This window comes from Bufo gargarizans, chromosome 2 (assembly GCF_014858855.1).
Source record: "Bufo gargarizans isolate SCDJY-AF-19 chromosome 2, ASM1485885v1, whole genome shotgun sequence".
NCBI lineage: Eukaryota > Metazoa > Chordata > Amphibia > Anura > Bufonidae > Bufo > Bufo gargarizans.
Window position 1 is genome coordinate 74518663 of NC_058081.1, and position 72089 is coordinate 74590751.

General features: G+C 46.7%; 2 protein-coding genes across 4 annotated transcripts; both read right to left on the reverse strand.

The window, feature by feature from the left end:
- Positions 1-795: 795 nt before the first annotated feature.
- ELMOD3 (ELMO domain containing 3) lies at positions 796-21514 on the reverse strand. Of its 2 annotated transcripts, none has more exons than XM_044283064.1 (13): positions 21376-21514; positions 20047-20193; positions 19431-19508; positions 17721-17793; positions 17013-17072; positions 13805-13825; positions 12642-12733; positions 10945-11068; positions 8742-8864; positions 8111-8241; positions 7950-8026; positions 4890-5017; positions 796-2065 (listed from the first exon to the last, which is right to left on the reverse strand). In XM_044283064.1, exons 2-13 carry the CDS (start codon positions 20056-20058, stop codon positions 1845-1847), a joined length of 1140 nt encoding a protein of 379 aa, XP_044138999.1. In that variant the 5' UTR covers positions 20059-20193; positions 21376-21514; the 3' UTR covers positions 796-1844. The 2 variants fall into 2 exon arrangements, with proteins under 2 accessions (XP_044138999.1, XP_044139000.1); XM_044283065.1 differs by having other exon boundaries at positions 1995-2119.
- Positions 21515-28025: 6511 nt separating this feature from the next.
- DBNL (drebrin like) lies at positions 28026-59891 on the reverse strand. Of its 2 annotated transcripts, none has more exons than XM_044279190.1 (13): positions 59670-59887; positions 56295-56350; positions 55494-55606; positions 55337-55411; positions 51666-51809; positions 51172-51249; positions 50943-51094; positions 50417-50450; positions 47033-47126; positions 46732-46920; positions 46533-46621; positions 46376-46460; positions 28026-29502 (listed from the first exon to the last, which is right to left on the reverse strand). In XM_044279190.1, the coding sequence occupies exons 1-13, from the start codon at positions 59750-59752 to the stop codon at positions 29363-29365; spliced, it is 1332 nt and encodes a 443-aa protein (XP_044135125.1). In that variant the 5' UTR covers positions 59753-59887; the 3' UTR covers positions 28026-29362. The 2 variants fall into 2 exon arrangements, with proteins under 2 accessions (XP_044135125.1, XP_044135126.1); XM_044279191.1 differs by lacking the exon at positions 28026-29502 and adding an exon at positions 30308-30473 and having other exon boundaries at positions 59670-59891.
- Between the last annotated feature and the right edge of the window lie 12198 nt (positions 59892-72089).

Below are 72089 nucleotides of genomic sequence, written 5' to 3' on the forward strand. Positions count from 1 at the left end.
CAATACCAAGTACAGCCACTATACAATGTACGGCGCTGTGCATGGTTAGCTGTGGGGAGGCAGCAGCGATCACTGGGTGGCGTGGCCTCTTCAAAGCTGATCGCGGGGAGGGGGTCGGGAGTTGGACTCCCACCAATCAGAAATTGATGTCGTATCCTCAGGAGCCGGGAAACCCTACTTCTCAGAGTATGCCATCAATTTCTGATTGGTGGGGACTCCCCGTCACCCTCTCCCCGCGCCCCTCACCTGGCGATCAAATGTGCAACCTCCCCGCAGCTTACCAAGCACAGCGCAATCCATTGTATAGTGGCTGTGCTTGGTTCTGCAGCTGAAGCCCATTCACTTGAATGAGACTGAGATGCACCCTAGGCCTTGTGACCGATGAACAGGACATCTCCGGCCTACGAAAAAGTAACAGCACTCAATTAGCGCTGTGGTCTCAATTATCGTTGTGGGACCCCCCCGTCAATCTGACATTAATGAAAGGCAATCAATATCAACAACTCGGACAACCCCTTTAAATCTATGTCTAAGCAGGAGATTGGGATCTCTTTATCAGTAAGGCTACATGCACACGACCGTATGTATTTTGCGGTCCGCAAAAATAATAAAAACGGATGACGTTCCGTATGGCATCTGTTTTTTAGCGGATCCATTGTAATAATGCCTATCCTTGTCCGCAAACTAGAAAAAAAAAAAAAATAGGACAGGCACTATTTTTTTTTTTGCAGGGCAACGGAACGGACATACTGATGCGGACAGCACACGGCGTGCTGTCTGCGTTTTTTGCGGACCCATTGAAATGAATGGGTCCGCATCCTATCCACAAAAAACAAAAACAGAACGGACACGGAAACAATGTTCGTGTGCATGTAGCCTAAATCTAATAAGATATATTAAGAAATTAACCAGCTCAGTTCTGGACCCATTTTACATTCACAATAAGCTTTAGATGTGCAGATTTGCCTGAACTGGTCACAAAATATTCACATGAGGCCTTGTTCACATTTCCGTTTTTCACAGAAAATGCGGACAGCACACGTACCCATTGATTTAAATTGGTCTGTTCGGAGACATGCACTACTTTGATCCATGATGCAGACCAAGCAGCATTGAAATCTATGGGTCTGTGAAAATCACGGATGCTGTCCGTGTCGCGTCTGTTTTTCACTGAAGACTAATAGGAGACTCTTTGGAAATAAATTTTTTGGCTGAAAAACTTCAGTGAATTACGGATGACACGATGACGGCAAAAACGGACCAACCACGGATCATTCACGAATGAAACATGTACGCATTTTTTTTTTCACAGACTTGACACGGACACAGAAATGTGAAGAGGCCTTACAGAAAAAGGAAGCATCTCAGAGACTGGTCCTTTGGGAGAATTCATCTGTTGGGGATTGATCTACTTGCTGCAGGTGGCCAGCGAGATGCATATGGAAGTTCCCTGGAATATTCCCGGACATCAGGTCATCACGAAGATAGCGGTGGAAAATTCTAGAACTGGTCCTAGAACTACAACTATAGAAAGATCAGAGCTGATCTACATTACAGAAATAGAACTTTATTCTGTCCTTCTGCCCATCGCCCTGACTGATGTGTATGTGCCACATAGGAATTCTGCATTCTGACCAGCCTGGCGGAATAGCCCCTGAGCGTTTTACATTCCTAGGACCACACGGGTGTGCCCCTGATCTATACACGACGCCCTAGAGAAGCGGTAACCAAACGTCGTTCATTCCAGCACTCCACATTCCTCAATGCAGACATGGAGAATGAGAAAATTGCTGGTTATCGATGGCATCAAGTATTACCACTGTGCCCACAGCATGCCCCCGGTCTCAGATAAGCCTATCCTCTTGCACTTGCTGCTCACACACCCCTGTGAAACAGATCGCACCCGCCTGTGCATGGCTCCCCTCGTGATTTTCAATCCGTTGCTCTGCAGGGTGGTGCATCCAGATCTCAAGGGGCAGATCCTTGGGTAGAGGCCGTTCTCTCAGATGGGCATCTAACTGGCGGAAAAGGTCTTTGGGCTTTTTCTTGGCAAGAGCTTCGACCTCTACATTAGGAAAGAAGAATCAGCAACAGTCAACTGCAGGCTTCCCATCCACTGCTGTAACAGAACATGGTGTTAGGCTCTGGATGTCCGGGCATGTCAACTAGACATCACGATACTGTTCACCCGAAAAAATATGGGGGAACGGCGCGGAGAAGTGTTTACAATTGCGAGTTTTATTATAATGCTGTTATAATAAGCTCTTCATGGAAAATTCGGAGCTGAAAGGGGTTGTCTCACTTTGGTAAATAGCATTTATCACGTACCGAAAGTTAATACCAGGCACTTACTAATGTATTGTGATTGTCCATATTGCCTCCTTTGCTGGCCGGGTTCATTTTTCCATCACATTATACACTGCTCGTTTCCAAGGTTACGACCACCCTGCAATCGATCAGTGGTGGTCGTGCTAGCATACTATAGGAAAAAGTACTAGCTTATGTGCAGTGCCATGGTCCCAGATACCAGAGAGGCCAATGCTTTTCCCTATAGCGTGCAAGAATGACCACCACTGATGGATTGCTGGGTGGTTATAGCGTGCAAGAATGACCACCACTGATGGATTGCTGGGTGGTTATAGCGTGCAAGAATGACCACCACTGATGGATTGCGGGGTGGTCATAACCATGGAGACAAGTAGTGTATAATGTGATGGAAAAATGAATCCAGACACCAAAGGAGACAATATGGAGAATCACAATACATTAGTAAGTGCCTTGTATTAACTTTCTCTACATAATAAATGCCATTTGCTGGAGTGAGACAACCCCTTTAAAGGGGTTTTCCAGGCTACAGATATTGATGACCGCACCTCTGAATTGGTCATTAATATCAGATCGGTGGGGTCCGACGCCAGCCACCCCCATCGATCAATCGTTTTGGGCTGCTGCAGCACTAGGTACTAGCAGCGTACAGAGGGGAAGCAGAAGGCTCCATCCACTGTGTAATTTCCAAAGCTCTGCTCCAGTTCACTTGAATAAGAGGAGAGCTGCAGTACCCTGGTGCAGCCACTAGACGGTGTACGGAGCTCTCTGCCACCAGCTTTGTACACCGTATAGCACAAAACAGCAGATCGATGGGGGCGTCACATTCCCCACAATCTTAAATGAATGACCTAGTCATCAATACCTGTAGCCCAGACAAACCCTTTAAATTTAACTTACTATATATACAATTTACTGAGTTAAATCATTAACAGTAGTCTCTAGAAAAAGTTATCAGGCACCCAGGACCTTTTTGAGTGGCAACAGAGGTAGCCAGGAGCCACGCACTATTGTGTCACTATAGGGGTTTCATGTGACAACTGTTTTCTAAAGGAAGATTACGTGCAGGCACAGTGAGGATGCATGCACTCTGCGGATCCTGGCCAGGTATATGTGCTGGGAAACGTCAAACATATGCTCCTTCCCATTGAAATCATTTTTTTAATGGAGTCTGTCAACACCTTTATGCTGCCCTCTCTGAGGGGAGCTTGGGGTCCTGACTGGCCGTTTCATTCCATCGCTTCCTCTTATATCTACCTACATCAGGTTTTAAGAAATGCCCCTTTTAAGAGCGACAGCGCCGGAATCTCCCCATGAGGGAGTAGCCCTGATAATCATGAGCTGTGTCCATAGCTCCGGACACCTGAAAATGACCGACATTGCTCTCCCTATTAGGGCCTGACTACACAACAACGTTTGTTGCGCAACATTTTTTTGTAATGACCGTCAATGGTGTTACGCTGTGACATGCTGCGACAGTTGGAATTTTGTGCGATTATCGCGTCCCTGTATGTCAAAGTGCGACACCATTGACTATTATTACAAAACGATGTTGCATAACATCGTCGCGGTGCAGTTGCATCCTTCTTGTTGTGGGACATTGTCGTTGTGTCAATTATCAGCAGGCAAGTGGAGCTATTGACGCGGCTCAGGAATGTTTCCCCATGGCGAGATTCCAGCCCTTTTAAAAAGGTACAAAAAAAAAAAAAAAAAAAAAAAAAAAACTACTTTATGCAGACATAAAGCAGCATAAAGGTGGTGACAGGTTCCCTTCAAAGGTCTCCGACTGTTCTCGGCATTATAATTAAAGCAGCATGGCGGCGGAGGGAACGTGTAGTGCATCAAGGACAATCGGGGCTGTTCATTATTATAAATCTGCAACTGGAAGCAATTATAGCATCTGCCCTCTAAGGCTGAGTTCACACGAGCGTGACAGATTTGGTCCGGATGCGTTCAGGTGCGTTCAGTTAAACTCGCACCATTTTGCAAGCAAGTTCAGTCAGTTTTGGCTGCAATTGCGTTTAGTTGTTCAGTTTTTTCCGCGCGGGTGCAATGCGTTTTGATGCGTTTTTCACGCGCGTGATAAAAAACTGAATGTTTACAAACAACATCTCCTAGCAACCATCAGTGAAAAACGCATTGCATCCGCACTTGCTTGCAGATGCAATGCGTTATTAACGCAGCCCCATTCACTTCTATGGAGCCAGGGCTGCGTTAAAAACGCAGAATATAGAACATGCTGCGATTTTAAAGCATTGCAGAAGTGATGCATGAAAAAAAATGCTCATGTGCACAGCCCCATTGAAATGAATGGGTCAGGATTCAGTGCAGGTGCAATGCGTTCACCTACTGCATTGCACCCGCGCGGAAATCTCGCTCGTGTGAACTCAGCCTAAGACTTCTACATTTACAATGAGAAAGATGGATTTGTGTGGCTGGAGATGCACCTGAACCTCATGTGTCAAGTCTACAGAAAACATATGACAAGAAATGCCAAGATAATCAGAAAGACATGAATATACAGAGGGCGATACATAAATGAAGCGGGTGACGTCCAGACCCACCTTTCAGGATGAAGCCAGAATCGCTGATGGTTTTGTTCTGTGTCTTCCACACGTGGTAGAGGTGGTAGTAAATGGCCACGTAGAGGTCGTTGAGCACAGCAAACACCTGCCGTCTGCGGTTACATTCCCTATAGAATGTAAAAGGCTAATAACTACGTGGATACCGTCAGCAAGGCCCTTCCAATGTACGTCATGGACGGGTGTCAGTTGTCACACCATAAGGCCTCATGCACACGACAGTTTTTTTTCACGGTCCACAAAAACGGGGTCCGTGATCCGTGACCGTTTTTTCGTCCGTGGGTCTTCCTTGATTTTTGGAGGATCCATGGACATGAAAAAAAAGTCGTTTTGGTGTCCGCCTGGCCGTGCGGAGCCAAACGGATCCGTCCTGAATTACAATGCAAGTCAATGGGGACGGATCCGTTTGATGTTGACACAATATGGTGCCATTTCAAACTGATCCGTCCTCATTGACTTTCAATGTAAAGTCTGGAGTTCTTTTATACCATCGGATTGGAGTTTTCTCCAATCCGATGGTATATTTTAACTTGAAGCGTCCCCATCACCATGGGAACGCCTCCATGTTAGAATATACTGTCGGATATGAGCTACTTCGTGAACCTCAGATCCGACAGTATATTCTAACACAGAGGCGTTCCCATGGTGATGGGGACGCTTCAGGTTAGAATACACTACAAACTTTGTACAAGACTGCCCCCTGCTGCCTGGCAGCACCCGATCTCTTACAGGGGGATATGATAGCACAATTAACCCATTCAGGTGCGGCACCTAAAGGGGTTAATTGTACTATCATATTCCCCTGTAAGCGATCAGGGCTGCCAGGCAGCAGGGGGCAGCCCCCCCCCCCAGTTTGAATATCGTTGGTGGCACAGTGTGCACCCACCATCGCCCCCCCCCCCCTCCCTCCCTCTATTGTAATAAATCGTTGGTGGCACAGTGTGCGCCCACCATCGCCCCCCCTCCCTCCCTCTATTGTAATAAATCGTTGGTGGCACAGTGTGCGCCCACCATCGCCCCCCCCTCCCTCCCTCTATTGTATTAAATCGTTGGTGGCACAGTGTGCCAACCACTATCGCCCCCCCCCCCTCCCTCTATAGCAGTAACATTGGTGGCAGTGTGCGGTCTCCCATTCCCCCCCCCCCATCATTGGTGGCAGCGGAGTTCCGATCGGAGTCCCAGTTTAATCGCTGGGGCTCCGATCGGTAACCATGGCAACCAGGAAGCTACTGCATCCCTGGTTGCCATGGTTACTTAGCAATAGTACAACAGTAGAAGATTCATACTTACCTGCTTGCTGCTGCGATGTCTGTGTCCAGCCGGGAGCTCCTCCTACTGGTAAGTAAAAGGTCTGTGCGGCGCATTGCTAAAGAACTGTCACTTACCAGTAGGAGGAGCTCCCGGCCGGTCACAGACATCGCAGCAGCAAGCAGGTAAGTATGAATCTTCTACTGTTGTACTATTGCTAAGTAACCATGGCAACCAGGGCTGCAGTAGCTTCCTGGTTGCCATGGTTACCGATCGGAGCCCCAGCGATTAAACTGGGACTCCGATCGGAACTCCGCTGCCACCAATGATTGGGGGGGGGGGGGGGAGAGAATGGGAGACCGCACACTGCCACCAATGTTACTGCTATAGAGGGAGGGGGGGGGCGATGGTGGGCGCACACGGTGCCACCAACGATATTCAAACTGGGGAGGGGGGGGTCTGCCCCCTGCTGCCTGGCAGCCCTGATCTCTTACAGGGGAATATGATAGTACAATTAACCCCTTTAGGTGCCGCACCTGAAGGGGTTAATTGTGCTATCATATCCCCCTGTAAGAGATCGGGTGCTGCCAGGCAGCAGGGGGCAGTCTTGTACAAAGTTTGCAGTGTATTCTAACTAGAAGCGTCCCCATCACCATGGGAACGCTTCTGTGTTAGAATATACTGTCGGAAATGAGTTTTCACGAAGTGAAAACTTAGATCAGAAAAAGCTTTTATGCAGACGGATCTTCGGATCCGTCTGTATGAAAGCAACCTACGGCCACGGATCACGGACACGGATGCCAATCTTGTGTGCATCCGTGTTCTTTCACGGACCCATTGACTTGAATGGGTCCGTGAACCGTTGTCCGTCAAAAAAATAGGACAGGTCATATTTTTTTGACGGACAGGATACACGGATCACGGCCTCGGCTGCAAAACGGTGCATTTTCCGATTTTTCCACGGACCCATTGAAAGTCAATGGGTCCGCGAAAAAAAACGGAAAACGGCACAACGGCCACGGATGCACACAACGGTCGTGTGCATGAGGCCTAACACACATTTTCGCCACAATGATCCTGTGGATGTTGGTAGTGCACCCATGAGATCAGAAGCAGGTGAAGGTCTGTGGTACCATCACTTAATATGGCAGATGAACTCGGGTTGAGTCTGTTCCTGAGAAGGGGGTCTACTGCATTCTTAGAGGTCTACTCATTCTCAGAGTGACTGTCAAGACATCACCATTCAATAACCACCACCGACAGTTTATGAACATCTTACCCCCGAGAAAATGATCAAAGTATAGCAAGCCATAAAAAAAAAAAAAAAAAAAAAAAAAAAGTAGCAGAGCTGAAATTCAATCAAACTCCTTTGTGTTAGGCCTCTTGCACACAAACAATTCAAACCCCCCTCCCCCGTTTATGTTCCGTTTTTTGCGTTCCGTATACGGAACCATTTATTTCAATGGATCCGCAAAAAAACGGAAGGTACTCCGTATGCCTTCCGTTTAAAGATGGAACATGTCCTATTATTGTCCGCATAACGGACAAGGATAGTACTGTTCTATCAGGGGCCAGCTGTTCCGTTCCGCAAAAAAACAGAATGCACACGGATGTCATCTGTGTTTTTTGCGGACCGCAAAATACTGAAAAAGCCATACAGTCGTGTGCAAGAGGCCTTAAGTTAATACAATGTGGATACATGCAACCACAGATAACACAGCGATCCCCATGAGCAACAGCAAAAAAAAAAAAAACCTCAGCTCTGCTATGTACAATATACACGGTGTCACTCACCTGCTCACTCTCTCCTCTCTCAGCACCTGGATACAGATTCTTGTGACATTTAGGGACATAAGACAGAATGGGAAATTCTGGAAGAGAACATACAGCATTAGATTCACAAATGAGGGTTATAGTCCAACTGATGCTACACATACACTGTAAGTACTAGAGACCTGTCTGTGGTGCTGCGACAGGCGGAAAATGCCATGAGCCAAAGGCAGTATTTTGGGATCCATCACCATGTGCAACAGGTGCATGAGACCAAGAACGCCGGCAGCTCTCAGGTCGGTGCCAGGATCCAGACCTGCAGGGCAAGAGAATGGGCATGTCATAAATAGACTGGCATAGTAGATGAAATCGGTCTAATGATGTGGATGGAGGGAGATATGAGACTCGGAGGTCTCCACCGCCTTTCTATTCAGCTGGTAGTTTGTTTCCTGAACCATCACTACTCAGCCATGCTCACTATTTTCCTGGTGCTATTTTTTAATAATACAGCCAATTAATTCAGCCATGGCATCATCAAGCCTTCCTCTATGACAGGGATAGGCAACCTGAAGCTCTCCAGCTGTTGCAAAACTACAATTCCCAGCATGCCTAGACTGACAACAACCATTAGTCTACAGCAGGGCATGGTGAGAGTTGTAGTTTTACAACAGCTGGAGAGCCTGAGGTTGGCCATCCCTGCTCTATGATGTTCATTTGCCAAAAAATGGCAGCTTCCCCTCTTGGGGGTCACCGAAACATTATCACCAGAGGCTCCCTTAGCATTTATCCCAGGAACCAGTCAAACCATCAACTCACCTTGGAATCCCAGTTGCTCCCAGTGTGATCCATACAGTGGGCAGTCGAACCTGGCACCAGTCAGCTTTTTGTATATGGTCTGTAGCACTCGAACATGAACTTGCTGACTATTATCGAGAGGACCTATGTACATAAACAGGATACTGTATATAGCACCACAGCGCAAGCGATAGTCTGCCATTCAATAGATCTTCCACGGAGAGAGAATTTCTGTTCACTGAGCAAACCAATTACTCATGTAATGTGTTTTCGGACAGTAATATTTAGGAATTCTTCTATACTGTACACTTGTTACTCCGATCACTATGTGTCTGACATTTGAAAGGCTTGATGATCAGCTGTAAACAGGGGGAGTGGGAGCCAGCCATACATTTTCCTTGAGGCATAAACTAGTTATACGTGGGGGCAATTCCAGAGCCGATTGGCAAGGCTGAGTTCACATCAGCGTTCAGCCTTTCCGTTCAGGAGAACGGAATGGACGGATTCGGCACATAACTGAGCAGAACGGAACCCAAGGACCCAATAAACTATAATGGGGTCCGTTAGGTTTCCGCTCAGAGGGAGATTTTTGAAGCAGAGACAAAAGTCCTGCGCGCACAACTTTTGTCTCCGCTTCAAAGCGGAAACCTAACGGACCCTGAAGGCTCCGTTATGTTCCGCACCCGTCCTTTCTGTTCTTCTGCGCCTATAACGGAACCTGATGTGAGCTCAGCCTAAGGTGTGTATAGGGGGACTGGGAGGGAGAGCTGCGAGTCAAACAAGCAGTAAAGCCAAGTATTGGCCCATGTAAAGGTGCTGCCGAAGAACGAGCAAAGTTCGGTCTTCTGGTGAAGGCGCTGTTGACGTGCTGATTTGGTATATTGGATTGTGCTGTGTATGGGGTTATATGCACACAACGCTTATTATGCGTGGATATTCATCTGGAAAATCTGCTTCGTAACACAGTACCAGCTAGGGAGATTTATAAAATCTCATGCACAATTACGCTCAGAAATTGATCTGCTCAGTGGATTTTGAAACCCACATCATGTCAGTTGCTGGTGCGGATTTTCAGAGCAGATTTCAAGTTACACATGCAGATTTTGAATGAGGCAGTGAAATCAGAATGCAAATTTGTGCGAAAAATTTGACATAAATGACACTGCGGTGTATATGTACCCTAAACAAGTATGTTCTGTCTGGTATCAATGAATGCATGGAGAAAAGTGACTGCACGATAATGGCCTGCCGAATCAGCCAGTGTAAATGGGCCTTTGGGCCGACGACCATCTAGTGTATGGCCACCTTTAGCAGTTCTAAGTCCGCAGTATTTAATGAGCCTAGTGGTGCCCCCACCTTGATGACGGCAGCCGCTGTACTAGAGTAGAGAGTAGGGCGGCAATCACTCTGGGGTTGGCGGGGAGGTCATCAGTAGAGTTGAGCGAAGCTCACTTCGGATACTTATTTCAAAGTAGCTTCGTTCAAAACTTTGGAAAAACACAGTCCGGAGATCTGTATTAGAATGTATGGGCTCCGATGAGCCGAAGTAAGTTACTCGTGTGACTTCGTTGAATAACTTCGGTAGTGGAAAACCACTTTAAAACTTGAAACCGAACTCTGCTTTGGTTCTGAGGTACTAGTCGGAACTGAAGCAGAGTTCGGTTTTTAAGTTTTAAAGTGGTTTTCCACTTTAAAAATCAACTACCAAAGTTATTCAACGAAGTCTCACGCGACTTCGTAAATAACTTACTTTGGCTCATCAGAGCCCGTACATTTTAATACTGTACGGAGATGGATCTCCGTACCGTACAGTATTATTCCGAAGTTTTGAACTTTGCATTAAGTATCCGAATATAGTGCACCTGTACTTATATGTGTCCTAATATTAGGCGACACTTTAAATTGACACCAGTTCATAGATAACCGACTGCCAAAAATAGAAAGACATTACTTTACCTGGGAGATACCTCTTTACATATTATTTTTCCATGGAGCAATTTCAATAAGTCTCCATCCCTTTAAGGAGATTCGGCACCCTGCCTAAGCGGACTCCAATAATCCCACCCAACTCCTGCTGCTTTGACCACTGTCAGAATCAGATGCCCCATACTAACAGGAGAGAATTACTAATAATTTCCACATTGTCATTCATCCCCAGACAAGCACCAGGGAACCCCGTCTATAATGTGCTGCCATAAACCGCCATTAAATACTATATACTTACACTGAGCTATGGTCAGCACCAAGTCCCTCTCTGCATGCAGATCTCTAAGGAGCCGAGGGGGTCCAAACAACAGATGACCGACTGCCGACAGCCCCGAGCGCCGTACAGTGGGCTGGATCTTCTTCTACAAATAGAAAGCATGACTTGGGGTCCATTCACATGTCCGTAGTGTATTGCGGATCCGCACCCCCATAGAACTGCCTATTCTTGTACACAATTGCGGACAAGAATAGGACATGTTCTATTTTTTTCCGGAGCCGCGGACCGGAAGTTCGGGGCCGCGCTCTGGAAATGCGGACAGCACACTGTGTGCTGTCCACATCCATTCCTGCCCCATAGAGAATGAATGTTTCAGCACCCGTTCCGGATAATTGCGGAACGGGTGCGGACACATTCTACGGATGTGTGAATGGACCCTTACGCCAAGGGGAAGGAAGAATCAGGTTCAGAGGATAAATGGAGGCGGATTTCCCCTTTAAAGGGAATCTGTCACCTGCTTTTACCATTTTAAGCTGGCACCATCGCTATGTTGACTAAAGTACCTTATTTCCAGGAGTCTTCTTTTTACTTTATTTCATTTTGTAGTTTTAATATAAAAGCAATTTTTATGTTATGCTAATTAGGGTCCAAGGTGCCCAGATAGGCGTTTTTTTCACTCTCCGGTGCCCAGTGACGCCCCCCTGCAGTGCCCAAGAACGCCTCCTGATCATCAAATAACCTCCCACAGCCTGGCAAACGGTTCCGCCCCCTCCCCACGTCATAGTCTACCTTATAGAAATGCCCCGTCCTCCTTCCTGTCTGCGGCCAGAAAACTTGCGCAGGCGCAGTACCGCCTGCGCGATCATCAACCTCCTGAGGGCAACAGACTCAAAAGTCTCACTGGGCATGCGCCGAGCCCAGTGATGTGACATAAGCGCTGTTGCCCTCAGGACGTTGATGATCGCGCAGGCCGAAGGCGGTACTGCGCCTGCGCAAGTTTTCTGGCCGCAGACAGGAAGGACGGGGCATTTCTAGAAGGTAGACTATGACGTGCGGAGGGGGCGGGACCGTTTGCCGGGCTGTGGGAGGTTATTTGATGATCAGGAGGCGTTCTTGGGCACTGCAGGGGGGCGTCACTGGGCACCGGAGAGTGAAAAAAAACGCCCCCCTCTGGGCACCTTGGACCTTAATTAGCATAACAAAAATCGCTTTTAGATTAAAACTACAAAACGAAATAAAGTAAAAAGAAGAGCCCTGGAAATAAGGTACTTTAGTCAACATAGCGATGGTGCCAGCTTAAAATGGTAAAAGCAGGTGACAGATTCCCTTTAAAGGGGTTGTCCCATTGCCTATCCACATGATAAAGGATAAGTGTCTGACTGGCGGGGGTCCAGCAGCTGGGCCCCCACCAATTCCGATAACGGAGGCCCTGTGTTGCCCTGTTTGAATGGAGCGGTGTTCATGCATGTCACCTCTAAGGGACTGCCGAAGACAGCAGAGTCCAAGCGCTTTGCTATCTCCAGCAGTCCCACAGAGTTGAATGAAACGGCAGTGCAGATGCGTGACTGCAACCCCATTCAAATGGAGGAACATGGGCTCCCGATCCTGCGATAGGTGGGGGGGCCCAGCACCCACCGATCAGACACTTACCCCCTGTGATGGGACAACCTCTAACATTTCTATGTTGTGTGATCTGCACGCCTTAGCCAGCTCCATACCATGTATTCTGACAGGTCGGCTGTCTGGAAGTATTGCAGTGCTTCATTGACGGATATCAAAGGCGTCTGTCCAGGAAGGACCCCCAGAAGCCCTGTATACAGACACAGGAAGAAGTTAATGTCTCAAGGACCACCAATAGAGCAGAAAATAAGGAGACTCATAAAAATCTGCAAGGAAGAATGGGGAGTGTCGAGTAAGTGCAGCGCTACTCCCAGTAATGCTGGCGGGAATACAATATTTCTCAGCTACACATACAGCGCCTGTCACACCAACCACAGCATAGCTGCATACAACACCCTCACGTCAATGGAGCTCAGCTGCATTACCACAAGCAACCTATGGACAGCAGTGGCGCTCTTTTAGTAAGAAACCAGCCATACTTTTCTTACCCTGAACTATCCCTTTAATACATTTGGTGCATTTTTGTCTCTCTTAGAGAATGACATCTACTCTTGCTATGAACGGTGGATTTGCATCTCTATTTGCGCCATTTTCAGGCTAATAGAAAGACGGAGACCACGAACACTTACTAAATCTGGACCACTTTTCAAAATTGCAAGTGTCGAGAAAAGTTGCACATTTCAGCATAGACATGGTGTGCGCAATAGGGAAAAAAACAGCCGCAAATCAATTTTGTTTTCAATCTTTAACAATTTTCAAGATCTCTGTTTGCTCTCAGTGAATAAAAACACTTTTGTTGTACATTGTGACTGGAACAGGAAGCTGATCACATCACCATGACACAGATGCATGGAGTCTTAGTTGTATTGGAGCTCTCCCTTGTCAGGTTTTAATATACTGCGATAAATCGTCATGGTGATAAATCCAGGAGACCCCTTTAATGTCTCCTATACAAACACATTTAACTCATACCTGCAGCCCCAAGTCTCAGCTAAATCTGTACTGACATTCACAATTCAGTTCCACATATACCATCTGTCTCGCCCACACAGAACCCTGTTCAGTTCAGTGGAATTGTCTATATTTTGCTTCATACATATCTGGACACCAGCTATCCCCTCAGACTCCCCCCTTAACATGCATATTTGGGTACTGGTTTCCCCAACTCAACAGACATTACATGGTCGGTGTGTAACAATGAAATGAGGTGGACCCCACCCTCCAACCCAGTAACACATGTCTACGGCCAGGTCATACATACCAGATTTTTTGCAGTACAACTCTAAGAGAGAAACCAGAGATACAATTAGACTTTACAAAAAAAAAAGGGTAGGAAATATGACATATGCCAAAATGCAAGTGAATAGTGCACTTGAAGGGGTTTTCCCACGAAAAAATATTGTACAGTTTTGAAACCAGCACCTGGATCTGAATACTTTTGTAATTGCATGTAATAAAAATTTTTGCTTAGCCAATGAGTTGTTCAATAAAATCTATCTGTATAGCGCCACCTGCTGTTTGTTTGTTTCTCTCATTTCTTTGACCTGCTGACTGAGATGGCCGCACATGCTCAGTTTCATCCTTCAACTACTTCTTGAATTGTGATAGGGAGAGCATGGACACGCCCCTTGAGCTGTCAGCTTGATATAAATCTAGCAGAGCAATGTAGGAGATCTCTGGATCCATGTGAGGTACAAGGCTGGTTCTAGCTGTGTTAGAAAGAGCTTGTCATGGACTATATGATGTCTGATTTTCATTCTTTACATTAGTCATGGGATAGCCCCTTTAAAGGGGTTGTCCAGGATTTTATTATTGATGGCGTATCCTAAAGATAGACCAACAACATTTGACCTGCGGAGGTGCGACAACCTGCATCCTCACCAATCAGCTGTCCCGCAGTTGCACGCCACCAGAACTACAAGGCTCCAGGAGCAACTGCAGCCCAGAGGGTGTCGGACTTCTGCCGATCAGATATTGATGGCCTATCCTGAAGATAAGCCATCAATAGTAAAATAAAATCCTGGCCACTAGTCTAAATACTGCTGTCCATTTTGAAAACAGGGGTGTAAGCTTCAGGTGGCTAAGCCGCCAAGGCCACCGGGTCCCGCTGCAGCAGTGAAATGCTTTGTGCACGGTGACAGATTTTGCGGCGATTTTTAAGTAAATCCAAACACAGCAAAAAAGATGAAACGGCTCTCACCTGCTCTGCATCTGCTATGAGCACGGAACAACCGCACTTGGATGCGGGTAAGTGGAAATCCAGCTCAATACGCAGACTGTGCAATGGTACTTTATTTCAGCGGTTAAAAATCAAACATCCAGTTAAACAAAATCCTCGTCTACCGGTTTTGGGCTGTTGTGATGTCTGCCCTTACTCATGACATGGATGTTTGATTTTAACCGCTGAAATAAAGTACCGTTGCACCGTCTGCGTATTGAGCTGGATTACCTTTTTTTCTACTGGATTTTTAAGTAATACACATCTGCATCCACACACAAATATGAGTTAGCTGTGGATTTATACTGCAAATTAGGGCTCATTCAGACGGCCGTACACTGTCTGCAAAAATGCGGATCCGTTTTTTTGCTGATCCATGGACTTCAATAGGGCCATGTCGTGATTTTCAAGTATAGGACAGGTTTTTTTTTTGCCGAGCCGTGCAATGGAAGAAAAGGGCCACATAGAAGTGAATGGGACAGCATCTAAATCAGCAAAAAAACACATCCGCATTTTTGCGGAGAGCATTCGGCCGTCTAAATTAGCCCTTATCCTGAAAATCCACAGCAAGCTTGCCTGGTTCAGATCCTGACTGTCTGAACATAGTTCTGTCCCTTCACGGTTTGCTCAAGGTGAACAATACACTTCATGTCCACAACATCACAGGGAATAACAAAATGCTTGCATGCCCCCCATGCAGTAGAGCAATCGGCTAAAATGAAGCAGAGCGCCCTCTGTATTACCAGCATTATACGCAGAGTGCCTGCAGGGGGCGGGCTGAGCAGGAAGTCTGTGAGGTGCAACTTCAGCCAATAGCTGAAGAGCAGGAAGTGATGTCACAGAAGGGGGGGGGGCAATCTGGCAAATTCTCCTGTATAGTCCAGTAGCATGCGGGCATTTTGGAGTTTCCTATGCTGTTAAAGAGGACCTTTCACTAGTATACAAACTAAAAACTAACTATACCTGTGGGCAGAGCGGCGCCCAGGGGTCCCCCTGCACTTACTAGTATGCCTGGGCGCCGCTCCGTTGTCTCAGCTCCACCTGTTGTACTGGACTGATTTTTTGTAGGAGGCGTGTCCCTTGCTGCAGCAATGGCCAATCGCAGCGCACAACTCATAGCCTGGCTATGAGCTGTGCGCTGCGATTGGCCAGCAATGCAGCAAGGGACACGCCTCCTACAAAACAAAATCAGTCCAGTACAACAGACGGAGCTGAGACACCGGAGCGGCGCCCAGGCATACTAGTAAGTGTAGGGGGACCCCTGGGCACCGCTCTGCCCACAGATAGAGTTAGTTTTTAGTTTGTATACTAGTGAAAGGTCCTCTTTAAGGACCTATAGTTATAGGGCTAATTTGCATGTGGGACCAGAATGAATTAACCCCTTAGTGACCACTAATACGCCTTTTTACATAGGGGGTTTTAGCCAAACAGCTGGCTTTAATCAATCATTACATGTACCCAAAATGGTGCATTAAAAACTAGAACTTCTCCTGCAAAAAATAAGACCTCATACAAGTACATTGATGAAAAAACAAAAAAAGTTATAGCTCTTGGAATACGATTTGAAAAAAAATGTGCGTGGTCACTAAGGGGTTATAGGCCCTGGTACATTACATGATCATTTATAAATTGTAAAAACATTATCCCAGAATTTCCCTTCAAGCCAGGTGACAGCAGGCTTCCTTTCAGCTTTTGTGTGTGCACAGTATTTAGCACCATACTGTCTGGTTTTCAGAGGTTCATTATTGGGCTACACCAGTGGTGGCGAACCTATGGCACTCAGATCCCTCTCTGTGGGCACCCGCACCCTGGAAAAGTCTATAGTGTACCAATATGCCTTAGACTGTTCCTGCCATTCATCAGCGCAGGGCGCACTATGAACAGCACAGGCAGCGCAGTAAATGATGAAGTACATGGAAGATATGCTATACAAGACTGTAGTGTTCAGGTCACATTGCCGTGTTGGCACTTTGTGATAAATAAGTGGGTTTTGGGATGCAGTTTGGGCACTTGGCCTCTAAACGGTTCACCATCACTGGGCTATAGGGTCATTTTTAGTAACACACAAACCACTTCCATCCTACCCAGTCCCAGGCCTTTACATGTACTGAGAATTGGTATCTGGCACATTATGGCCAGTACAGGTCTACTACTGCAGAAGACACAGTCCTTCATTAGCAGATCTCTGTAGCTCTCCCTCACATTCGGTAACAAATGCACTCCCTGGCCAACCCCATGATGGCACACTGACCTGTCTGTATATTTTCCAAGGCGTCCCATTCCTGCTCTGCTCTGAGCAAGTCTTCACTTTCTGCAAACAGAATAAATGCATTAAAAGTGATAGTGTGAGACTGTAATGGAGGAGGATCTAGGAGTACGTGTAGGATCACAGATCAACAGCAAAAATGCCGGTTAGCTGCTTCTAAAGCCAGGAAAATAAGTTAAAGGGAACCTGTCATCGGGATTCTGCGTATAGAGCTGAGGACATGGGTTGCTAGATGGCCACTAGCACATCCGCAATACCCAGTCCCCATAGCTCTGTGTGCTTTTATTGTGTAAAAAAAACTGATTTGATACATATGCAAATTAACCTGAGATGAGTCAGAGCTTGAAAATATGACTTCTCTGGTCACACAAGTAAGATGTGACTCTTATGTTAATTTGCATATGTATCAAATCGTTTTTTTACACAATAAAAGCACACAGAGCTATGGGGACTGGGTATTGCGGATGTGCTAGCGGCCATCTAGCAACCCATATCCTCAGCTCTATACCCAAAAGCCCGGTGACAGGTTCCCTTTAATGTAGAGTGAAGGAAGATTCAACCTTGCTGCTTTATAAAGGAAATTAGTGAGAAGCTTGGTGTATTGTCACAGCAGCGTATGGGATTATACTTCCAGCCCATTAAGAAAAAAAACAACACTGGAATGATGGGAGGACAGGAAGGGCGGCAACGTACCAGGTTCCTTCTCAGGTTCCTCACTCTTGCTCACCAGACTTTGTAAAACACTGTTCTGTTTCACAGCAGAAATCTAAAAGATGGAAACTGTGAATTAGAGTTCAGATATTGATAGATAACCATATTTATTATAAAGAGCAGAGACATGGTTTAGGGGTCCAGGGCCTCCATGCAATGTAATGTCTTTTACATGGTTCAAATCCTGACCTTGAGACCTCTATCCAGATTAGCAAAACCCTAATGGGAACTGTTCTGGACATGGACAGTACATATGCAGACTAGAAGCCCTAATGGGACCTGTCCTGGACATGGACAGTACATATCTAGACTAGAAGCCCTAATGGGACCTGTCCTGGACACGGACAGTACATATCTAGACTAGAAGCCCTAATGGGACCTGTCCTGGACATGGACAGTACATATCTAGACTAGAAGCCCTAATGGGACCTGTCCTGGACACGGACAGTACATATCTAGACTAGAAGCCCTAATGGGACCTGTCCTGGACATGGACAGTACATATCTAGACTAGAAGCCCTAATGGGACCTGTCCTGGACATGGACAGTACATATCTAGACTAGAAGCCCTAATGGGACCTGTCCTGGACACGGACAGTACATATCTAGACTAGAAGCCCTAATGGGACCTGTCCTGGACATGGACAGTACATATCTAGACTAGAAGCCCTAATGGGACCTGTCCTGGACATGGACAGTACATATCTAGACTAGAAGCCCTAATGGGACCTGTCCTGGACATGGACAGTACATATCTAGACTAGAAGCCCTAATGGGAACTGTTCTGGACATACAGTACATATCATAGACTAGAAGCCCTAATGGGAACTGTTCTGGACATACAGTACATATCTAGACTAGAAGCCCTAATGGGAACTGTTTTGGACATGGAGAGTACATATCTAAACTAGAAGCCCTTAAGGAACTACTTTGGACGTGGACAGGACATTTTTAGACTAATAGCCTTAATGTGAACTGATCTGGACATGGACATGACATATCCGAGCTGAAGGCCTTAATAGGAACAGCTCTGGGCAGAATCCCATAGCCGGCTCCCGACCTCTATGAGCGGTAGCTGCGATCTGCGGCAGTTAACCCCTCAGGTGCGGCACCTGAGGGGTTAACTACCGCAGATCGCAGCTACTGGTCACAGAGGTCGGGAGTCGGCTATGTGATTCTGCAGCCAGCTCCCGCCTCCTGTATATGAATTAATGGGAGTTATCTTCATTGGTGGCGCAGTGGCCACAGCCCCTCCCCTCATTGGCGGCAGCAGCAGCACAGGGGGAGGGAGACACTGCTTCCTTCTCCCCTGTGCTGCTGAGGGAACACGGAGAGCGCTGTCAGCAGCGCGATCCTTGTTCCCGATTCGTTATCGGTATATTGGCAAAATAGATGCCGATAACGTTCAAAATCCTGAATATCGCCCGATAACATCGGTAAAACCGATAATCAGTCGATCCCTAGTTACAATCTGTTGGTACCTTGGAGGAAATTTCCCTGAACGCAGTTTCCAGATTTAGGGCACTCTGTGGTCCCATAAGGAGTAGGAGAAAGTTGTGAGTCACATACAAAGAGGCAGTGCACACACCCGCAGGCCTCTGTCAGGGAATATACTACAGAGAGCTGGCACTACGGCAGGTTCCTACAGACACCCAACCTCCAAACAAATGCAGTCTTGGTTGTCGCACTTACTGGCATGGATTTAATGGCTGGCATGAAGTTGTCACGAGTTTGGTGAACATCAGGGCGCACAGCCCAACCATTTATTACCTGGAAGGAGAGAGATCATTTAGAAGAACGTAAGACATCACGATGTAGAGACCACCGGCGCCAAGTAAGGTTTCCACTTTGAAATTAGGGTACTGAGCAGAAAAAAAGGCCAGAGGTCAGACCACCCAACCAGCTTGTGGCTGGAAGATGGGCTGTGGTGTTACTATACGGCGACTTAAAGGGGTTGTCCCACCTTGGACATTGGGGCATATCTCTGGGACCTATCCTTAAAACAGAGCCTGCAAAGTGACAGAGGGTGAACCTCGCCTGCGCTGCTGCTCTCCATTCATTTCTATGGGAGTGGCAGTGTTCCGCTATTTCCTCCGAGCGGTGGCTGCGCTTCCTTTTCATTTCATTTGGGACTTCCAAAAATAGACGAACGCGCCACAGGCACTGGGGGCATATCCTAGCGTTATACCCCGGATGTCCAAGATGAGAGGTTAGAGGTTGTAGAGGTTGTGCAGTCTTGCACCCCTGTGTCATACACCCCCCCCCCCCCCCCCGTTCAGGACCAGACAGCACAGGGGTGTCACTGTACCTCACTATCCATGCTTCATCCTGGTGTGCCACCAAAGTCCTCAGTGCAAATAGCGGGCTGTCCTTGCTACAGTTGTGCAATGTTCACACTCCATTCTACCGCCAACGTCTCCATCACGGGCTACACAGGGCAGTCGGTGGAAGTCGCCTAGTGGGGGGGGGGGGGAAGATGTGAGAACGGATATCACTCTGCACAATTCTGAGAGGTTTTCAGGGCGTTAAAATAGCAGTCAAGAGATGAAGCTGTGTGCTCAGCGGGGGTGAGGGGTTTTGCGGACCTCCACTGATCAGATGTGCCCGAGGATAGGCCATCAAAATAAAAGGAACGGAAAACCCCTTTAAGCACATTACTATGACTGGGCCATTATCGTATCTCATGATAAAAATCCCAAAATGTTGGATTTTTCCCACAGATCGCAAACGTTTCAGGATATGAATCAATGTAAAATAAGCATTTGCAACACGTCGGGCTTAATTTTTTTAGGGTCTATTCAGCGTCTCAAATTCTAAACTGTATGCAGCCCGCATCCTTAAAAGGGTTGTCCAAGCTAAAAAAAATATATTAAAAAAATAAAATGTCAGGAAAGGGGTTAAAATAGTCATACTTCTCCAATTTAAACCCTCCTCGCTCCAGCGCCGCTGTCTTCCTGACCGGGATTTATTTACATGGCTGCAGTGGCGATGGCCCCGATATTGCAGGTGCCTGCTGCAGCCAATCACTGTTCTCAGCAGTATACGGCCCAAGGCTGCCACTGCGGGCAATCATGTGCAGTGTATGACTGCTGCAGCCATGGAAATATACCCCAACTGAAGAACTGGTGCTGGAGCAGGGTCAGGAAGTAGGACTTGGTTGATTAATTTAACCCCTTCCCTGCCATGTAACAAGTTTTACTTTACCTCTGGCAACCCCTTCCCAGGGAACCCAAACACCTGCCGCTGGTGAAGCCTCTGGATCTTACTTTGCCAGATAAGGCCAGGGGAAAGAAAGATCAGGATGGATGGAAAGATAGATGGATAGATATGAGATTGATAGATAGATAGATAGATAGATATATGATAGATAGATAGATATGAGATTGATTGATTGATTGATAGATAGATAGATAGATATGAGATTGATTGATAGATATGAGATTGATTGATAGATAGATATGAGATAGATATATGATAGAGATTTCTAGCCTAGATAAGGCGCTATTGTTCATATAAACTTCGCATGTTTTAGTCAAAATGCTGTTCCCCCGCAGTTAGCAAGATAGCTGCAGACAGTGGCAGACCCCTGCTCGGTGCACCCCCTTCCAGCAGACATGAGAGACAATCAGTGCATTACCCCCAATACAGAGCACGTCCACCGGCTACGCACTAGAGACACCGCCGCCGCTCTCCCGTCACACACACCAGCCCTTATCTCTCATAGCTCCCTCCAATCTCTGCGGCCATCATCAACTTTCCCGAGTCCTGGCAACCGAGCGGCGCACTGCATCCTGGGAGGTGTAGTTTAACAAGTCCATTCCTCTACGCTAAAGATTCGACCGCAGACTACATTACCCAGAAGACTTCGATTCCCAGTCCTGGAACTGCAACCGTTACCCGTCTTCAGTCTTAGCGGCTGAGGTCTAAGGCGGCGGCCATTTTGTTGGAGACTAATCCTATAGTAGGTTCAACCAAACCAGGGTGGTCTATGGTAATATGTCTTCTGAGTGGAAGACAGTGATGTAATGTAAAATAAGACCTATAAGCAGGATTGTGGGCAGTAATCAGGATGGTGGCAGAGACAGAGGCAGAATCATTAGTCAAAGGCTTCTACTGGTTTTCTATATGTGTGTATGTGTGTGCGTGTGTGTGTATATATATATATATATATATATATATATATATATATACACACACACCTTGTGTGGCAGTCATAGACTTCTTGCCAGGATTTTCACATATAAACACCATATTTTCAGTTCTTAGCTGATAATACCAGTAATTGGCACACTATACTCCCAATAGAGCTGGTCCCTATAGAAACAGCATCCTGGGATGTGACATCTCCTCCCCCACATGATGTTTGAGTATTTATAACCCCTTCATGACCACATTATTTTATCCATTTCACCCTCATAATAAGAGCTTATATGTAGCTGTATTATATAACTGTTCACTCGACGCCCTGCCCTAGTCTGATAGACCAGTTGTTTAGATTTAGGGGGGTAACGTGCCGTTTCCTGGGCCCCATCCTACCAGGTCCTACTGCTGGGAGCACCCCTGAAATGAGCGGCTGGTTTGAAATGCATGCCGTCGGTCCATTCATTTCTATGGGAGCGCCTGAGATACCGCCCACCGATCTGATAGTTATTCCCTATCTTGTGAATAGGTGATCACTTATTATAACCGGAATACCTCTTTAAAGGTGAGAGCTGCTCCCAGTGACTTCAGAGGGAGCAGCGCTGTGGCGGTGTTTAGCTCTGGCACTGACTTCTGTCAAAGGAGCTACACAGACCACCTGACCAACGGGGAGCGGGATGTCAGACTCCCGCTGATCAGCTCCTGAGAATAGGCCAGCACTTAAAAAACCCTCGACAAACCCTTTAAAATAGACCTGATAGAGCTGGAAGCTTTTGTATTAGGCCTCATTCACATGTCCGTGCTCAAATCCGTGAAAAGGTGGTCAGTGATGCCTCCGTGAAGATGTCCGTGAAGGATCTGGGTTTGCTGTCCGTGTGTCATCCGTGTTTCACAGACACTGCACAGCTGAAAAATTATTTTCAAAGCATCTCTTCCTAATGATCTGCGAAACACGGATGGCATCCGTGGTTTTCATGGACCCATAGACTATAATGGGCGTGAACATGGACAAAATAGAGTATGCATCTGTGCTAAAAACACGGACCCTGGTATAAAAAAAAACCTGATGTGTGAATACACACATTAAACTGGTTGTGTGTGTTGTCCATGGAGAACATGTACGTAGAACACTGACATGTGAATGAGGATTAACACGGAGCATTGTCAGTGTCAGGGCTCATGCACACAGCTGTTTTTGTCCACATTTTTTGTGGGTCGGATGCGGACCCATTCACTTTAACTGGGCCACAAAAGACGTGGACAGCACTTTGTGTGCATCCTGCATGCGCATGTCCTATTCTTATCCTTATTACGCAAGATGTGAAACACACACAGCCGGTATCCGTGTTTTGTGGACTGCAAAAACGTCCGTGTCCACGAGCCCTAATATTCCAGCATTATAAATCAGTATAAGGACTCATGCACATGACCACAGTTTTGGTCCGCATCCAATCTGCATTTTTTCCAGATCCGTTGCGGACCCGTTCAATTCAATGGGGCCACAAAAGATGTGGACAGCACACAGTGTGCTGTCTGCATGGGCACGTCCATTCCATGGCACTGCAAAAAAAGATGGAGCATGTCCTATTCTTGGCCGTTTTGCAGACAAGAATAGGCAGTTCTTAGAGGGCAGGACGCACCATTCCGACACAACCAGTACCCGTGTTTTGCAGATCCGCAATTTGTGGACCGCAAAAACGGCAATGGCTGTGTACATGAGTCCTAATGCTATGGGATCCAGTCAGAGGAGCGAGGTCAGAACGGGAACACAGACTGACCTCGCTTGTCTATGTCTGGTCTTAGGCCTCGTCCACATTTCCGTGTCAGTGACACGTCCGTGAAGGATTCTTGGTGGGTCAGTTTTTACCATCCGCGTATCATCCGTAATATACTGACGTTGCTCAGCTGAAAATTAATTTCCAAAAGAATCTCCTATCAGTCTTCAGTGAAAAACAGATCCGTGATTTTCACAGACCCATAGACTTCTATTGGCGTGCTTGGTCGGATCAAAGTAGTGCATGTCTCAGATTTTATATTTTTTTTACTGACTCACAGTCAGTAAAAAAAAAAAAATACTGAAATGTGAACCGACACATTTAAATCAATGGGTACGTTTGCTGTCCGGTGAAAATGCGGACAGCACACGTCAATGAAAAACGGAAATGTGTACAAGGCCTTAGACTGCTGCAGGCAGTACAAATGACTGGCAATACATTTTAGACATTTTTATTCTGATGTTTTTGGGGATAGTCTACTGCGGCTCATTTACAAACATATTTACACCAGTTTTTGGTGTAAAAAAGTCGCAGGATCCTTTTTGCATCTTTTTAAACACCCATGTGATAATATTTTGTTGCACTGTTGGGGAAGGGGAGGGGGGCCAAGGCCTTTGGCAAATTTAGGCCATAAAACCTGTAAAAGAGGAGTAAAATCTACTCCAGTTGGCGGCTGGAGTAATTTTCACTCTAGGCCAGGGGTGCACAACCTGCGGCCCGGGGGCCACATGCGGCCCTTGATACCATTCTGTGCGGCCCCCAACCATCTGGTAACAGACATGTATGCCTATGTCTTGTGGCTGCCCACATGTATTTTTCATGTATTTCTCCCATTAGATGGGAGTCCTGGAAGTGTAACTAGACATTAATGGTATATAATGTGTGTTCAATATGCCATAAGTGCAATATTTCAATAATACACCTTTAAATTTTAATTTCAGCCCTCGTCATTGGTTCAGTCTGGCAATGTGGCCTCCAACCAGGAAACGTTGTGCAACTCTGCTCTAGGCGAATAGAGGTGCACCTAATTTATGACAAGGTACTCACCTTGTCATAAATTAGGCAAATCCTCCAGCAGTACAGGTGGGTAATACAAAGACCAGCGTAAGGCCCCTTTCAGACGAGCGAGTGTCACGCCCCGGACTCGCAGCCCAGCACCCGTCCTGAACTTCCAGCACTGCCGGGGTCGCATAGCATTATACTGACTTATGATGCTATGTAACCCCTAGAGGTCTGGAATGTATTGTATAGCAGTGACATAATGCTGCCAGTGTTATCCAATACATTCCAGAACTGTAAGGGTTACATAGCATCATAAAATCAGTATAATTAATGCCATGCGACCCCGGCAGTGCTGGAAGTTCAGGATGGGTGCTGGGCTGCGAGTCCGGGGCGTGACACTCGCTCGTCTGAAAAGGGGCCCAAGAAGCCAGTCTTTGTAAAGGACCCTTGGCCGCTTAATATCAAGCTGTGACTTCCTGCCCGGAGAGAGAACACTTCAGCACATGGGAGTAGTAGTCCTCAGACATTGCAGTCATTATTACATACAGTCTCGCCTCTGGCAAATAACAAACGTTTGGTCTTTATGTTATCAAAGACTTTTATTTTATATTCTAATGATTAAAAAAAAAAGTTGCGACATAAGTATCGGGTGATTTCACATAGAATATGATTTACTCGATCCCTTTACGTGACAAGTTCAGACAGGTTTTCACAGACTGAGGATTAAAAAACAAACAAAAACAAAAAAACACACAAGAAGACACGAAAAGATAAGCGTCAATTACTTCCCACATAACACCCAGCACCTTACCCCCAGGCACAGTATCTATACGTATTAACAGGAGAGGTGGGATCATGGCAGCCATTTTTCTCAGAACAGACATTCAGCTGGATAGTTGCAGTTGATAGTAGTATGGATTAACAACTGGGATTCTCACAAGGGAAGGTAAACCTAGAATATTCTTCCATAATGGTAAACTCCACTCTTACATCATTCACAGTTAAGCTCCTGTACGGGTATTTCGCTACATGACTTCTTCTCTAGTCATAGCTAAAGCTACAGGCAAAATTCTAGTGGTTTCCTGCCATCAGAGCTAAGCTGCCAGGTCACGCGTCTGTCACAGGACAAACGGCTGACTGTTTCCAAGGGCAACCAGAAGAATTTTGAAAACTCTGAGCTGATTCACACAACATGTGATCAGTCTGGGAAAGAATTTCTGTGTGTCGGCCTTATATACCCCGGACCCGAACTGGCTGCATCATAGTGATTTATGATGCAGTCAGTTCCTATCTGATTGTGGGTCTAATGTGCTGTGCTCACTTCATGTCAGTACAGTACAATAGACCCTCAAATCAGACAGGGACTGAGTGCACTATAATACAGCCAGATCAGGTCAGGGGAGCAGAGGTCGGTCCAGGAGATGCGGCCGACGCACAGACTGATCACGGTCGTGTGAATTGGCCCTTCTAAATAAAATAAAAAAAAAAAAAAAAAAAGCAACAAAAACTGTAAAGTATCAGCAATGTGACTCAATTCTTACTGAAGATCTATCAATGAAATATTACGCTTTAAAGGGGCGTACACACCTGGTGGAAAAATCCACACGTGTAAAACACGAATTTGGAGTGGAAAATTTGCACAGTGTGGAGCAGATTTGTTCGGACACATGGCTGGTACTCCATTCTGCTGCGGATTTCACGTCCACAACTCTGGATGGAAAATCCGCAGCACTTCCGTCCCGTGTGGACTTCCTCCAAAATAGTTTTGTAACCCCGTAGCAAACAATAAGCTTGGTTATCAGAGATGGGGGGGGGGTTCTCATGCGCTTACTTATGGGTTAGATGCAACACATCAACAAATCACACAGGACAAGACAAGTCCATGGATGATCCGCTCTGCCCATACGGATTGGAGAATGACCGCCACTTGGTAGCACTGATGACATCATAAGCCTGCCACATAACAAACAGCACAATGCTTTCCAAACACTAGACGCTCAAGCTATTGCGATCAGGTTTATTCAGTCTTTTACTGTAGAAATCGAGCAACGCAGACGGCAGTGTTGTATATTGCAGAGAGTATAGGACAAAAGTAAGGAAAGTCAATCCCATCAGGTTGCGGTAACCCAGACCATATTCTCCAGGCTGTAACCTCACCGAATGTAGTTACCATGTGTGGGTATGAATCTGCATCAATTACAAATTGGACAAAAGCAAGCACAAGCTACCTAAGGGTACTTTCACACTTGCGTTTTTCTTTTCTGGCACTGAGTTCCGTCACAGGGACTCTATACCGGAAAAGAACTGATCAGTTTTATCCCCATGCATTCTGAATGGAGAGAAATCCGTTCAGGATGCATCAGGACGTCTTCAGTTCAGTCGTTTTGAATGATCAGGCAAAAGAGAAAACCGTAGCATGCTACGGTTTTATCTCCGGCGAAAAAAACTGAAGACATGCCTGAACGCTGGATCCGGCATTTTTTCCCATAGGAATGTATTAGCGCCGGATCCGGCATTCAGAATAACGAATCCGTCGTTCCGGCATGCGCATATCAGTAAAAATTAGAAAAATGTACAAGACGGATCTGTCGGTCCGCATGACAAGCGGAGAGACGGATCCGTCCTTGCAATGCATTTGTGAGACGGATCCGCATCTGGAAATGCTTTTTCAGTCAGCGGCAGATCGGCGGATCCGGCGGCCAGTTCCGACGACGGAACTGCCTGCCGGATCACACTGCCGCAAGTGTGAAAGTAGCCTTAAGGTGTTGCCACAGTTCTACTCCCAGCACTCGAGGTTACTGCAGCTCCGCAATTATACTGCGCTGCGCACGAGTGCCATGACAGCTTCAAACAACGGATCGGTGTGGGTATCAGGACTCCGATCCCACCAAATCTGATACCGAGAAACGTTGCCCCTTAAAAGGGGTCGTCTCACTTAGCATTTATCACGTAGAGGCGGTTACAACACTTACTAATGTATTCTCCATATTGCCTCCGTTGCTGGCTGGATTCATTTTTCCATCACATTATACACTGCTCGTCTTCAGGAGTTATGGCCACCGCTGCAGTGCAGCTATGAAGTGGCTGGGATGGGAGCTGCTGCACATGCGTGCCTATGTGCACTCCCACCGCCCCCGACCACCAGATAGGCTGGTGCCTTATCCTACATTGTGCAAGCACGGCCACTGCTGCTGGATTGCAGGGTGGTCGTAACCGCTGGTAATGAGCAGTATATAATGTGATGTAAAAATGAATCCAGCCAGCAAAGGAGACAATATGGACAATCACAATACATTAGTAAGAGCCTTGTATTCACTTTCTCCACATGATAAATGCCACTTATTGAAGTGACACAGACCTTTTACGATAGCAAAATATTCTTGCTTGTGGGCCGGCATGTATGTTGGTCTGTAGGGGTAATTGCACTGGTTGCTGCTGTCTTCCCTGCATTCTTCAGCTTTCTCTTGTCTCTGGAAATCCATTAGCGGGCAATTCCGCCTCATTTGATAATTACAGTCAAAATGGGTGGGTATGACTGGAATGGCCAACCATCTAATATGCAGAGGGTGCCCTATTCTCCCCTGCAGACACGTATCAGGGAAAAGACGAGCTGAGCATGTTAAAAGGCCCTTTACACTAGTAATGCTGGTTAGCGATGATCTGGGGGTGGAAATGCACCGCCGATTACCCGATGAACGAGCAAAACGCTTGTTCATCGGGTAATTGCATCTTTTGTGCAGCAGAAAAGATCTTTGTTTCCCGGTGGCAGATGGTGCTGCTGCCGGGAATAACGAGACAGTATGGGGAAAAGCGATGGCATTAGCGGTCGCTCCTCCCCATACTCTGGAGGAGATCAGTCCATGTAAATGCAATAGTCTCCTCCACTAGCGATCAGCAGATTGTCAGGAAGGAACGCTTCCTTCCTGACATTGTGCTAGATTGTCGTTCTGTGTAAAAGGGACCATTACCTTTCAACATGTCCAACCCTTTTGTTCTCAAGGGAGATAAGCCACTGCCAGAGGAGTCTGGCAGTGGCTTATTTCCCTCTGACTATTGAGAACACGTGCATGCTCGGCCAAACTGAACATGCATGTATAAGAGGGGGTGGGGAGGAAGAGCTACCTAAAAGTATTTAGCCCCTTATACACCCAGTGATTGGCCCTGTCGGATACAGTATTAGGTGGCGTGCAGCCATCTTTACGTCTAAGGAATGAATGAAAATGACATGGAAGGGTGCTTTGTCCCATAATGTTCATTGGTCTTGTACGTGAACAACTCACAGATATAAGTGGAATGTAAAAGAAATCAAGAAGAAGACAGAATCTCAAGTAATAGGTGAAGTGAGGGACATGGTGGAGGAGGATCCTCCAAGCATAATTGCGGCACAAGAAATAAAAACCAACACCAAAAGGTCCCCCCCAGAGGTCACTGCAATGCCAAGACAGAAGGAAGTACCATAGTCAACCTTGCTAGTTGCGTTATCCTTTTGTCAAACTCCTAGGTCTATGTGAAGAAGAGTCAAGAAAGAAAAAGCAGCAAGTGGCGGGCAGGAAGAATGGCGTGTACTGTGTAAGGACTAGCCGTCTGCCACATGGCTGAACATGGAGAACATTAGGTGGTTACAGCCCATCATAATATAACCGTTTCAGTGAAACAGGGGCCTCTCTCATTTTAAGGTCCCTCTTCAATCTCTTCTTCCACCTTCGCTCATTCCAGCCGTTCCACGTAGTTGGCAGGGAACATGCCGAAATGCCCGTCGGGTCCATATCCACGCCACCAGCCCTCATCAATCATCTCGATGTGTGTGATAATTTGGTCGGGGTCAAATGATATCTCCGTATCGTCGGCTGTGTAGGAGAAGAAGGAACATGCATGATATTATTATGGCATCATAGCTTATAATCTACAGATCAGAGGAGTAAGCGGCTCTAGACAGGTCAGTGCTGAAATACTGGTTGGGAAACCCTTTGGGCTATGGGTACAGACTTGCTGGAAGAGGTACGTTTTCAGTGTTTGGAGGGTTAAAGGATTAGTGAAGCGTGGCCGATTTCATACAAAAACAGCACCACCTTGTCCATGGTTTGTGTTTGGTATTACAACGCCTCTTCATTGCAGGGAATAGTGCTGAGCTGCAATACCACACACAACCTGTGGACGGGGTGGCGCTACATTTGGAAGCCAGCAGACATGTTGTGATCTGGACAATCCCTCTAAAGTGTGGCGGAATGAGGGGTGGCGTTCTAGAAGAAAGCAGTCGTGCAGTGTAAGTTAGGGCTCATTGAGAAACTATGAAAAACTCGAGCTCTGTCAGTAAAAAACTGACTATTTGTCCTCCATGTTGGATCAGTTTTTTCAGCAATTGCATTCAGGTTGCCAGCAGGGGCGTAACTATCAGGGAAGCAGGGGAAGCAGTTGCTTCGGGGCCCTGAGCTTAGAAGGGGCCCGGGAGCAGTAGCAGGGGTGTCAGCAGGGCAGGGTTGCATGTACTATGATGTAAACTTCTGGCCTCACAGGCAGCAGGCAGCGTGTAGTGGAGGGCCGCACTGACGATAACAGCAGCTCTTGTCAGCAGCTGCTACCTTAAAAAAAATCTCCCTGGAGCTTCCTTAAGAACTCCCCCCCCCCCCCCCCCCCTTTTTGCTCCTCTTCACTTACGGTCATATTACGGCAGGGCAGTAGTGCTCTTTGCTCTGCTGTCAGCGTCGGGACACAGTGAGGGGGCTGCACTGCTCTCTGAGGAGGAGACACCCAGCCATGTGCTCGGGGGGTTAGAAACTCTTCTGGATCCTCCACAGCCTGACAAATCCATCTAGCCTGCCTAAAAGGCAAGTGTATGTGAAAGGTGTGTGTGTGATCATCTATCTCCTATCTATTATACTGTATATATATATATATATATATATATATATATATATATATATATATATATATATATATATATATATATCAGAACCTAGTTTTCTCACCAGTGGAGGCATTTAGTGGAAATTTCAATGCATATGTGAAATGAGAACTAGGCCTAAGACTATATACTCAATGTCTGTGTGTATTTATACAGTCAGCCCCATACTGAGGATGCATAGGGGAAATACACTGCCCAGTGGATGCTATTCCTGTACTTGCTTGAAATTGGTTATGCTATTTTATTCTGTGTATTCAAGTAAGCAAGAGTTCACATCTCCATTTTTATTTTCGGTTCTTCTGATCCGTCAGAAGAACAGAAAAAAGGATCCTGTAAACAAATGGATCCTGTTGCATCCGTTATGCACATTTGGCATCCGTTTGAGCCATTTCTACCTGAGATCCGTTTTTTAGACAGAAAGAAAACTCCTGTACGCAGTACTTTTTTCTGTCTGATAGAACAGATCTCAGAAATGGCTCAAACGGATGCCAAATGTGCATAACGGATGCAACAGGATCCATTTGACACATCAGAAGAACGGAAATGTAAACTCTCCCTATTTATATTTGTTTTGAGTACTTTTTTTTGCATTTTTCTTGTAATTATGGTAACAGACCTTTTTATTGGCATTGTATAGTGTGTATAGCTGTAATATTGTGAAAGGCAGGAGCGTACCTATAGTGGAGACAGGGGACGCAGCTACTGCGGGGCCTGAACTCAAAAGGGGCCCACCTAAGATGAGGACTAAATTGTAAAAGGACCCCCACAATAGTATTATATACAGTAACATGATATGCAGTATATGTGTGGGAAACGGACAAAGTCACAGCCGGGCCTGGTCTGAGTGAATGTTTTTGACTAGCTGCAGGACTGGGGCTTGCATGGGGGGGGGGGGGTTTGAAGAAGTTGCCCGTGAGGGGGGGGGGGGCCCCATTCAATAATTTGGTGTGGGGCCCAGTCAGTTCTAGTTACGCCACTGGTTGCCAGCTATTTCGCCCCTATGGCATCAGTGGTCATCTGTTCATACCCATGAAAAAAAAAAAAATGAAGAATGCCCACCCAGCGCCCCCTAGCTGCCATCTGTGGATAAAACAGCTTGTCTAAGTGGAATCCGAAGAAATCACGAACAAGCCGTGGACTGTAAAACCAACAGCGCTTTTACTTTACAACAAGGATTGTTTTCTGGCACGTTCATTCTTATGGTTAGATGCCGAATGACGGGACAATTGGTCAGGATTTTGGCGCATGATCTGTGTGTAAATCCTGACAAAATCCTCTACATGTAAACATGGCCTCAAGGACAGACTAAAGAGGTTTTAGTACTGAAGCCATTCAGTGAACACCGCAATCTGTGTCTCCTGTGAAACTGGCGGAATACAAGGCATATGCCTCCTAAGGCCGCCAGCTGCCCGGTCGCTATGCGTTCAAACACTTTATGTAACATAGTTACCCGTGTATGAAAGGAAAAAGGCAGCTCTCACCTGTGTCTCCTTGCCACGACATAGCAACTGGTAAACACTATTAGTAGAAACCTCGAAAAAACTTTGCAAGTCCAGCTTTATTCCAGCGGTTTTAGAAACATAGAATGTGTCGGCAGATAAGAACCATTTGGCCAATCTAGTCTGCCCAATATACTGAATGCTATGAATAGTCCCTGGCCCCATCTTATATGAAGGATGGCCTTATGCCTATCCCATGCATGCTTAAACTCCTCCACTGTATTTGCAGCTACCACTTCTGCAGGAAGGCTATTCCATGCATCCACTACTCTCTCAGTAAAGTAATACTTCCTGATATTACTTTTAAACCTCTGCCCCTCTAATTTAAAACTATGTCCTCTTGTAGCAGTTTTTCTTCTTTTAAATATTCTCTCCTCTTTTACCTTGTTGATTCCCTTAAAACTTCCTATACAGGGATATACTTGTAACGCGTTTCAGACCACTCTCAATATAGGTCCTTCATCATGACCTAAAAAAGCTCAAAAGATTGCACCACATATGCCCCACCCACACCTGACCATGTAATCAGGAAATCACGTGACTCGGGCACCCACAGTGCAATTAGGACAACATGCGATATTTAAAGGGGTTCTGCACTTTTATTTAACTGATGATCTATCCTCTGGATAGATCATCAGTTTCTGATCGGCCCGCGGTCCGACACCCGGGACCCCCGCCGATCAGCCGTTTGAGAGGGCAGCGGCGCTCCAGCAGCGCCGCGGCCTTCTCACTGTTTACCTCCGGGCCACTGACGTCACGACTAGTATCAACTAGCCTGGGCGCGGCTAAACTACATTCAAGTGAACAGAGCTTAGCCCCGCCCACGCTAGTTGATACTAGTCGTGACGTCAGTGGGCCGGCGGCCCAGCGGTAAACAGTGAGAAGGCTGCGGCGCTGCTGCCTTCTCAAACAGCTGATCGGCGGGGGTCCCGGGTGTCGGACCGCAGCCGATCAGAAGCTGATGATCTATCCAGAGGATAGATCATCAGTTAAATGAAAGTGCAGAACCCCTTTAAAGATACATCAACAACAAATCGTGAACTAAAAGTAAATTACACTAAATTGATATTATTAAAACAATTGGTTGCTAAACGCTGGCTCATAGGTAATACCTTAAAGGGATATATGACATATAACCTAATACTGCAAAATAAGATTGTGTCTTATTTAACCCCTGAGGGTAATGTGTGGCTAACTGGAACATCCAGTATGCCTCTCTGTTTAACAACTTTCTTCTGTGGTCTCCTCCTCTGACAGGGACCACTACTCACTCAATGCCATGCGCTCTCAATTTAGAGGTGTCCCGACCATGACAAACCGCAAAGTGCAAACTCACCTGTAAAATCTTTTTCTCATGTTTTCCATTGGGGGACACAGACCATGGGTATAGCTTAGAGGTATTAGTAGGAGGGACACTATGCAAATATAAGAGAGAGCTCCTCCTCCTCGGGCTATACCCCCGACTCCACCAGGAGGAACTCAGGCGTTGCAAAAGCAGTAGGAGAAGGACACAAGAAAAAATAATGGAAGCCATCGGACCAAAGCCCATGAGGTCAACCACAAACAGAACTGAACAGAAGCCCCTCCTGCAACAGGCAGAATGGGTGGGAGGTGTGTCCCCCAATGGAAAAGACGAGAAAAAGATTTTACAGGTGAGTTTCACAAAAAATAAATAAAAAAAATCTCCTTTTCTCGTACTTTTTTCCATTTGGGGACACAGAGCATGGGACGTCCCAAAGCAGTCCATGGGGTGGGAAAAAATATCAGCACCGCCATCGCGCCACAGTGACCTTGGAGGCCGCCAGACCCTTACGAGGTCCCTCGGGAATCACAAAGAGGGAGTCTGAACGGCGGACGGAGGCGGTAGCCGTCAGATACACCTTCAGGGATCAGACGACATCCAGGGAATGGAGAGCCCGTTCCTTGGGGTTTGCGGAGAAGGACAAAAGGAGGGTAGGACAAGATCTTCGTTAAGGTGGAAGGGAGAGACCACCTTGGGCAAAAAGGAGGGAACCAGACGGAGCACCACCTTATCCTGGTGAAAAAACAGAAAAGGCTCCTGGCAGGAAAGTGCGGCCAGCTCAGATACCCGCCTGATGGAAGTTATGGCCACAAGGAAGACCACTTTCCAGGTGAGAAAGGTCAGGGAGACCTCCCTCAGAGGCTCGAAGGGGCCCGTCTGGAGGAGAGCGTGCAGGACCAAATTGAGATCCCAAGGAGGCAAAAGGGGGACGTACGGAAAGGGACTGAATGCGCCACCCCCTGAAGAAAAGTCCTCACAGGACCCAGGAGAGCAAGGGACTTCTGAAAAAAGACGGCCAGAGCCGAAACTTGACCTTTCAGGGAACTCAGCGACAGTCCCATCTCAAGCCCGGACTGAAGAAACGATAGCACCATAGGGATGGAAAAACGAAGTGGAGGGAAACCAGAGTTCTCACAAAAGGTCAGGAAGGCCTTCCAGGTACAATAGTAAATCCGGGAGAAAGCCGGCTTCCTCACTCTGATCATGGTTCTAATCACCGAATCCGAGAACCCCTTCTTCCTCAGGATGGCGGTTTCAACAGCCACGCCGTTAAACAAAAGAGACTGTAAATTCCGGTGGAAGAGCGGGCCCTGAGACAGTAGATCCTCTAACGGGAAGAGGCCATGGGGCGTCCGCCAGCATCTGAGCTACGTCTGAGAACCATGCGCGGCGAGGCCAATCTGGGGCGATGAGAACGGTCGGAATCCCTTCCGCCTCGATCTTGCGTAGAACCTTCGGTAGCAGAGGGAAGACAGAGGAGGCTTAAGTCCTGCCACGGAGACACCAGCGCGTCCATCCCGTACGCCTTCGGATCCCGGGCGCGAGCCAGGAACACCGGGAGCTTGTTGTTGAGCCTGGACGCCATCAAGTCCACATCTGGACAGCCCCATCTGCGGCAGACGTCTTCGAATACATCCGGATGCAGAGACCACTCGCCTGGATCCACCTTGTTGCGGCTTAGAAAGTCCGCTGTCCAGTTGTCTACCCCTGGAATGTATACCGCTGACATTGGAACGTGCGACTCCGCCCACAGCAGAATTCTTGTCACCTCCTGCATCACCACCCGGCTGCGGGTCCCGCCTTGATGGTTGATGTGAGCCACAGCCGTGGCATTATCAGACTGAATCCTCACTGGGCGGCCCGCAAGGAGGAGTCCAATGGGAGAGGGAGTGGAAAATCGCCCTCAGCTCCAGAATGTTAATCGGGAGACGAGATTCCGTCGCCGACCAAACCCCCTGAACCGTGCATGACTGGAGAACACCGCCCCAACCCAGGAGGCTGGCATCGGTGGTGACAATTGTCCAGGAGAACGGGAGGAAAGATCTTCCCGACCTCAGGTTCATCGGGGACAGCCACAAAGGCAGAGCTGTCCGAACCCGCTGAGACAGGCGGATGCGATCGTCCAGACCACGAGGTCTTGTCCCAGAGGGAAAGGATCTCCCGTTGTAGCGAACGAGTGTGAAACTGGGCTACCATAAGACCCAGGACCCGCATGCACTCCCGGGTGGAGAGAAACGGGGAGCGCAGTAGATGCGACACCGACCCCTGGATCTGGGAGGACTTGGAGTCTGGAAGAAACACTTTGGCGGCCGAGGTATCCAAGACCATCCCCAGGAAGGAGAGCTTCTGGGAAGGGAGGAGAGAGGATTTTGGGAAGTTGATCAGCCAGCCAAACTGTTCAGCCAGCCGAGTCTGAACAGTGATCCGGACGCTGTCCTCGGCCTGCGGAAGCGAGGGGACCTTTATCAGGATGTCGTCCAGGTAGGGCAGCAAAGGAATGCCCCTGGTGCGAAGCGGCGCCATGAGCGGCGCTAGAATCTTGGTAAAGACCCAAAGGGGCGGTCGCTAACCCGAAAGGAAGGGCGACAAACTGATAGTGCCGGCCTCAAATGGCGAAGCGCAGCAATCGTTGGTGAGATTCTACCACCAGCACAGCAATCGTTGGTGAGGGACATGCAGATAGGCGTCCTGGATGTCTACGGAGGCGAGGAACTCCCCTGGATGAAGAGAAACAATAACGGAGCGGAGGGATTCCATTCGAAACCTCTGCACCCGCAGAAACTTGTTAAGCAGCTTCCGATCCAGGATCGGACGCACCGACCCCTCCTTCTTTGGGACCACAAACAGGTTTTAATAGAAACCTGTGCCCTGTTCCTCTGGAGGAACTGGGGTAATAACCCCCCGTTCCAGAAGGGAAGAAACTGCCATCAAGAGATCCGAGGCTCGGGCCGGATCCCCAGGAACGCGAGAAGGGAAAAAAACGTTCCGGCGGTCTGGACGCGAATTCTATCTTGTAACCTGACGTTACAACTTCTAGAGCCCAGGCGTCCTGAACATGAGCCCTCCAAACCTGCTGATAAGAGAGCAGGCGGCCCCCCACCACGAGGAGTGGGGGCGTCCCTTCATGCGGAAAACTGCTTGGGAGCAGCAGGGCGGGCCGACTGCGCCCTCGGGCGCCAGGAAGGCTGGGGCTTGAAGGAGGGCTTCTTGCGGGAGTCCTGTGACCCCCCTGCGGAGGAAGCCGATGACGTCCTGCTAGAAGAGAAGCGGCGAAAGGACTGGTACCGGGAACCGGAAGACCTGGTCCGAAAGGGGCGCTTGGACCTAGGTTGGGGAAGATGAGTGCTCTTGCCCCCAGTAGCGGCAGAGATTAACTCGTCCAGTTGAGCCCCAAAAAGTCTGGAACCCTCGAAGGGGAGGTTAGCAAGGGAACGCTTGGAAGAAGCGTCCCATACCTTCAACCAGACCTCTCTGCGCTGAATGACCGAGAGGGCTGAAATGAGGGAAAAGAGGGAACCAATGTCCATGGAAGTCTCGCAGAGGAACTTGGAAGCCTGAGACATCTGGAGAACCAAATCCAGTGTGTCAGCAGACGTATCTTGTTCCGCCAGGTCTTGGTGGTGGCGCTGCAACCACACCGAAAGAGCCCTAGCCACCCATGCCGAGGCAAAGGCAGGTCGCAGGGACGTGCCCGCCAGTGAGAAAATGGATTTGGAAAGAGAATCTAGGCGCCTGTCCACAGCGTCTTGCAGAGAGGGCCACGTTTTTGGCTAAGCTTGCTACCAGGGGAATCCACCTTAGGGGGAGAAGACCACTTCTCCACACTGCCCGCCGTAAAAGGATAAAGAGTATCCATGCGTTTGGTGGCAGAAAACTTTTGATTAGGACGGTCCCAGGCCCTGGATATGACCGCGGAAAATTCCTCATGGACCGGAAAGACGGCAGCCTCAGTTTTTTTGGGGGGAAAAAGGGCGAACTCCCTCCTAGTGGAAGGAGGAGAATCCCCTTGAAAATTAAAGGTGTCACGGACAGCCGCTACTAAGTCAGCCACCATGGTGGAGAGCTTAGACGGAGGGTCCCGCTCCATGACAATTCCCCTTCAGACCTGCGCTCCCTAGGTGGGGGGAGGGGGGGGGGGTGGAGTCACCCGAGGAGGGATGCCGCCGCTCACGCTGCCTCTTAGTAGTCAGGCGTCCTCTGCGGGAACCACTGCGAGGAGACGGAGTGGTTGACGCCACAGGATTGGAAACGGCTATACGTTCCATAAAGGACATGGCTGCCTTGGCGACTAAGGCCAAATCAGCGGCCGCACTGGACATGGAGGATGCCCAAACGGGAGACGCAGACTCCGCAGGGACCGGGGGGGGGGGGGACGCTGGTCTGGACAAGAGAAGGGGGAGAAGGGTGATCCTGTCCAGGGGCAGGGCAGGAGGCACAGGTACCAGTGACAGTAAGTGGAAGAAGACACTCCATACAGGACCCTATTGGGGTCTGAGAAGAGGTCTTAACAGACTTAGGCATGATGGCAACCCACAAAAAAAAAAGAAGAAGAAAAAAAATCTAGAAGCTGCAGCTATAAGCTGAAATATCCTACCACCCAGGCAACAGCACAGGAAACACCAGAGAGGAGCAGGGGAGCAGCCACACGGCGTGAGGAGCTTCTCAGCAGACGGAGGAAAGAGCTGGAGCGAAGCGCTAGGCTCCGCCCCAGGACGCATCATAGAAGCGCGAAAAGAGCGCGCGCTCCACTCCCTGCGCTATATGAAAAAAAAAAAAAATGTCCCCCGGCGCCGAACGCGGCGTAGCGGGGGTTAATGAATGGTACGGCACCCCCTGCAGTGGTGTCGGAGGCCCCCGATAAAGCGGGAGATCCGCCGCTGGTGTGTGCTGCTGCGATTGTAGAAAACGGCACCGGCGCCACTCTGAGAACAGACATGCCGCATAGAAAAGTGGGAGCCGAGTGGTTGAGAGTCCCAGTATGGGTAGATGCCCTAATAAAGTGCCTCCAGAAGCCCCAGACAGAAATACACCCAATTCCCCATAGGTATCAGGCAGGGTGGGGAGGGAGCAGAGAGGATTGTAGTATACTTATCTGCTCCTGAAGTCTTCTCCCTCAGATCAATACCAGCTGGGCTCACCTCTTCAGACATCTGACTCACCTGAGTTCAGTGCTCTGGATGGAGGGCAGCAGCAGGTGACCCAGGGACTGGTGGGATGCCGGAGCTAACAGGTCGAGCCCGGATCCACTTTTCTTGGGGGAAAATGGAGGCAGCCAGGCAGCGTCCGAAAGACGGCGGCAGGCACTCCACGGGGGACCAGGAAGGCGCTATGCCGACCTGTATCCCCATCTAGAAGAAAATAACAAAAAGGAGTATAATAAATAAGTGTCATCCTCCTTCACCAGACACTAAGCAAAGACTGAGTTCCTCCCGGTGGAGCCTGGGGGGGTATAGCCCAAGGAGGAGGAGCTCTCTCTTATATTTGCATAGTGTCCCTCCTACTAATACCTCTAAGCTATACCTATGGTCTGTGTCCCCCAATGGAAAAAAAAAAAAAGTATGAGAAAATGTTTTTTTTTTTTATTATTTTACATATTTCACTGAATTGCTCACTATATTGAGTCACAAAGGTAGTAGCATTATTTTTAGTAGGGCACTGCCGATATCCATCATCGGAGGCTCGTTTCTCAGGAAAGATCAGCGTGTTTCTCTCCATTTTAGAAACCATTTTATAGTGATTTAGAATCACACTCCTGGAATATGTCCTACATGAAAGTCTCTTCATGATATTATTGGCTTCAAGGTTAAAGGATTCCTCATCCGTGGAATTCCTTTTTGCCCTGATGAGTTCACCCTTCGGGATATTATGGATAACATGTGGTGGATGACATGAAGACGCATGGGAGGATGGTATTTCCTGCCGTATGTGTCCTGTATCAAAATGTAGGGACCACATACTACAGAGGACAATATACTGTATGTATATATATATATATATATATATATATATATATATATTTTACACACACACACCAGAGGAAAGTATACTGTGTATATAGCTACACACACACACACACTACAGAGGACAGTATAATATATTACATATACACACACACACACTACAGAGGACAATATATTGTGTATATACACTACAGAGGACAGTATACTGTATGTATATACTACAGCGGACAGTAAACTGCTACAGATGGATCTGGATAGATTGGAGGCTTGGGCAGAGAAGTGGCAGATGAGGTTTAACACTAACAAATGTAAGGTTATGCACATGGGAAGGAATAATGCAAGTCACCCGTACATACTAAATGGTAAAACACTGGGTAACACTGACATGGAAAAGGACCTAGGAATTTTAATAAACAGCAAACTAAGCTGTAAAAACCAGCTGCTGCCAAGGCCAATAAGATAATGGGTTGCATCAAAAGGGGCATAGATGAGAACATAGTCCTACCACTTTACAAATCACTAGTCAGACCACACATGGAGTACTGTGTAGTTCTCGGCTCCTGTGAACAAGGCAGACATAGCAGAGCTGGAGAGGGCAACTAAAGTAATAACTGGAATGGGTGGACTACAGGTCCCTCAAAGATTATCAAAATTAGGGTTATTCACTTTAGAAAAAAAAAAAAAGACTGAGGGGAGATCTAATTACCATGTACAAAATATATCAGGGGTCAGTACAGAGATCTCTCCCATCATCTATTTATCCCCAGGACTGTGACGAGGGGACAGCCTCTGCGTCTGGAGGAAAGAAGGTTTGTACACAAACATAGAAGAGGATTCTTTACGGTAAGAGCAGTGAGACTATGGAACTCTCTGCCTGAGGAGGTGGTGATGGTGAGCTCACTAAAAGAGTTCAAGAGAGGCCTGGATGTATTTCTGGAGTGTAATAATATTACAGGCTATAGCTGCTAGAGAGGGGTCGTTGATCCAGGGAGTTTTTCCGATTGCCGATTGGAGTCGGGAAGGATTTTTTTTCCCTAAGAGGCGGTCTTACATTTAGAACTGGCACTGGATGCTGGCACCTATTCATAACTTCGGCAGATCCACCACCAGCACAGGGGCTTTATTAAGACTGCCATCTAAAATGCCGGTCTTAATAAATGTGGCCCTATATATTACTATGCTACTGTGTTTTTATCAAACATATATATCTTTTTTATGAAGAAGTGGCTAGAATTCTGGAAACCCTGACGTACACAGGAAGCGGCTCCGACAGAATGACTTCAAAACTTGCAGTTATGTCTAGTTTTTTACTTGTGCCAATGCATCTAAACTGAATAAAAAAAATACCTTAGTTATAAATTTTGATTAGGCCCATTTCATGTCTACAGTCAGATTACAGGGAGCCTTCCGTCTGTCCCCTTACTTCCTAGGAGCCTGCATAGCTGGCATGAGGAGCTGTATACTCAAAACAGTAGGACATTTTAGATGCTTTGGGACCAGTAAAAAAAAAAAAAGTGGTTGTGAAAGGGGATAAATGCTTTAAGGGGTTGTCCAGGGCCTTGATATTGCTGGCCTACCCTCAGGATAGGTACTAAATATCAGAATGGTTCCTAATCCCAGTTATTTCACCATTACCAATGCATACTTTTTTAAGATAGGCCAAAAATTGCTGCTGCTACCTGGAAACTGTCAACAAGCAGACTAACTGCTGATGATGTACTGTATGTTATATACTCCTAGTACTAAGCGGAGATGTACAACATGGGTGTTGTGTTTAGGCTTTGGGTCTGACTGCGGATGAGCAGACCTGCAGGGAATATAGGAGCTGCAGCCAATTTTCAATTTTTGTAATTTTTCTCATCTTCACTTTTCAACAGCCATAACTTTTTATTTCTCTGTTGACAGTCTTGTGTGGGACAGGTTGTATTTTTTTAAAGATACCGCATAATATAGAGAAACTTTAAGGGTCCATTCACACGTCCGTGAATGTGTCCGCACCTGTTCCGCAATTCTACGGACCGGGTGCGGACCCATTCATTTTCTATGGGTCAGGAATGGAAGCGGACAGCACACCGTGTGCTGTCTGCATCCGCATTTGCGGAGAGCGCCCCCGATCTTCCGGTCCGCGGCTCCGGGAAAAAATAAAAAAAAAATAATAATAATACTGTAATACTGATGACCTATCCTCAGGATGGGTCAGTGGGGGTCTGACAGCTGTTTGAAGAGACCACTGCGTCTTCCTAGGCCTGTGACATCACAGCCATCAATCATACGGCCTAGGTGCAGCTCAGTTCCATTCAAGTTAATGGTTCTGGGCTGCAATACTGAGCACGGCCACTATACAATGGACGGCGCTGTGCTTGGTAAGCGGTGAGGTCGCTAACTGGAGCGCTGCAGTCTCTTCAAACAGCTGATCAGTAGGGGGTGCTGGATGTCAGACCAGACCCCCATCACATACTACTGACCTATCCTAATAGGTGTTTAGCCCCTCCAGTACAGTGGCCTATCATACTACTGATTACAATTTTAATATATTGCTTAGGAAAATACTTCAGGATCATCATGAAGCCACGCATATTACATGACAGTCCAGTGGATTACTATAGTAACCCTCTGCGATATTTCAGACAACCGCACGGTGTCTGTGGTTTACTCGGTGCAGGACTTAGTCTGGATCCAGGGTATAACTGTTCATGAGGACTGGGTAACGTCCAGCTGTAACATTCCACGGCTCCTTAGGGGTTCCTAAACTTATCCGTTAACTGCTTGTGTTCCTTACAGAAGCAGAATGTTAATTAAAGGAAATCTGTCACATGGATTATCACTAATAAAGTGACACTATTCCCATGTAGAACATAACACCGCCTTCCCTGATGTTCCTTTCATTTGGCGTTTCTTGTTTTCTATCTTGTGAAAATCATCTTTGTATGATATGCAAATTAGGCAGTAACGCCCCTCTGGGCACCTTATTTTCTTTCAATGGTGCCCAGGAACGCCCCCATCCAGTGCCCATGCCCGCCCTCCAGCGCCGAGACTCCACATCCCCATCGGTGCCGTTGCCGCCCCTCCCCCCCACTACGTCACTGACTCGAGGTAACGCAGTCCACACTTGCCTTCAGCTTCGCAGAGAAATCTCTCGCAGGCGCAGTACCGCAGACTGCCTGCATGCTTCATGTGAAGCACCTCGGGTCAGTGACGTAGCGGATGGGAGGGGCGGCTACAATGGCACTGGTGGGGCGATGCAGAGTCTCAGCCCAGGAGAGGCATGCTTGAGCTCTGCTGGAGGGCGGGCGTTCTTGGGCACCGTTGAAGACAATAATGCCCCTCTGGGCACCTTACTGCCTAATTTACATATCATACAAAGAGGATTTTCAAAAAGATAGAAAACAAGAAACGCCAAATGAAAGGCACATCCTGGAAGGAGGTGTTAATGTTCTACATTGGAATAGTGTAACTTTATTAGTGATAATCCATGTGACAGATTTCCTTTAAAGAGGATGTCCACCGAAAAGTAATTTTACCAAATATGGTTACTACTGCGGCGGCACTTAGAAAACACATTTTTACCCGATTTACGGGGAGTTCACATCACCATTATTCTTCCGATTCGTCAGAAAAATTAAAGAAAACAAACGGGTCCTGTGCATCAGTTATGCACCTTTGGCACCCATTTGTGCCATTTCCGCCTAAGTGCCATTATTTAAAATGGAACCCCCCCCATCTAAAACAATGGATCTCAGACAGAAATGGTTCAAACGGATGCCAAATGTGCATAACTGATGCGCAGATCCGTTTTTTTTTTCCTTTATTTATTTTTCTGTTCTTCTGACAGATCAGAAGAACTGAAAAATAACGGTCATGTGAACTCTCCCTTAAATGGGTTTAAGACTTTTTAACTGATGACCTATCCTCTTGAAATGCAACATCCCCTAACAGCAGATGAGTTGACAACACTCCCATGCATTTACAGTAGTCGGGTCTCGCCAAAATTGGCGACTTGACACCTTATAATGAATTTTCTACAGAGAGCATGACATCGCCACGGCTTTTCAGATAGTTATACACATGACGGACTTGTAGACAGCCAACTCCCCCATAAATGTCAGGATCTATCAGGCAAATATTCATTTTAATAGGGAAAATAAGCCGCTGCCAGACACCTTGCCATGGGGGACCAAGGACCGGGTTGGTTATATAATACAGTTGGTTTGCAGAAATGCTAAAAAACTACAAGAGGGCACAGAGTTATACACATTGAGGAACGGTTTCACGTCAGTGACAAACTCACGTGATGAAAGATTACTCAGGCCACAGGATTTCCTGCACCAACTGCCCTAGATTAACTACTGTAGTGCTGCTACATCACAGAACGAGGGCAGCTACACGGTCTGCTGACACCATAAGAAATGCAGCTGATCAGTTCCTTCCAATCATGTTTTACGGTGGTCATGAATCTTAGTCCGCCGAGCGCACGTTTTACCGACAGTAATTCCTTCCACCCTCGGCTCAGCATGTATGTGCTCTCAATAGCAAGAGAGGAGGAGGCCTCTGCCAGACACCTCCAATGGTGACTTGGGGCGTGTTAAAGTTCAACATGTCTGAGCCTTTCCTCCCCTGACATTTGCAGTAGAGGGAGAGTTGGGAAGCCCTATACCAGGGATGCTCAACCTGCGGCCCTCCAGCTGTTATTACCGCCTCCTGCACCCCCAGAAATACTGTAGATACCCTGCATCAACCAGTAAGTGCAAAACTACAACTCCCAGTATGCCTGGACAGCCTATAGCTATTAGGGCATGATGGGAGTTGTAGTTTTGCCACAGCTGGAGGGCCTGCAGGTTGAGCATCACACCCCTAAACACATTAGAAGTTCTGCCAGTCCCATATACCTTTTTGTAGGATGCATTTCTCTCTAGTTTAGACGCCAATCACACACTAATCCAGCCTTTCCTCTGCCACCATTAAACATTACTGGCACCAGAACAAACCACTACCAACCAATGGAATGGCTGTGCAGACAGTCGCATTTTGCTACATAAAACTTCAGAGCACCCATAATGTAAGCATCATTTTGCCAAACTGCATAAATCAATAGTACAAGAGATTATAGGTAAGTTTGTAATATATCTTATTAGAGGAAAAAAAAAAAAAAAAAAAAAAAGCTCATTCTCCACTTAATCTCCTCCTACCTCCTGAATCGTTTATTCACCCTCAGTTCACTGCTAAAATACATCTTAAGGAGGCAGAGATGGATATCAGGTTAAAAGCCACTCATGGAAGTTTATGGAGAGCGGAGAAGGAGCAGCTGCCATGAAAAAGAGACAGAAACACTTCTGGTTCCATTATCTGTTTTACTACCTCATCCAAGTGCTGGATTCACAGCTACAATGTTCTGCACTGCTGTATGATGTCCAGTTCTGAGGATGTGCTACAAAACTACAGCGGAGCAGGATCTCCTCTATGCGTGCAATGAATGGGAGACATCAAATCAGCTAGTGGACACCCACAGATAATGGTTAGGCATGGTGTCATGTCACATGTAAGCCGAGGAGGGTTTACTCTGTAAAGTGACCTGAAATGACAGGTAGGAAAGACAAATCCATCTACGGTCCAATACACAGGGTCAATGTTCTGGATCTGTGTCACTGAGCTGAGGAATATGGCCACCCATTTGTCTACTGGTTCATACTGTATTGTGAGGGGAAAAAAAATATAATAATAATATTAATAATAATTCTTCCCGTCTCTAAAATCAGACGGGTTTTGCTCTAATGGAAGAGTTACCTTTTGGGAGAAACTGGTCCCACACGATGGCACCACAGAGCAGTGCACAAACTACCCATGAATTATGTACTATGTATTGGCAGTGCAGTTCGTATGCTGCCATATTTGTCATAGAAATGTCCATGAGACCTAATAGTGCGAAACAGTAAGAAATAGCGATATAATGCCCAAAAGTATGAATACAGTCTTTAGTAAATTCCCCACTCTCCATCTCTATGGTCCTAATATGAAGGGGTGCATAGTTTTTGCACTAGGCAGGGCTGACCATAGGTCCGAGCAGAGGTGCAGGACTGCAACAGATTCTGATTAGTGGCCATGGGTCCGAGCAGAGGTGCAGGACTGCAACAGATTCTGATTAGGGGCCATGGGTCCGAGCAGAGGTGCAGGACTGCAACAGATTCTGATTAGGGGCCATGGGTCCGAGCAGAGGTGCAGGACTGCAACAGATTCTGATTAGGGGCCATGGGTCCGAGCAGAGGTGCAGGACTGCAACAGATTCTGATTAGGGGCCATGGGTCCGAGCAGAGGTGCAGGACTGCAACAGATTCTGATTAGGGGCCATGGGTCCGAGCAGAGGTGCAGGACTGCAACAGATTCTGATAAGGTGGGGGGGGGGGGGGGTTTCTCCAATATATCCTTACTGGTAGCAGCTTCTGATGAGATGCAGAACTTTACATTCAGGAAGGAACATTTTGTACAGGTCACCACAGATATCCCCTTTTTAGGCTTCTAAAAACAGGTTGTGGTTGTCGTACAGACCTCCGACTCCAGACAACCACAAGTTCCTATCACACAGGCTCCAGCTAGGGAAAAGTAACAGCTCAAAAGCCCAAAAAAAACAACTGCATGCAATGGAGGAGACAGAGAGAAGAGGAGCCGTCCCCAGCAGCTGGTCAGCTCACTGCATATTGTGGGATGCATAGTGCGAGGGATGTCCGAGCAGGAGGACCCATCTAAAACTACTACTAGGGTCTGCTCATTTTTCTATCCCACTAGAGATCTACTGTATGTTGGGAGATGTATACAGGTCACATAAGTCTCAGACATATGCATACACATCGGCCATTGACTCCTCACAGTATACACCTTTTTACGGTGTCCCTCTGTATAGAAGTGTGTTGGTTTTCCTATCCAGTCAAAAAAATATTTTTTTTTAAATTAAACAAAATTGCCAAAACGCACAAGTCAAGTGTTTGTCAAAAGGACACCCTTTCAGCGTATGCTGGGTGCATGGGGACCTGACATTTATATTTGACGGGTGTCATTTCCACTCACCAGCTTGGTAGTCATACAGCGCTCTGGCACACAGTCCCCGGTCTTCATCCACCCCAGTCTCATAGATGGCCTCCTCTTGCTGCACCTGAAGGGAGAGCATTCAGTAACCGGACAACAGCGATAGGGAGACAAGTGCTACACGGAGGACATTTCTTACCCTAGAATCCTCCTTAGGAGGCTCTTCGTAGACAACGTCTTCTTCGGGCTCCTGGTACAAATCCTCCTCCTCCTGCTCATAGGATTGCTCTGCAGAAAGGAAAGGCACACACACTCTCCATATAAGCTCATGAAGCCTATATTGTCGGGCCCGACAATATACTTGCCTAGTGCAAATGCTTTAGGCTACATTTTTGTACCTTTCACATTGACAGTGGGTTCTGGAGGTGCATGAAATACAGGGGCAACAGGAGACTCTGGAGGTGTCTGATGAGCACGATACACAGGGGATGCAGGGGGTTCTTGAACACTTTTTACAGGGGATGATGGAGGAGACTCTGGCTCAGGCTGACTGGTCGACTTGTGCAGGAAGGGACTGCGTAGCCTTCCTGAAAACACACACCATGAGACAGAAAGAGACAAACGCCGTGATGCAACAGAAAACAAAGTGAGGGAGAGACAGCAGAAGACCACCACGTACCCCCTTTATCAGCTACTCACCAGGCTGGGTGCTGGCCGCAGGTGCACTAGGCATAGAGCGCTCTTTCTGTTGGAACATCTCCCGTGCACTTACTGACCTCTGGGCAGCAGAGTCCTGAACAAGACATTAAGGTTGTGACTTGTATCTTCGTGTGCTGTTACTTCTTATATTAATAATATAAGCAAATGTATTTGGACTATCTATATATATACCAATGAATTTCCAACCAACTCGGCAGCGTCATGTCCTCTCATTCAACATGTGCACCAATGCCTACAGATCTTCACGCAACTCTGCAGATCTCTCCACTGGTGACTTGAATATTAGTTAAATTTAAATTTACGGATATTTCAAGTTGCAGACATTCCAGGGATCAGCAGATCTCTGGGGGTCTGACCACCAAAGCCTGATATTGCCAGGGAAAGATGCAATTTATCATGTGGTGCTCATTTAAATAAATACGCAACCACATGACACAAACTGGTGACACGAACAGGACTAGGGGACCCCTGTGCAGTCAGCCCTGGGGGTCTAGGAAGGACCACTCGGTTGTCCGTACACAAGGCCTGCTGTTAGGGTACACTAAGGCCTCTTTCACACGGGCATTGCGGGAAAATGTGCGGGTGCGTTACCGGAACACCCGCGATTTTTCTGCGCGAGTGCAAAACATTGTAATGCGTTTTGCACTCGCGTGAAAAAAAATATTAAAAAAAAAATCGCGCATGTTTGGAACCCAAACTTCTTCACAGAAGTTCGGGCTTGGGATCGGTGTTCTGTAGATTGTATTATTTTCCCTTATAACATGGTTATAAGGGGAAATAATAGCATTCTGAATACAGAATGCATAGTAAAACAGCGCTGGAGGGGTTAAAAAAAATAATAATAATTTAACTCACCTTAGTCCACTTGATTGCGGCACGGCATCTCCTTCTGTCTCCTTTGTTGAATAGGACCTGTGGTGAGCATTAATTACAGGAACAGGACCTTTGATGACATCACTCCGGTCATCACATGGTCCGTCACATGATCTTTTACCATGGTGAATCACCATGGTAAAAGATCATGTGACGTACCATGTGATTAACGGAGTGATGTCATCAAAGGTCCTGTTCCTGTAATTAATGCTCACCACAGGTCCTATTCAACAAAGGAGACAGAAGGAGATGCCGGGCCGCGATCAAGTGGACTAAGGCGAGTTAAATTATTATTTAAAAAAATTTAACCCCCTCCAGCGCTGTTTTACTATGCATTCTGTATTCAGAATGCCATTATTTTCCCTTATAACCATGTTATAAGGGAAAATAATAATGATCGGGTCTCCATCCCGATCGTCTCCTAGCAACCATGCGTGAAAAATCGCACCGCATCCGCACTTGCTTGCGATTTTCACGCAACCCCATTCATTTCTATTGGGCCTGCGTTACATGAAAAACGCAGAATATAGAGCTTGCTGCGATTTTCACGCAACGCATAAGTGATGCGTGAAAATCACCGCTCATGTGAACAGCCCCATAGAAATGAATGGGTCGGTATTCAGTGCGGGTGCAATGCGTTCAACTCACGCATCGCATCCGCGCGGAATACTCGCCCGTGTGAAAGGGGCCTAAGTGTTGCCCTTACAGCAGCCTATGCCATATTGTCACAGAGAATGATGTATTAGCATACAGGAGAACAGTAGTAGTATAAAATATATATTCCCTATATAGAAGAATCCGAAAGAGAAGACGTCATTGGCGCAGGCGCACTGAAGAGGTGCTGAGGAAGCGAGCGTCCTTCTCTCAGAGAATGAAGACACGTAAGGTGCAGGTGCGGGATTTGAATTGCAGACAGGGCCAGCCGGAGGAGAAGAGCGCTCCCTGGCCCTGTCAATCAACAGGAGGAGGGGGGTGTTTTTTTTGAAAGAAGGATGCGGCGGCTACCAGCAAGTAGACGCCCTACTTGCTGGTAGTGAAGTCATTTGCATATTTTAAAAGCTAGATTTTTTGTGAAACCAAGCCACAGAACAAGGCAAGAGCCCTATATAGGGAATAGTCGTCCAATAAGGATTTTAATATGCCCAAAAATGAAAACTGAGTTGGAGGGTGACAGAAGCCCTTTAAAAGACAGTTACTAGGGCTTGTCTGTCTCCAGTTCATTGTAAACAGAAGACAGAGGGGCGGTCCTGCACACTGCATGTCTGCATTAGGCATCAGAGTGAGGAGGCGTGTCTCTCAGTAATCCAATCTGATTGGCTGGCAGGAAGCTGATGACTGAAGCAGTGTGTATGTAAAGTGAGGGAAGGCAGCTTTGGCCTCAGAACTAGGAGCCATCTTGGGAATATCCTCATATTGTAGGGTTCAAAACAGCTGTAACCAGGGACAAGCTCAAGGAAAACTGTGGTAGGTGAAGAAACTAAAGATTGCTTCATACATAATGCTGCAGCAGCAGTAACATATGCTAAAAACATTTATAGTTACACTTTAAATTCCTGCTCATTTTGAGCATTGAAGTCCAGGAGGCGGACCTATCAGTGATTGACAGCCTTCCCTCTATGACTGTGTATACAGTGACAGCTGTCAATCACTTATAGGATCGCCTCCTGGACTGAAAAGTCCAGAATGAGCAGTAATTCAAATGGATAAAACACAAGTTATCCTAAATAGTTTCCCATAAAACTATAACTCTACAACATGCTGCCTGTGGCTTACAGGGCATTTTTTGGTGATACTATTTTTAAATCTAATTAAAGAACCTAACAAAAATAAATAAATTACATTCATGTATATTTAGACTCACATGCATTTCCTTGTGCATATATTACAGAAATACAAATAAAAAACTATTTTTAAATATTCATAGAGCCGTAATAATCTGAATATTTTATTTCACAGCGGCAGCTCTATGGGAAATGTAATGCATAGGCACATATCTGCAAGAACGTCGGATACTCTTATAGAGTGTTTCTCATTTCAAGACCAGAACTTGCCCCCCCTTCTCTATAGTGTCTAGCCTCCCTAGAATTGCTTCTTTATAATTTAAGTAAAGGAAGAATTCTGGTGACATTTTTTTAGATTATAGCCTATAAATCCTTGATGGACATTGATCATCTGGTTATTTGATAGCAAATCATGACTGGCAAAGACTGATATAAAAATTTCTCTACAAAGCAATGGAGTGTCTTGCAGTATGCGAGGGGTGGGGAGCCACTAGATAGGCCTACAAGATAATACAGTAGTCAGGGATGCTCAACCTGCGGCCCTTCAGCTGTTGCAAACCTACAACTCCCAGCATGCCCAGACAGCCTACTGCAGTCAGCCTACAGCAGGGCATGGTGGGAGTTGTAGCTGGACCAACACAACAGTTCTTTTAAAATCCTATGGACGAAGTTTTACTGCATACGACACCATCATTGCACAATCACTCACCCGATCTTTTTTGTCTGCGTCTAGCTGTAGCATCCTGTATGGGAGTAAAGAAAAGTTAATATGTTTCCTTTAAGAAATTGGTTTCCAACCCACCAAAGGGGTTATCCAAGACTTAAAGGGACCTCAGAGAGTGGCCGACCCATGGTGGGTTGACAGTTACCTGGTCCCCCACTTCTAGGTTCTGGATCCATTGCTCCCTGGCCGTCTTTGCTGTCTTATTAACGGGCGCAGTGGTGACTTATCACCCGCGCAGCATGTGACCCAGTGATTGGCTGTGATAGTCACAATGTTGATGCCAGAACATCGCAGAGGAACCCAGCAGAGTAGCCCGGGTAAGTATTAACCTACCACCGGTTGGCCACTCTTTCAGATCTTTTTAAGTCTTAGATAACCCCTTTGAACCACAACTCTCAACAGGCCAGGGCCATTAGGGTATGCTGGGAGTTGTCATTCTGCTACAGCTGGACAGACACAGTTTGGAGACTATGGCGTTAGGCAGCGAGTGCTCTATGAAATCCACACTTACCTCTGGGCATCTATTGCTCCTGCCCTTTCCTTAAATCGTCTTTCCCTCTCCTCTGCCTCTTTCTGCTCTCTCTCTTTACGCTCCCTCTCCAATCTCTCCCTCTCCGAGTTCGTTCTTCTCTGTTCCTCCAGTATGCGCTCCTCTTCATCTTTCTATGTGCAGAGAATGAATGGTGGGTTACACCTGCAAGGCCATCATTAAGCAGCGGCTATTAGCAGTAGGACCTCACCTCTGCCCTGGCCCAGAAGTTCTCTTTTCCAACCCGTTTTATTTCAGACATTGCATTTGTTTTCTGGTACACAGAGCCCTGTGGTAGAGAGGGAAACATCAATGTCACCAGTGTGCTGCTTTCTTTATTATCACCACTGATGTTCTAGCAGATGAAAACCGCTTTCAAAGGCTGGCCATACACATTCATGTTAGTTGAACCTGCCATCTATTGTGTATAGGGATTCTCCTGGATTGCAGATGTCAGGAAAGAGAAGGATCGGACAGGTGGGTTTCAACATGCTCAATCCTTTTGTCCCCGAGAGATAAGCCATAACCAGAAGAACCTGGTAGCGGCTCACTCTTCTCTTCCCATTCAGAAGACATGCATACTTGGCCGTGCACACGTTCTGAGGGAGAGGAGTTGGGAGATCTAGCTACCAGCTAAACGAGTGCTGCCCAGCTTTATAAACGTGATCCCATCTGAACCATCTCTGGCTGCTAGGATTTCCTCACCACCGGGCCCTGGGGAGCATCACTGCCTCTGCTGGTCTCCTTATGGAAGTTGTAATTGGCTCCAGAAGCTTTGGCAACCTTCTCCATGATGGTGTCTGGCTCCGCGTCCTCATCAGCACGGGCATTAATTGTCACATGGGCTCCCTAGGGCAAGACAGAGGTTAGACAGAAGATCAGTTGCTTGCGAGAAGACATGCAGGCATGTGGTAATATAGTCTTTATATTAAGAACTTGTTCCAGGAGGCCACCTGAGAGTGAACCACCAAATGCTGCTTACATCATCGAAACTCCATACGTTACAAGGCATTCATTTGGACACTACGAATCTGAACCCATGAATGATCCTCTATGTGCAGAGGCCGGGTCTATAGCTAAGGGAGGGAGATCCATTTCTGCAGTTTTTTAAAAACTGATGATCTATTCTCTGGATAGATCATCAGCACCTGATCGGCGGGGGTCCGACACCCGGGACCCCCGTCGATCAGCTGTTTGAGAAGGCAGCGGCGCTAGTCACGACTAGTATCAATGGCCTGAGCGGGGCTAAGCTCAGAAGCACTTCCTCTGGTGGGTCCAAGGAAAGTCAGTCTAAGGGTACATTCACACGACTGTGCCGATTTTGTGGATCCACAAAACACAGATACCGGCCATGTGTGTTCTGCATTTTTGCGGAACGCGCATTGCCGAAAATGCCTATTTTTGTCTGTACAGTGTGCTGTCTGCATCTTTTGCGGCCCCATTGAAATGAAAGGGTCCGCACCCGTTCTGCAAAAATGTGTATAGCCTTAGGCACACAGCCATTGAAATTTGTGGTCCCCAATGCATGGGCACTGCTGTGACGGATCCAGACCAACTCAACTTGAACAGGTCTGTGATCCGTTCTTTTTTTTTTTTGCAGGGCGGAGGCACGGAGAGAAACCCCATGAAAGCACTCTGTAGTGCTTCCATGGGTTTCTGTGCCTCCGTTCCGCACCGCACCTTCCGGATTGCGGACCTCTATTTGTGGGCTGCAATACAGACATGGCCGGGCAACGGCCGAGTGCATGAGGCCTAATACTGATGGGACTGAGCTTTGCCTAGCCCATGTGACCAATAAATATCATGTCACCGGCCCAGGAAGAGGTCGCAGCCGCTTCAGACAGCTGACTGCTCAGTTTTATATAATAAGAAAGCACCACGTGTCTAACAAAAAAAAAAAAAAAAACACCCTGACTGAGAAACACAAAAAATTAAAATCACTTTCAAAATGCAGCATTCCAAAAGGTGAAAGCCTGCACTGGTTATGGAGGCCCAAAATAACCCCAGTCATGGAAGGGTTAGCACAGATCCTTCAGACGGAGAATAGAAACTGCAGAGGATGTGATTTATCTAAAAATATTATACGACAGGTACGCTGTAAGCAAGTCAGTTCCTGGCAGCTGTCACAAAGTCAATTATCTCTTCCCCATCGTCCCTTATCTCACATTGTTCACTACCCGGCCTTTTGTAAATATTACAATATCGCCCTCCTGTTTTAACCACCAGTGAGATCAAGGTTAACAGCTACAAGGGAAGGCTTAACCCTGGTTTCACACCTAAGCGTTTCTCAAACGCGCGTTTTTGCCGTGCATTTTTGTAATAGTAAACGCGCGTTTGACGCGCGTTTGGGTGATTGACAGCAGTGTTGTCCAAAGAGTCTATGGCCCAAACGCGCGTCAAACGCCCCAAAAAAATCTCCTGAACTTCAAACGCGCTGTAAAACGCGAAAATGTGAACCAGCCCCATAGGGAAGCATTGGTTTTCATGTGTTGCGCGTTTTACAGCGCGTAGGAACGCGCTGTAAAACGCTCAAGTGTGAACTTAGGGTTAAACTGCACAGCATTTCAGAGTCAGACCCTTTAGATTAAGATCACTCGAATAAGGAGTATTTTAGCCCAAGAAAAATAATTTACTGCACAAGTGACAACAACACGGAATCTGACACTAGTATCCCTTTAATAAGACAGACGGGATGGAACATATTGTACGGCACAGTCTAACCGCAGGAGTCCTAGTGGTTGCTATAGTTTACAGCACATCGCTGCTTCTCACAAGAACATGTTCACAGGAAGAATGCCAAAATCCAGGCCCCGAAGAGGCGCACAGCACAGTCACATATATTTAGAGAGTTCTCCTGTAGTTCCTACTATAATGGGCCACAATTATGGCTAGTATCCAAGTACAGCACAGATTTTTTTATTATAATATATATATATATATATTACACACACACAAAAACATCCAGATTAAAATCTGCATCAGCATGCCGTTGTTTCTCAGGCAGTATGTTAATGATTACAGGGGTGGTCTGGTTAGACACTGGGTGTTGCTACAAGAGGGCATAAAAGTGCTTCCCCAACGGCCCTATTAAACAAAATCCTTTCAGAGACCACTTTTGGGTAGTGTACCTCTTGGTGAGAGATCACTGACTGATAGGCACATTATTGGACTGAGGCTAGGGGGGGGGGGGGCGGATGAGAAGAGGCATGGGGGCTGATCTGAGGTCTGAATGGGGTCTCATTTATATTGGGGCTTTTATCTCAGGTCTTATTAACAATGGGGGGGGGGGGGGTCTGATTGGGGCTGTCAGCTGAGGTCTGATTAATATTAGGGGTCTGATTGATGGTCTGACCTTATTTTTTTTTCTTAATATCCTCCTCTAAAACCTAGGTGCGTCTTATAGGGCGAAAAGTACAGTAATCACTTACATAAATCATCATTACATACATTTTTTTTTAAAAAGGCTATGGGTTATTTTAGAGCATACAAGGCTTTACTTTTATATTGATGCCCTATCTGAAGGATAGGCCTTCAATGGTCCGAAATCCTACAACCTTGTTAATCAGTAACCAGCTCCATACATTACACAAAGAGCGGAGGGACAGTCCCCCCGTCCCCCCAACTATTATGGATGGGGGAATGTTAAGTTTACAAACATTTGCCAATCCTTCAAAGCCTGTACAAAGGAGGTGCGCGTGTGTCACATCTCACATTTTGTATTGGCCAAGAAACACAAAACTGCAGCTGTGACTACAAGGTCCAGCGCTTACACTTAGCTTTACCGCCTTTTCACTGGAAATTAAAGTGGTTCTCTGGGGCCTTGATTAAATCCTAGCATTGAGACAAGATGGGGAAGGAACAATACACCACTACTCACCACTCCTCTGAACAGGAAGACACAGAAGCAGATATGGCCGACACATCAGTGGAAGAGCCCGAGGCCACATACGCACAGCCCAGGTGGCAGAATCTGCAGCGTGATGGGGTGGTAAGCGGAGGCGAAATGATCTTCCTTCCACAGGTTGTCTGAATGCTGACATTTAGTCACCTTCCCAGAAAACCTCTTCAACTATTTTGTGGCAAGTGACACGCAGACATGTCACATTTTTAACATACACATATATAGACGTGTCCTCATAAATCTTGAATTAAAGAGGTTGCCTGGGATTAGAAAAGCAGGGTTGCTTTCTTTCAAAAACAGCGCCACATCTATCTGCTGGTTGTGTGTGGCATCGCAGCTCAGCCCTATTCACGTCAATAGAGCCAAGTTTTAATACCAGATACAACACATGGACTGGTGTGGTGCGGTTTTCAGAAGAAAATCCCTTTAAAACACCCTTTTACGACTGCACCAACACAGGGAGTAGGACTCTTACCTTTAGAAAGTTTGCCATAGTACTGACGTGATTGGCACAAGCCCCTTTTCTGGAATCATTCACCCCTTCCCCTGTCTGGAGGAGAAATAACATGTGACACAAGTGGGACAAGAGGCAATGGTAAGAAAAGCCCGATACCAGGTAACAATGTCCTTACCCAGTTAATAAGGACATATTTGGGGAGCCCAGAGTTGGGGTCTTGCACTCGGCAGAAGGCATACATGACTTTACCGCTGCTCAGCTCATCCACAAGTTCTTCCAGGCCTCCATCTGTGAGAAGAAGACAGAAGAGAGATGAATGGTGGAAAGTCCCAGACGGAGGAGGAGGAGGGTTATAATAGTGAGATGAAGCATAGATTTTCACAGTCCGAATACTCATAGCATGAGGTTACACCAGAGGCTAAGGCTACTTTCACACTTGCGGCAGAGTGATCCGGCAAGCAGTTCTGTCGCCGGAACTGCCTGCCGGATCCAGCAATCTGCATGCAAACGGACAGCATTTGTAGACGGATCCGGATGCGGATCCGTCTCACAAATACATTGCAAGAACGGATCAGTCTCTCCATTTGTCATACGGACAAACGGATCAGTTTCTATTTTTATTTTATTTTTAAATCCGGAAGGACGGATCCGGCATTGCGGTATTTTTAATGCCAGATCCGGGACTAATACATTTCAATGTAAATTAATGCCGGACCCGGTATTCCGGCAACTAATCCGGAATTTTGCATGCTGCGGTATTTCCTCCATCCAAAACGTTGTTCAGTAACTGAACTAAACACATCCTGAACGGATTTCTCTCCATTCAGAATGCATGGGGATGAAACTGATCAGTTCTTTTCCGGTATTGAGCCCCTAGGACGGAACTCAATGCCGGAAAAGAAAAACGCTAGTGTGAAAGTACCCTAAGACTTCTTTATACAAGAAGGTTTCCGACGTCTGGTCACAAGCCACACACCTCCGGTCCCTGCCAGTCTGATGTCGTTGCTGTTGCCTTCATACGTGAAGAGAGCCCTGAAATATAAAGATCCAATTACCGCCATGTAGTATACAAATCGTCTATGAGGTGTATAAATCAGCAGAGACAAAAGCGTCAGCAAAAGGGAGCAACTGCAGAACAGCAGTCTGTGCTGTAATAGCAGGACTATAACCCCCAACAAACCTAAACATAAGCTACCGATCCCAGTCCTATTATGCTGAAGTAATAATGAAAACGTAAGAACAGCAAACAGCATGTCATATTGGTATTTGACTTAAATGGGTTGAAATCCCACCAAATCAGCTAATATATCTGTGGGGTTAGCGGTGGGCGGTCATACACTTCCCGTCCCACTACTGTAGCATTACCTGGCCCCAGGTGTATGTGCACCTCTGCAACCAACGCATGAGACGTCCTGCTTGCGCACTAAGGCACTATATGGCGGCACAATCAGTGCAGGCTGCAAGGCAACGGTATGTGCGCCGACTTCTGCTTTCTCTCATACATGTCTAGGTGTAGAGTCGATTTAAGACAGCAGTGTGCAGGGCGGTGACATCACCCAGCAGTACGCCGCTAGTGTGTAATTATACGGGTGGGACGCCCGGCTTGGGGTTTGGTTCTGGGCCAGATTGAGGTTTACTGAGCATATCTTCTCCCGTAGGGGGGGGGGGGGGGAGATTTATCAAGACTGGCGCTTTCTGCTCCCGCCTCGATATCCCCTGCGTTACAGGAGGACACTCCTAATTTCTGATGAGGATCCGTTATATATTAGGGCGCACCCTCCCGTAGTCCGTGCGACAGCTCTGAGCTGCCGTAGATTTCTGTCTTCGCTTAAGGCAGAAAACCGACGTACACAAAGAATCGGGTCAGCGCCTGTCCACTGGACGGATTTATCAAAACTATAGGAAAGGAGGAAAACTGGCTTAGTTGCCCGTAGCAACCACTCAGATTCCACATTTCATTTTTCAGAGCTCCTTTGGAAAATGAAAGGTGGAATCTGATTGGTTGCAGTGAATAACTATGGGCGGGTTCACCTCACCGTTATGGATTCCGTTTTTGTTTTCAGTTAGAATGGAAAATAACGGAAACCTATAAGAGGCATTCCGCATAATGGAAACAGGACGGATCCGTTTTGCAGCCCATAGACTTCTATTATGACGGAATGAATAACGGAACGCCTCTAAAGGCATTCCGTTATACATTCCATCATAGAATTGCGCTATGGTCAGTGGTAACGGGATCCATAACGCAATTCACCTTTAACCAACAAACGAAGCGTGAACGAATTTCAAAATAGGAAATTCTCTAGTCTTCACATATTTCAGGCCTAGTGGTCAGTGTGAAAACTGCAGGACTTGAGGATTTTCTTTAAAGGGGTTCTGCACTTTCAATTAACTGATGATCTATCCTCTGGATAGATCATCAGCTTCTGATCGGCGGGGGTCCAACACCTGGGACCCCCGCCGATCAGCTGTTTGAGAAGGCAGCAGCGCCACGGCCTTCTCACTGTTTACCGCCAGGCCGCCCGCCCACTGACGTCACGACTTGTATCAACTACAGTGGGCGCGGCTAAGCTCCATTCAAGTGAACAGAGCTTAGCCGCGCCCACTCTAGTTGATACAAGTCGTGACGTCAGTGGGCGGGCGGCCCGGCGGTAAACAGTGAGAAGGCCGCGGCGCTGCAGGAGCGCCGCTGCCTTCTCAAACAGCTGATCGGCGGGGGTCCCGGGCGTCGGACCCCCGCCGATCAGAAGCTGATGATCTGTCCAGAGGATAGATCATCAGTTAATTGAAAGTGCAGAACCCCTTTAAAATATAGAGGCACGGAAAATGAAAAATAAATAATGAAATTATAATAAGTAATAAGAATAGGAAAAAATGTTTTTAACATAAAAACGTGACTTATACAATAGGTCATTTTCTGGTGACACACTCCCTTTAAAGCGCCGGCTCGGCGTCGCGCTCTTAGTCATGTTAAAGAGGAGATTTCTGTCATTTAAAGGAATGAATCAGAAAAGGTTATAAAGTACAATCCGCACTCATTGCCAGATTAACTCCTCACTTTAAACATCCCTTTAAGATGAAAGCTCCAGCTGATTAGACAACCTCAGCCTGAGTGCGTGGGAAATCTTACGTCTGCGCCGTTCAGTATTCAGCGCAGGCACAGTAAAGGAAGGACGCTCGCTGCCCGCCGACGTCCTTACTGCGCCTACGCTGAATACCGAACGGCGCGGCGCAGACATGAGGTTTACCATGCACTCCGGGCCCGCAGGAGGATGCGAACGCTGCCTGGCCCTGTCAATGAGGACTTGGGAGGGAGGTGACAGGAGGGAGAACAACACCCCCCCCCCCCCCCTTCCTGCCCCTAGAGGCTAATTTGCATATTATAAAAGTTCATTTTTTTTAATCATAGACGCACATGTCACATACCGATAATCCACCATAGACATCAGCAGGGTGGGTCCCCTACCTAGGACCCCTATAACAGGCTGGGGCCACAGGCCGACACTGGATCTAATGGCGCATAGTGACCGCGATTCAACAGTCACATAAAAAAAACAAAAAAAAGGAATCTGATTGGTTTTGAGTCGCACATCACACGTGACATTTACTACATTGATTTTAAAGGAGTTATCCGATATCTAAAATATCCCCCCCCCCCCCCCGTGACCTGGCCCCTCGTATGGATTATACTCCCCGGCACCCGCGTCGCTCCGGATCCCTGCACGGCCGCTGCTGCTCTATCTCCCCATCTCCCTCGCTCAGATCAAAACATATGTGCCCGCATTGCTGAAAAAAATTATCCTTTAACATATGCAAATGAGCTTCTAGGAGCAACGGGGGCGTCACCATTACACCTAGAGGCTCTGCTCTCTCTGCAACTGCCACGCCCCCTGCACTTCAATTGGCAGGACCAGGCAGTAAAAAATGATCACCCCTGGCTCTGCCAATTGAAGTACAGGGGGCGTGGCAGTTGCAGAGAGAGCAGAGCCTCTAGGAGTAATGGTAACGCCCCCGTTGCTCCTAGAGGCTCATTTGCCCATTTAAGTCAAAGGAGTAAAAATGGCACGCGACTCACAATCCGTCAGGTGTGGATTATGGGTGGCTGCGGCGTCTCAGGAGGTCGCGGTGTAGCCCCAGCCTTACACAGTCGCCCATTCATTTAAATGGGTGCCATGTATGACCCTAGGTGGTGACAACTTCTGACCTTCCATTCATTTTGGTTGCTACCTGCAAGTCAGAGCATGCTGGGGGTCGTAGTTCCTCCGCAGCTAGAGAGGTACAAGCCCCAGCTGGAGGGGGTGGGGATGCTGAGAGCAGTAGTTCACAGGCTGCAGTGCACACGCACACTCACCAGTCAGTCTTCGTCTTCCCGTCCACCACGTCCTTGTAGGCGGCCTGCAGAGCGGCTCCATTCTTGCTGAGGTTCACAGACATGATGTGCGAGGGGTTAGCGATGTCACTCCAGCCCGGTACTTCCTCCACCCTGCTCCGTGCGCCGCACTCTCCGCCGCTTCCTCCTTGTGCAGAAGAGCTCCTCCCCGCACAGCGCCACCTGCCGGCCGCACGGGGGACCGCCCTGCATGAGTCACCTTGCAGAAATGCTCGATGTTCCCTTTCCTGCAGCGTCTCCTCTATTGTTTCTGCATTTCCTACTTGTAGCTCAGCACTTTGTATGTCCTTAAAGGGGCAGTGCCTTCATGTGTGATATAGCCTTTAAAGGGGCAGTGCCTTCATGTGTGATATAGCCTTAACCCCTTAGTGACCACTAATACGTCTTTTTACGGGGTTTTAGCTAAACAGCTGGCTTTAATCAATCATTACATGTACCCAAAATGGTGCATTAAAAACTAGAACTTGTCCTAAAAATATAAGACCTCATACAAGTACATTGCGGAAAAAAAAAACTTATAGCTCTTAGAATGCGATAAAAATAAATAAATGTGTGTGGTCACTAAAAGGGCATGTGTAATATATCCTTAAAGGGGCAGTCACTTCCTGTGTAATATGTCCTTAAAGAGGCATCTCCTGTCAGTGGAAAACAGACCAAACACAGATGCCGTCCGCATTGTGTCAGTGATTTTTCACTGACCCATAGACTATAGTGGGCGTGCTTGCCCGCATCACGGACAGAAGTAGTGCATGTCTCCGTGATTTTTTTCACTGTCAGAGTAAGGCTACATGCACACGAGCGTGCCGTTTTTGCGGTCCGCAAACTGGATCCGCAAAAAACAAAAGCCACCCGTGTGCCTTCTGCAATTTACGGAACGGGCGGCCCATTGTAGACATGCCTATTCTTGTCCGCAAAACAGACAAGAATAGGACATGCTATTTTTTGCGGGGCCTCGGAACGGAGCAACGGATGCAGACAGCACACGGATGCAGACAGCACAAAAACGGTTGTGTGCATGAGGCCTGAGGCTACATTCACACGACCGTATGTGTTTTGCGGTCTGCAAAACACGGATCCACAAAAAAAAACGGATGACGTTACGTATGGCATCATTTTCTTTGCGGATCCATTGTAATAATGATTATCCTTGTCCGCAAACTAGAAAAAATAGGACATGCACTATTTTTTGTGGGGCAACGGAACAGACATACTGATCATGGCGTGCTGTCCACGTTTTTTTTTGCGTACCCATTGAAATGAATGGGTCCGCATCCTATCCGCAAAAAAAAACAACTAAACGGACACGGAAACAAACAAAGTTTGTGTGCATGTAGCCTTAGGCTACATGCACACGACCGTATGTGTTTTACGATCCGCAAAAAAAACGGATGACATCCGTTTTGGCGGATACATTGTAACAATGCCTAAAACGGACAAGAATAGGACATATTCCATTTTTTTTGCGGGGCTACGGAATGGACATACGGATGCAGACAGCACACGGTGTGCTGTCAGCATTTTTTGCGAACCCATTGAAATGAATGGGTCCGCATCCTATCCGCAAAAAAATCCGGAACGGACACAGAAACAAACAAGGTTCGTGTGCATGTAGCCTAAAGAAGAGGAAGTTAATGGAGGTGAGGGGCTTATCCACAATGTAGCTGCTGTGTTAGCTCCCTGGCCCTGATCAAGCTAAGGGAGTATGGAGAACAGTATCACAGCAGCACAGCACAGACCAGGGAGTCTGGGTATGGAGAACAGTATTACAGCTGCACAGCACAGATCAGGGAGTCTACATCTGGGTATGGAGAACAGTATTACAGCTGCACAGCACAGATCAGGCCAGGCATCGACCGTAGGGCAGCTGCATGCGGATTGCGGACCTATTCACTTGAATGGGGTCCGCGATCTGCATCCGACAGTCAGCACCGCAAATAGTAGCGCATGCACTTCTTTTTTGTGGTGCGGAGGCACAGATAGTGCTTCTGTGGGGTTCCGTGCCTCCGTTCTGCACCAACCTTCCGAATTGTGGACCCAGCCGGTGCTGGGGCTGGGCCTGGGCGGGGCTGTGCTCTGTTCACTTGAATGTAGTTTAGCCCCGCCCAGGTCAGTTGATACTAGTCATGACATCACTGGGCCAGCGGTAAACTGTGAGATTGAAATACCAAGTCATTGAACGTGTACATTTACCACGGAGAGGGGGGATCTGAATCCCAAGCAGTAGCACCCGCCCGCCACCTGCGCCCCACCCCATACTTGTGATCCATCTGAGATCATCTCCTTGACTCCTTCTGTTGCCAGCCGGATGTGCTGCAAGTGCGAGCATGAGTTTGTTCAGTCACTTTGGCACACAGCTACGAGACCCTGGTGTATTTAAATCTTATTTAGCCTGTCTTTCAGAAAAGTTTCTCCTGGGATTCGAACTCACGACATTTCACATGCATGAAAGCTGTATTGCCAGTAACTTAAAAAATAAAATAAAAAAAATAAAAAAATATATATAAGACTTCTACTGTAGGTAACTTTGATACCTAGTGTACATCCATACACATGACAGTTGCCCCAACACACCCAGCTCTGCTACATCCATACACAGTGTACTCGGGCAGCTGTCATGTGTATGGATGTACACTAGGTATCAAAGTTATCTACAGTAGAAGTCTTATTTTAATTTTTTTAAGGAACTGGCTATACAGCTCTCATAGCTGTGTGGGTAAATGTCTTGCCTCTGATGTGAAAGGTCGTGAGTTTGAATCCCAGGAGAAACTTTTCTGAAAGTGTTTTTTTTTTTTTTTTTTAAATACTGGACTGTTACTTTTCTGCCACGGGGGAGGGGGGGCTATTGGCGCCATGATACTATAAAAGGGGCGGGTAAAAGGGTGTGGTCAAGGGGCGGCAAAATTAGCTTTTGCCTAGGGTGGCAAAAATCCTTGCACCAGCCCTGCATGGATACTTTCAAATTAGATGTGGAATTACAAAAGTTTTTTCGTAAGATCAGATTGAAAATCCATTTTTCTCAGAAAGATTCCCCCGGTATTATGAAGGATATGAGTTTGGATGGGGGTGGGGGTTGTTTGAGGTTGACTGACCTGGATTTGCGGGTCAAGAGCCGCTTTACCCCCTTCCCAAAAAGCTATCATCCCATCGAGACATTTGTTCATCTTGTCACTAAAGAAATACAACAGAAGTTGGACATAATAAAGAGGGGTGATGTTTCGATTATGCAAAATATTACCACAGAAGAAAGGAGAGCTGTGTGCGCGATTTGATGGGGGTTAAGTCCCTTATCGTGAAAACCGCCGATAAAGGCGGATCGATTGTCATCATGGATAAGGTTCAATATTTACAAAAAGTTTACCGCCAACTGTCCGACACTGACACCTATAGGAAATTGGATCACAACCCAGTTTTTCGAATTAAGGAAAAAATCATGGGGTTGGTGACCGAATATAAGGCTCAGGGAATCATCGACGAGAAATTGAGGGAATTTTTGGTCAATCACTCACCGGTGACACCTGTGTTCTACACAGTGCCAAAGGTGCATAAAACCTTGATAAACCCACCAGGCCGACCCATTGTGGCTTCGATCTATTCAGTGCTATCACCTTTGGCAATAGTGTTGGAAAAGGCGTTCACTCCATTAGTTAAGAATACCCGTTCTTTTCTTTTGGATACGTCTCACTTTTTGCAGGTGATTAGAGGTTTGGAGGATATACCTGAGGATAGTTGGTTGGTAACCATTGACGTAGTGAGCTTATATACGTCAATTGAACATCAAAAAGTTATAGTGGCAATTACATCTGCATTAGAACCGTCATTTTTCTGCTGAACAACAGCGATTTTTTCTCGATTTGTTGAATTTAGTTCTTTATGAGAACTATTTTCTTTTTGGAGATCATTTATACGGGCAGCAGCGTGGGACGGCGATGGGTGCGAATGTGGCCCTGCCCTACGCAAATATTTATATGTCGTAGTTTGAACAGTGCTTTGTATATCCGAATTAATATTTTAAAAAATTCGCACTAGTATGGAAAAGGTTTATCGACAACATTTTTTGCGTGTGGGCGGGGCCGGGCCTCCTCCAGCTGTTTGAATATCTGAATGGGGTCTGGGAGGAATTAAAATTCACCATTACATATGATCAGGCATTTTCTAGATGTCACAATACTCAAGCAGGAAGGGGGAATTTTATGCACTGACTTATATCGAAAAAATACGGACAGGAATAGTATCCTGCATTATCGCAGTGCACATCCTCCTTCTCTTAAAAAATCGATTCCAAAATCGCAATATATGAGAGTGAATAAGATTGTGACAGATTCGAAAAAATGCAGGATGTGAGGGTGAACGAGATGACGTCCCGATTCCTGGAGAGAGGTTATCCTCGTGATATTTTATCCACGACAATAAGTGCTAGTGGGGTGCGAGCTCCATCAAGAGATAACAGTAAGCGCATAGCGCTTATACATAAATATCATCCACTGAATCACCAACTGGACAATGTGGTGCGCAAACACTGGCATATTTTGGAGAAGGCGTACCCCACTATAGTGGAATTTAAAAACCCACCACTTAGATGTAATAGACGCAATCCCAGTTTGAGAGATGATCTCGTTCGCTCAGATATTGGCACTATGGAGAAGGCCCTATTACAGAGTACACTCACCAATCAGAAGGGAGGCACTTTCCCTTGTCTCCAATGTATGCAATGCAGCAATGTGCAGAAAGGTCAGTATTTTAAATTTCAACATCCACAGACAGGAAAATCCTATAAAATCAAGGGCTATTATACATGCGAAACAACAAATGTGGTATATTTAATCAAGTGCCCTTGCGGCATGCTGTATAAAGGGGAGACAATGCAGAAAGTAAAGGATCGGATCAGCAAACACAAATCGACAATCAGGAACAAGAATCTTTTATTCCCTGTCCCGTCACATTTCCATAATCACAATCATTCCATATCACAATTGAAATATCAAGTTATTGCGCGCGTACATTTACCACGGAGAGGGGGGATCTGAAGAAGTTGTTACTCAAAAGGGATTCATTCTGGATTCACACCCTTGACACTTTACATCCCAAGGGTCTTAATAGGGATTATGAAGTGATGTGTTTTAAATTAGATTTTTTATATGTTTCCTTGCAGACTACTACGACATGATGGGAGGAGACTCTTGCTATAAATATTTATAAGGGCACCTGTTCATCGTAGTATTCGCAAGGGTGTTACAAATGTGTTGATACTAATTGTGATGTGATGTCATTTCCTGTTGGAATTGATTGGCAGGGTCATGTGACTAAGCCTATAAATATCTGATATCTTCAGTTGCTAAACATGCAGTTGAGGAAGGCTGGACGGGCCGAAACGCGTCCTGTGTATGGATCAATAAAGCATTGAAAAAAATCGATACATCTGCTGGGATTTATTCAGATTTTATAGTGGGAGCGATCCCTTCCCGTGTAAGCGAATTTACAAGGTGGTGAGTTGTCTTTCTTCTATAGTAAACTGTGAGAAGGCCGTGGCGCTCCTGGAGTGCTGCTGCCTTCTCAAACAGCTGATCGGCGGGGGTCCCGGGTGTTGAACCCCCGCCAATCAGAAGCTGATGATCTATCCTGAGGATAGATCATCAGTTTAAACGAACTGCAGAACCCCTTTATGGATAGGTCATTAGTTATAGAAACCTGGGTAACCCCTTCAACACAGAGAAGGAGGCTGCATCACATACTTCTGTCTTCCCCCAAGGATCTAGGTTTTGTGGCAAACCAGTCCACAGTGTGGCTGTCACCCTGCGGCTAAGCCACACCCACCCATGGCAACCAATGGCTGCGTCAATTTGCTGCAAACTCATGCAGCTATTGGTTGCGGTCACGGAAGGTGTACAGGTAACAAGACAATGCAAAATGAATGTATGACTCACTGGATCTAAAACTAAGGAACAAAAGGGAGACCCCTGCATAAGACCTGGCACTCTCCCTGACTGCTCAGCCTATGCGAAAATCCCAATGGTAGATGATCGCATATCCTCGTACCTCGACTGTATAACACCTGAACACCCTACAATAGTGAGGGGACACGACCACCGGCTCCCTACACTAGACACGGAGGGAGTCAGGGTCACCTGGGATCCAGCAAACAGGAAATCACAAAAGAATGTAACACTTATCTTGTAGAAGACTGGGAAATAGGATCAGCATGCACACACACTCCAGGAAGTTGTATAAGCCGCACACTAATGCATTATGGGGAGGAATTTAAAGGCATGCAATCAGTCCAACTACATGACAGCTGAGAGAGGCTAACGAGATGAAGAACTGAAAACCAAAACAAAGAATAGCTCAAGGAGGAGGTTCTGAAAGGCATCTGTCAGAGCTTCTCAGATGTCTGGTTGTGACAGTATCCCTCCCTCTACGAGTGGACTCCGGACACTCAGACCCCACCTTCTCAGGATGGGACCTATGGAAAGCCCTGATGAGACGAGTGGCCTTAATGTCCGTCACTGGGACCCACATCCTCTCCTCAAGACCATAACCTTCCCAATGAACGAGGTACTGGAGAGAACCGCGGACAACACGAGAATCCACAATCCTGGAGACCTGAAATTCAAGATTCCCATCAACCATAATCGGAGGAGGAGGCAAAGGCGAGGGTACAATGGGTTGAACATAAGGTTTTAATAAGGACTTATGAAAAACATTATGGATCTTCCAAGTCTGAGGAAGATCAAGACGGTAGGCAACAGGATTGATGACAGACAGGATTTTGTAAGGCCCAAAAAAACTTAGGACCCAACTTCCAGGAAGGAACCTTCAATTTGATATTCTTGGAAGACAACCACACCAGATCACCAACATTCAGGTCTGGACCAGGCACACGTCTCTTATCTGCCACACGCTTATATCTCTCATTCATGCTCTTTAGATTATCCTGAATCTTTTGCCAAATAGATGACAAAGACGAGGAGAATCTGTCCTCATCAGGTAAACCAGAAGACCCCTCTCCCGAGAAAGTCCCAAACTGCGGATGAAACCCATATGCACCAAAAAATTGTGACTTATCAGAGGACTCCTGACGACGGTTATTTAAAGCAAACTCAGCAAGAGACAAAAAAGAACACAAATCCTCCTGATTCTCCGCCACAAAACAGCGCAGATATGTCTCCAGATTCTGATTGACGCGCTCTGTCTGGCCATTCGACTGCGGGTGGAAAGATGAAGAGAAAGACAACCGAACCCCCAAGTGAGAACAGAAAGCCTTCCAGAATCTGGAAACAAACTGTGTGCCGCTATCAGAGACTATGTCTGAAGGAATACCATGCAATTTGACAGTGTGATCAATAAATGCATGCGCCAGCGTCTTAGCATTGGGCAAACCAGGAAAAGGGATGAAATGCACCATTTTGCTAAAACGGTCCACCACCACCAGAATCACAGTCTTCCCCGAGGAACGAGGCAGGTCCGTTATGAAGTCCATGGACAGATGTGTCCAAGGACGGGAAGGAATGGGTAAGGGAAGGAGAGGACCTGATGGCCGTGAATGAGGGACTTTGGCACGAGCGCAAGTCTCGCAGGCTGACACAAAACCCTCAACCGACTTACGAAACGCAGGCCACCAGAATCTCCGAGCGATGAGATCCACTGTGGCTCTTGCCCCCGGGTGCCCAGCAAGGACCGTATCATGGTGTTCCTTAAAAATCTTGTGTCTTAAAGCGAGAGGCACAAACAACCTCCCAGGAGGACAAAGATCAGGAGCCTCTGACTGGGCTGCCTGCACCTCTGCCTCCAATTCAGGAAAAAGAGCAGAGACCACCACACCTTCAGCCAAAATGGGACCCGGGTCTTCAAAATTCCCACCTCCCGGAAAACAACGTGACAGGGCATCTGCCTTCACATTCCTAACCCCAGGGCGGAACGTGACAACAAAATTAAACCTTGAAAAGAACAAAGACCATCTGGCCTGTCTCGGGTTCAGACGCTTGGCTGACTCTAAGTAGGCCAGATTTTTATGGTCAGTAAACACGATAATAGGGTGTCTGGCTCCCTCTAGCCAATGGCGCCATTCCTCAAAAGCCAACTTGATGACCAACAACTCCATATCTCCCACATCGTAATTTCTCTCTGCGGAGGAGAGTTTCTTCGAGAAAAAGGCACACAGTCGCCATTTGGCAGGAGAGGAACCCTGAGACAAGACCGCACCCACCCCCACCTCAGAAGCATCAACCTCAACTATGAAGGGTAGAGAAATATCAGGTTGTACCAAGATGGGAGTGGAAGCAAAACTCTCCTTGATATTAGAAAAGGCCTTACGCGCCTCTACCGACCAGGAAGAAAAATCTACCCCCTTTCTGGTCATATCAGTGAGTGGTTAACAACAGAGGAATAATTCAAAATAAACTTCCTGTAATAATTGGCAAAGCCCAAAAAACACATCAGCGCCTTCTGATTCTCAGGAAGCTCCCACTGAAGCACAGCGCGGACCTTCTCGGGGTCCATGCGAAAACTAGAAGCGGAGAGAAGAAACCCCAGACATTGAATTTCTGGAACCGCAAACACACATTTTTCCAGTTTCGCGTATAATTTATTCTCCCGCAGGATGAGCAAGACCTGACGTAAATGTTCCTTATGAGTTTTGAAATCAGGAGAAAAAATCAAAATGTCATCCAAATACACTAATACAAATTTTCCCATTAAATGATAAAAAATGCTGTTCACGAAATGCTGAAAAACGGCTGGGGCATTCATCAAACCAAAAGGCATAACCAAATTCTCAAAATGGCCCTCAGGGGTATTGAAGGCCGTCTTCTATTCGTCTCCTTCTCTGACCCTGACCTGGCAGGTAGGACAAAACGGGAACTACAAGCAAACGGAAAACCTTCAATTTCCGCCTCAACCCTGCCAATAGTAACAGATGGAACATTTTTAAAAGATTTTTCCCTTTTTGTTTCTTTATTACTCCCAGAAAACTGCCTGAATCTCCTAGAGGGACAAACATTTGCCAAATGATTTATACCTCCACAACAAAAACAAACCTTCCCATGCGGGCTGAATCTTCTATTGTCAGAGGCAATCAACCCCAGCTGCATGGGCTCCTGCTCAGAAGGGGCTGACAGCGACTGAGACCCCTGCGCACAGAATGAGACCGCTGCACTGTCCTGGGACTGAGTATGACAGGAAGGAGAGATCTCTCCTCTCTCTCTAAGACGCCTGTCAATACGAACGGCCTGAGACATAGCAGAGTCCAAGGAGATAGGCCTCTCATGAAAGGCAAATGCATCTTTCAATCCCTCTGAAAGACCATGGCAAAATTGACTTCGGAGTGCAGCATCATTCCAACCAGTATCAGCTGCCCATCTCCGAAATTCTGAGCAATATATCTCTGCGGATTGTTTACCCTGGCATAACAGACGTGGTCTAGACTCAGCCAGAGCAATACGATCCGGATCATCATATATCTGACCCAGGGCTAAAAAGAATTCATCCACTGAACGGAGGGGCCGTGCCCCTACTGGCAGCGAAAGGGCCCACGACTGAGCGTTACCCCTGAGCAGCGATATAATGATCCCCACCCTCCGTTCCTCATCACCAGAGGAATGGGGAAGAAGGCGAAAATGGAGTTTGCAAGCCTCTCTGAAACGCACAAAATTCTCACTATCCCCGGAGAATGTATTCGGGAGCGAGATCTTAGGCTCAGAACAAACTCCATGAACGCAAGCTTAACCGGTCACTAGAAACTGAGAAAGAGTCTTACGGAGATCAGCTACCTCCAATGAAAGACCCTGAAAGCGTTCAGTCAAAAGTGAAACCGGATCCATGCTTGATTCGGTTTAGGCGGCTTATAATGTCACGGAAGGTGTACAGGTAACAAGACAATGCAAAATGAATGTATGACTGAGTGGATCCAAAGCTAAGGAACCAAAGGGAGACCCCTGCATAAGACCTGGCACTCTCCCTGACTGCTCAGCCTATGCGAAAATCCCAATGGTAGATGATCGCATATCCTCGTACCTCGACTGTATAACACCTGAACACCCTACAATAGTGAGGGGACTCCCTACACTAGACACGGAGGGAGTCAGGGTCACCTGGGATCCAGCAAACTGAAAATCACAAAAGAATGTAACACTTATCTTGTAGAAGACTGGGAAATAGGATCAGCATGCACACACACTCCAGGAAGCTGTATAAGCCGCACACTAATGCATTATGGGGAGGAATTTAAAGGGATGCAATCAGTCCAACTACATGACAGCTGAGAGAGGCTAACGAGATGAAGAACTGAAAACCAAAACAAAGAATAGCTCAAGGAGGAGGTTCTGAAAGGCATCTGTCAGAGCTTCTCAGATGTCTGGTTGTGACAGTTGCTGTGAGTGGGCGTGGTCTGGGCAGCTGTACTGTGGGGTCGCACCCTTAGGGCTCACACACATGACCGTATGTATTTTGCGGTCCGCAAAACACAGATCCGCAAAAAACACAGATGACGTCCGTGTGCATTCCGTATTTTGCAGAACGGAACAGCTGGCCCCTAATAGAACAGTCCTATCCTTGTCTGTAATGTGGACAATAGGACATGTTCTATTGTTTTGCATTCGGAAATGGAATTCACACTGAGTGACTTCCATATATATATATTTTTTTGTAAACCCTTTAAAATGACTGGTTCCGCATATGGGCCACATGGAACGAGCTCGGAAAGAAAATACGTTTGTGTGCATGAGCCCTAAATAGGATTTTTTTTTTGCTATAGAGTAAATAAAAGAGGTTCATTTTTGAAGACCTATACTCATCCATTCCTAGGCCCCCACCCCCTCCTCCGACAATCTTCTTTGGGTCTGTGATGTCACCTCCCTTGGTCACATGGCCTTTCTGCATTTCAGTCCTATTCAAGTGAATGGGATTGAGCTGCTATACAATGTACGGTGCTGTTCCTGGTATGCAATGACGGGGCCTCATAGCTTGTCCGAGTGCTGTGGCCCCTTCAAACAGCTGGTCGTCATGCAAGATGGGAGTGTGACCCCCACCAATGTTAATTATATTATAATATAAACTCATATTAACCCCATAAGGACTGAGCCTATTTAAATTTTAGCATTTTTATTTTTTCCTCCCCATGTTCCAATAGCCATACCTTTTTTATTTTTCTGTTCACATTGTATTTTTTTTAATGGCACCATTTTATTTACCATGTCTTGTAAAACTGGAAGAAAATTCTTTGTTGAGTTGAGTAAAATTAAAAAAATAAATTGATGTTCAATGTGCACTAAAAATGACATGACATCTGTGGCACAATACCAAATTTGTATTGTTTTTATTTTCTTTTATTTCTTAACATTTTTAAAACTATGGAAAAAAAATTCTTTGCATCGCCATTTTCTGACACTCATAACTTTTTTATAGTTCGCTCTACAGAGCTGTATAAGAGCTTGCTTTTTGTGCGGGGTGAACTGTAGTTTTTTTTGGGGAACAATTTTTGGGGTATGTACAACATTTTGATCATTTGATCACTGTTAGGCCTCATGCACACGGCCGTTGGGTCCGCAATTCCAGAGATGCGGAACAGAGTCACGGAACGGAACACCGGAAGCACTATGGAGTGCTTCTGTGGTGTTTCTTTCTGTTGTTCCGCACCCCAAATAAATATGACCTGTCATATTTTGTGCATTGGGGACCGCAATGGCCGTGTGCATGAGGCCTTATTAAACTTTTTTGGAGGGACAAGGTGTCTAAAAAATGGCGAATAGCGGTGTTTGTCTCATCGTGCAGATTTTTAAAAAATATATATTTCAATAGTTCAGACATTTTCAAATGTTTTTACTGTTTATATATATTTATATGTAAAATTGGGAAAGTGGAGTGATTGAAACTTTTAGGGGGTCATTTATCAAACTTGTAACAGTAACATAGTTTACTATAAGGCCGAAAAAAGACTTCTGTCCTTCCAGTTCAGCCTGTTATCCTGCAAGTTGATCCAGAGAAAGGCAAAAAAATAACTAACTGTGAGGTAGAAGCCAATTTTCTCCAATCAGTAGAATTGGCTTAGTTGTCCCTAGCAACCAATCAGATTCCACCTTTCATTTTTGACCACACCTTTGGAAAATGAAAGGTGGAATCTTATTGGTTGCTATGGGCAACTAAGCCAGTTCTACTTTACACCAGTTTGAAAAATGACACCTGTGTTTTTACGCTTTTTTTTTTAACAGTAACTTTTAGCCCCATTAGGGGGCTAAAACCTTGGATCTTTTGATCCCTTGTCCCATTTACCCTAAGGGCTCTTGCACACGAACATATTTTCTTTCCATTCCGGACTGTATACAGAACCATTCATTTCAATGGGTCCGCAAAAAAAACAGAAGGTACTCCGTGTGCATTCCGTTTCCGTATGTC

Coding starts and splice junctions, on each gene's coding strand:
- ELMOD3 (XM_044283064.1), bottom strand. Junction 8,865..10,944: donor GGTGCTGACCATAGCTCAGT/GTAAGTATATAG, acceptor TTATGTACATAG/GTCCTCTCGATAATAGTCAG. Junction 8,242..8,741: donor GGAGCAACTGGGATTCCAAG/GTGAGTTGATGG, acceptor CTTGCCCTGCAG/GTCTGGATCCTGGCACCGAC.
- DBNL (XM_044279190.1), bottom strand. CDS start 59,752: ATGTCTGTGAACCTCAGCAAGAATGGAGCCGCTCTGCAGGCCGCCTAC. Junction 55,412..55,493: donor AATATGTCCTTATTAACTGG/GTAAGGACATTG, acceptor TTTCTCCTCCAG/ACAGGGGAAGGGGTGAATGA. Junction 29,503..46,375: donor GCTGTATGACTACCAAGCTG/GTGAGTGGAAAT, acceptor TCTCCTACACAG/CCGACGATACGGAGATATCA.